This window comes from Delphinus delphis, chromosome 19 (assembly GCF_949987515.2).
Source record: "Delphinus delphis chromosome 19, mDelDel1.2, whole genome shotgun sequence".
Classification (NCBI taxonomy): Eukaryota; Metazoa; Chordata; class Mammalia; order Artiodactyla; family Delphinidae; genus Delphinus; species Delphinus delphis.
The window spans coordinates 501,872-562,819 of record NC_082701.1 but is presented as its reverse complement, the minus strand read 5'-3'; the positions used below and the strand labels follow the sequence as shown (position 1 = coordinate 562,819).

Genomic DNA, 60,948 nt, shown 5'->3' with positions numbered 1-60,948 from the left:
GTTTTCCGAAAACTTTGGGGATATTTGTCTCCATTTCAGTTTGAATTTCCACGGTTTAACAGATTCAGAAGTTCCGCCAGCAGGGGGCGCTGTCTCCAGTAACCGACCACTTCCCGCACCGACCACAGGGTGGCGCTGAGCCCGCCTCTCTGACCCCACAGCGCATGCGCGTTCCCCGCGGACTCGGCTCTGAGCGCGGCTGAGGGGAGTTGTGTGTCCTCAGGCACTGCCGGGGCTGCGGCTGGGACGCTGGGCTCAGCGTCTGTGCTGACAGGAGCTCGGTCTCCTCAGGACTCGCTGGGGTTTCGGCTTCAGGACAACGTGGGGCTGCGTCCACGCTGACGGGAGCTGGGTTTCCTGAGGACGCAGGCGACGCCGGCGGAAAAGGTGAGGAGACAGTGAGGAAAAGTGGGGAGAAGCTTCCTGGGGGCGACGGACGGCTGCGGGGGTCCGTCTTCATGCGGGCCGGAAGGGCTTGGCGTGCAAAGCTGGGTTTTTGGTCAGGCTGGTGCGCGGTGGAGCCGCGTGGGTTACGGGGTGTGCAGTCTTCCCCGCACCGTTTACCGCGGGGCTGCCCTTCCGCTCGGTGTGTCCTTGGCCCCCTTGTCGTAACTTAGCGGCCCCCCCCCCCCCCACCGTGCGGGGTGGGTTCTGGGCTCTCCGTCCCGTCCCTCTGGGCTGTGCGCCTGTTATGAGCCAGTTCCGCACTGTTTTGGGGACTGTAGCTCGTGATGAAGTGTGAAGTCAGGGCGGGAGATGCCTGCGGCCCGTTCTCCTTCCTCCGGGTCGCCTCGGCTCTTCGGGGTCCGTTGTGGCTCCACGCGCGTCTTGGGAGGATTTGCTCTGTTTCTGTGGAAAATGCCATGGCCTTTCGGGAGGGCCTGCGCTCACTGTGTGCACCGCTCTGGGTAGAAGGCATACTCTAACAATGTTCATTCTTCGTTCCATGAGAACAGGGTAATCTTTCCATTTCTTGGTGTGTCTTTTTCAATTTCTCCATCGATGTCTTAAAGTTTGCAGTGTGCAGGTCTTTCACTTCCTTGGTTAACTTTATTCCCAGGTATTTTGTTCTTTATGGTGCAATTGTAAATAGGGTTGCTTTCTTTCTTTTTCTGATGGTTCATTATTAGTGTTTAGAAATGCAACTGATTTCTGTGTATTGATTTTGCAACTTTACTGAATTCATTTATTAGTTCTAATAGTTTTTTTGTGGAATGAAGTGGAAAATTGGACTTCCAAAATCCCACTGCTTCTACCGTATCCAGGTCGTCCACAACACGGAGGACAGTGGCCCCTAATATAACCTTCCCCCAGTGCCTCTAAATGACACGTGGACTTCGGGTGAACTGGATCTGGGTAGGGCTCGGCTGCTCTATGGAAGCTTGATGTTTTCTCTGCTTTTCTGGCGTGCTATTGACATACATGATGTTTTGAAAAGTAATTTACTTTCCAGTAGTTTCAAACATACAAATTTACCCACATAAAACAAGTCTTGTATCTTCACTAAATATATTCCTAAATATTGACGTTGACATTATTTACAGTGAAATTGTTATCATAAATGCTTTTTCAGGTTATTTATTGCTAGTGTATACATATAAGATAGATTTTTGTGAATTGATATTTTGCTCTATAACTTTGCTGCATTAGTTAGTTGACTAGGTCAAATAATTTTTTGTTCATTATAGGTAGTTTTATATATAAAATGATGTGATCTGTGTTCTGTGAAGAGACACAGTTTGAATTTTTCCATTCACACATGGATGCCTCCTATTTCTTTCCTCAAGATTCTGGGTAGGACTTCCGGCATCCTATTGAGTAACAATGATGAAGACCAGCTTCCTGGCCTCGTTCCTGATTTCAGGAGTAAATCTTTGTCTTTAACATTGAGCATGATGTTTGCTGTGGCTTTTTGTACTACTCTTTTCCATATTCAACAAATTTCCTTTTATTCCTGCTTTCTTGAGTGTTTGTATCATGAAATAACACTGGTTTTTTATTGTAGTTTTTTCTGCATTAATTGATATGATCGTGTGTTTTACTTCACACTTTTATTGTGGTTTATTACATTGCTTAATTTTAATATGTTGAACAACCTGAAATTTCTGGTGTAGAGATACTTGCTTATGGCATTATCCATTTAATGTTCTTTTCGTTTCCTGTTGCTATTATTTTGTGATGGATTTTTATATTCATCTTTATAAGGTATACTGGGGTATTCTTTTTTATGATGTATTTGTATAATTTGGTTAGATTTGGCTTGGTGTAAGTGGTGTGGAGGGTTAGCGTTAGGGCTGGGGCTCTGTATGGTTTATGGTTGCCGTTATGGTTTACGTCTTATGGTTATGTTCACAGTTATGACTTATTTATGCGTATGGTTAATGAATACATTTTATGGTTTATGGTTTTGGTTATGGTTGTGGTTTTGTTTATTCCTTAAGGTTTATGGTTTTGGTCTCAGGGTGTTAGGGTCCTGCATTAGAGTGGGTGTTAGGACATGGGCTAGAATTAGGGTACAGGTAGGATACGGGTAGAGTATGGGTTAGGGTAAGGTACAGGTTTAGGGTACGGGTTAGGGCTAAGGTTAGCTCAGGGCTTAGGGTCAGGATCAGAGTTTAGGGTGAGGATCCGTGTCGGGGTTAGCGTCAAGGCTGAGCTCGGCCGTTGTTTTCTGCTCCTCCAGCCCTGAGCCCTGATAGAAGATGAATGAAGTGTCTGCTCTGGTCCCTCACTGTTTCAAATTGAACTCAACATCAGTCCAGTGTTCTTAGGGCCTCAGAGGTCATACAGGGTTTCCCTACACCCTCCCTCCTGGGTAGGGAGCCGGAAGGGCTTGGCGTGCAAAGCTGGGTTTGCACTTCTTGAAGTTGTCTCCCACTCACGGGCCAGATAAAAATGATTAGAAAACAAGCCAGAGCTGCAGCCCCTTGTCTATCCTGACCCTCAGGACCCCACACCTGTTCCTTGGACCTGGCCGGTGCAGCAAGGCCCATTTTCTGTAGCTATGAGCCCCTGAGGGGCGAGGATTGGCTGACCTGGGCAGCCTGACCCGGCCGGCCAGCCCTCCCCAGGTGTGCCTGGGTTGAGGTCAATATAAACACCGCTCCAGGCAGCAAGAGCCCCTGCAGCTGTTCCTGACGCCATATTCTCTGCCCCGTCAGCAGTCTCGGGGCTGGGCTGGTGGGAGGGAGTGAGAGGCCATGGCTTTGTGGGTGGCCCAGTGTGAGTGGGGCTCTGCTGGACTTTCTGCAGGAGTTGCCAGGCTGCCACCTGCTAAAGAAGAGGATGTGTCACCCATACCGGCCACTGGAATTTCTCCCCGGGCAGATGTGAAGAAGGAAAAAAGCAGTGGGGGCCGGGACAGGAGGGGTGCCTCAGGCAGGGAAATGGAAAGCTTCCAGAAGAGCGCCCGGGGCCAGGACCATCCTGGCTGGCCTGCAGGCACCAACTTGGCCTGCGTGCTGTGGCTGGTGTGACTCCAAGCGCTTTCCTCTAGGCTTTCCAGTCCTTGCACAAGTTTTACCTGGGAAGGGTGGGAACAGTTCAGCAGCAGCTGGCCTGGGGCTCAGCTCACGTTTACTCACAGACGCCTCAGCACCGTCCCCCAGCCTTGCAATGAGGACGCTCCTTGCGGGGGGGCTGCTGGCTGCATGGGAGACGATTCCCCACCTCTGACCAACTTCAGAATTCTTTACCACTGGAGCAGGTGTCCTGATAGGGTTTTCATCTGTGTAACTAGTGGGTTCTTAATTAGCAATGTGAACGGTGACATCAGAAGTCCTGAATTAGGGTGGAAATACTTATCCCCAACAGGTACAGGTGTAAAAACCTGGGGAGGCCATGTGCAGTCAGTACCCTTGGGAATGGGCTTCCGAATTGACCCCTCAACATTCTGGTGTCCAGCCACTGCTTTAGGACTTCTGGGGCTCAGTGCTGACTCTTAAGGGTTCTGTAATCCAGCCCCTAATCTGCTTTTAGTGAGACCCGCACTTCCGGGATCCTACAGAGCAGGGTCTGTGTGACCGTTCTGTGGCTTCTGTAACAAATGACCACAAGGTGGGTGGTTTAAAACAACAGGAATTCATCCTTCCCCAGTCCTGGAGACCAGACATCTAAGATTAAGGTGTTGCAGGACGGAAGTCTCTCCAAAGGCTCCAGGATAGGGTTCTTCCTGCCTTTTCCAGCTTCTGGGGTCTCCAGGCGTCCCCAGGCTTGCGGCTCCATCCCTCCCGTCTCTGCCTCTGTCTTCACGTGGCTTCTCCTCTGTGTCTGAGTCTCTCCTGTTTTGTCTCTCATAAGGACTCTCTCAATTGGATTGAGGGCCACCCTAACCCAAGATGACCTCACCTCGAGATCCTTAACTATATATACGAAGACCCTTTTCCCAGATATGGTCCTGTTCACGTGTTCTGGAGGGACACATCTTTTGGGGCCAGCATTCAACCCATTGCCTGTGTATAAAATAACCCTCATTTTAGGAGATTACCAGAGTCCCATATAGACTGGCACAGACAGCAGCCATGTGGGTGGGGTCTGGGCAGAGTGAGGACCCTGGAATCACCTGGAAAGGATGAAGTCCTGGCTGCATTAGGTGAACTCTTGCACCACGGGGCACGTGGAAACAGCCACTCCACTCTGTCCGTGGAAAGTGCCGAGTCCAGAAATGGTTATATTGCAAAGCTGGCTCTCCTGGGATTTCATCATCAATAGCATCATGTAACCAATAACTACGGGCTTGGAGGAGTCACTCTCTGGCACATGATGACAGCACTGTCTCTTTAGGCTCATCCAGCCTAGAATAGGAATGTTTGAAGGAGAAGAGTTTGGGAGATTGCGAAGCTTGGTTGTCAAGGAAACTGAGAAGGCTTGTCAAGGAAACTTCTCCCTTAAACTGAAGGCAGGGCTGGGAGAGCTGAACTCCAGGGATCTTTTAAAGGGGCTGCTCTGAAGCACCATCACCCGAGAGGTGGTGTCAGCATGAGCTGGGGTTTGAGAAAAGTGTGATGAGATGAAGCCTGACTTTCTGTGACAGCTGGGGAGGGGTTTGTAAAGCACCTTGGCTTTTAAGGCAAAGTTTGTTGCTGAAACAAAGTGTCTCCCAAAACTGGGCTGAAGCTCAAGATGCCTCTGTCCCCTTCTTGTGAGAGTCCAGGGCAGGTGGGTGTGGGGGCCCAGGCTCTGTCCCCCTGGTTTCTCCTTCCTGCTTCCAGGTGAGGGCTCCAACAAGCAGGGTGGGGTGACCAGGTGGGCATCATGCCCTCCGTCCTAGGATGCAGGCTGGCCAAGGCCCTCACCACCTCCACCCCTTCCCCTTGGTAACACGAGGCACTACGCCCCAGCTGGGAAGGCTGGGAGGTGCAGGGTAGCTGTGGACAGGAAAAAGGGAAATGGTTTCTCACGGGCAGCTGCACGGCTCTCCTGTGAGGGTCACCTGGACGGTAGCGCACAGACTCTGGGTCCTGTGAAGCTTCAGTGCTTTGTGGTTCTGGAAATCCTATAGGAGACGGTCCACAGCAGGGAAGCTAATGCTCTCAGTGGAGCTGGTGAAGCCAAAGATCTGCAGTTGAGACTGAAGGTGCCGATGTACGTACAGGACAAAACCGTCTCGTGGGATTGGACTTCAGGCACGTTTAACGTGAATGCAGTCGTGTTATGCCGAAAAGCTTCTATCTTGTGCCTCCCCTCAGGGACCCCCTCCTCAGTTCCTGGGGTTCCTGTAACCCACGTACAGGGGGATGGAGAGTGGGCTCTGTCCAGTCTGAACCCTGAGTTACCCTGCGTGTGAGTCTGCTCAGGACCACCGTAACAAGTAGCACAGACAGGGCAGCTTGGGTAACAGACCTATCTCCCAGTCCTGGATGCTGAGATCAAGGTGTGTGCACGCTGGCTTCTCCTGAGGCCTCTCTCCTTGGTGCTCAGACAGCCATCTTCTCCCCAGGTCCGCACATGGTCTCCCCCTGTGCCTATCTGTGTCCTAATCTCTTCTTGTAGGACATCAATCCTATTGGATTAAGATCCACCCCAGTGACCTCATTTTTACCTTGATCACCTCTTTAAAAATCCCATCTCCAAATACAGCCACATCCTGGGGTCCTGGGGGTTAGGGATTCAGCATGTGAATTTGGAGGGACGTGACTGAGCCTATACCATCCTCCTTAGGAACCAGGTGTGCTTCAGTCCTTCCTTCCCTCAAGTCACACGAGGTGATGTAATGGCTCAAGGAGAGGCCACTCGTGCAGAGTTTGTGTCCCAGCCGGGGAAGCCTTCTCTGCTCTCTTTGATGAGGCCGTGGCAGTGCCGGCCCCGTCCTGAGATGAGCAGTTCTGGGGTTTCCTGCCGTGTCTCCCGGCCTGCTGAGGTGCCCATTGTCAGGGAGCTGAGGAGCCAGCAGCCTAGTGGGGATGCCGGGGACTCTCAGGGCCTTGGCAGGTGTCTCTCCTGGCAGATACCCTAGCGAAAGTGGGGAAACATTTGGGGGATTACAGGCGGGAGAGAGTCAGTCTCGTTTATGCTTCAGAAAGACCACGTTGGGGTGGGATGTGAGACGCACCGTGCGGGCAGGGAGCTTTGTCAGCCCTGATGGAGGAACCAGGCACCAGATCGGGCTTGGGCCAGGGCTGTGGGCGTAGAGGGGAATTAGTGTGGGAACTGGCCACAGACTGTTGTCGAAATCTCGGCTTCCCTGTGCACCGAGGCCAAACAGAAATACAGAGACAGGGATTTTGGAGGAAGAGAGAGATGGCTTTATTTTTCTGCCAGGCAGCAGGGAAGACACAGCCGGCTAGCGACTCAAGAACTGGGCACCCCCCCGCTCCTTGAGAATCAGGGAAGATTTTATATGTGGGGCTCTCGCAGTCGGGGTATAGGATAAGGATAAAAGTAGTGAAAGTCTTGCATTCCTCCTTTCCTTTGCATTATTTCAAAACAGTCACAGTTGGCATCAGGCTGCCTGGTAATTGGGGTCCAGCAGTCTGGTAATTGCGTCCGTTTGCCTCTGGTTTATCGGCGGTGACCTCGTTTCTGAAATGCAAAAGCTATAGGGGGTGATTTGTTAGGAGGGGCGTGTAGAATGTAAGTGCTGGACATAATAAGGTTAGGGAGTGAGAGGCAGGGGATGTAACTCACACAGAATCAGGGGTGATGGGTGCCGAAGGTAAATTACATAGTGTCATGGAGTGAGGTTAGTCTTGTAAAGTACAAATCTAGTTACTACAAATGAGTGACAAAGTAAAACAGGAGTGATGAACTCTTTTAGGCCAGGTTATGTTTCTTCTCTAGCCTGTTCACTGTTCCCTTTATTTTCCTTGTTCTCAGGGGAGGGAAAACTTCATTTCTATTTTTGCTACAACAAGACTCTGGAGGAGCAGATGACAGTCACTGGGGCACAAGTAGGGTGGGAGCCTGGGAGACCCCAGTGTTACCTAACCAAACTTGGGTCCACTTGCCCGAGTGCAGTAAAGCCAGTCTACTGACACCGGGTGTGGTGAAGGAAAGTGCAGCTTTAATTGTAAAAGTGCCAATACAAGGAGGACAGGTGGCTTGTGCTCTAAAACCCCAAAGTCCCTGAGTGATTTCAGCAAGGAAATTTTAAAGGCCAGGTGAGGGAGGGGGGTCGCAGGGTATGTGATCAGCTGGTGCACAGTTCTCTAGTTGAAGATGAGGTAACAGGCGGTTAACATTATAAATTATTAGGCAACAGAATCTCTGGGGCTCCCTGTTCATGATCATCAAGTAGTTAATTTCTTCCACTTGGTGGTGGTTTTAGCATCTGTAAAACAACTCAGGAAGTGTGCATCAGACACTGTTATCCAGGTACTTCAGAGAGGAGCTACAGCAGAGGATGTGGGGGAGGGGTCTGTCCTAGGAAGGCCCCGTAGGGTCCTGCTCGGTCACACCTGGTGCCTGGGCTAAGCAACCTGGGAAGGTGGGGCTGCTCCTGGGTGTGGGGAGCTGCAGGATCCCAGTCCTCTGAGGGGCCTGTTAGCCCCCAAGGGAGACGGGGATGCAGCGGCTGGACAGAGGTGTCTGGCCTGGGAGAGGAGTCCGGGCTGGAAATGTCACTGGAATCATCACAGGGAGGGAGAGAAAAGGCCAGTGGGGACAGGTAGGTCACAGCAGACTGTGCAGGTGACTGCGGTCCTGGTGGAAGCAACTCAGAGCCAGAAAGGAGTGGCCATCAGGGGCTGACCTTCATTCTCTTGTTCGTTTGTAAAGCCGTTGTGTCAGAGTTTGAGACACCGCCAGGAGTCGTCTGGGCCCAGTGCTGCCATGGCTTCATCAAAGGGCCCAGGGGGAACAGAGAACCACTGCAGGCCCTGCCCATGTCCGCACTGGGAATGAACCCCATCGGGGCTCCTGGGCTCACAGACTTGAGGGAACCTCTGTCCTCAGGACCGGTCTTCCTCCCTCCTCTCACCTGCTGGTCAGAGGCCCAGGAACCCCCAACCTGGCTCCACCCCCAGGGCCTGGATTCAGAGGCCCAGGAACCCCCAACCTGGCTCCACCCCCAGGGCCTGGATTCTGGGACAGCTTAGGGGTAAGCAAGACCCTCATGCTCCTTTATCTGCTTAGGGATGAGAATGTCTTAAAAGCTGCAAGTGACTGATTACAAAAGACTGGGTGTTTCCAGCAGATATGGGTGGAAAGATGGGGTGTGAAGTTCCTGTGTCTGCAGGGTCTTCCCAGCATGAAGATCTGTGTGTTTCCCCCGGCCAGTGAGCATCCTCCCAGGAAGCCCAGATCCAGGATTACGAGGGCAGAGGCTCTCCCCTTGCTTATCTGTAACTTCCCACACCCACAGCAAGGAGCCTGGCTCCCACCATCTGCCATTTATCTGTGCATTGCTCCTTTCCAGGTTACATGTGCAGAGGTTTCAGAATTGTTAGCTACTACACCCTGGAAATAACTTCATAAAATAAAGCCCACTGTTTATATACGGTCCATTTTGCCTTTAGTCTACAGATTCCATTCATTTCCAAAGGTGACTTAGGTCAGCACCTTTTACCCCATCCCCTACAGTGAGTTGTTTCCATATATTTCTAATACATTTAGACTCTGTCACATTATGTATTCCATCCTGCAACATGCCTACATTCTAAATAACTAAATTTGAATAGATTATGATTGACCCCTTGGGCTACACACATCTATGGGCTTAGACAAATGCATAGTGACAGGTATCCATCCTAGAGTATCACATGGTATACTTCAACCCCCCCACCCCATGATCTGCTTATCATCTATGTAGCTTCGCCTTCCCAGAATGTCGTAAATGGGGTCATACTGTGTGCAGCCTCCTCAGACTGGATTCTTTCACTTAGCAACACATACTGAGGATTTATCCATGTCTTTCCATAGGTTGATGGTGCATTCCTTTCTGCTGAGTAGTATTCCACTGCACGTGTATGGGAGGAAAAACAATTTTCCCTCTATTTTTCTAGGTTCTTGGTTGAGACCCCCCCCTGCCCCTGTAATAAAAGATTACCAGGAGAAAAATAAATTTAATGACATGTATACCTTCTGAAAACAGGGGGGATACCACGGAAAACTGAGTCACTCCCTGAAATGATCCCCTTAAATACCATCTTCAGCTAAAAACAGAAGAAAGATGTTGGGGAACGGGGGGAAGGCCAATTATGGCAGGTTATCGTGCAAAGCACAGTAAAGAAGGGTATGATTGTTTGCACATTTAAGTCAGGACATCTCCATTGATAAGTGTTACTTGAGCTTTCATTATCCTTCTATTTCTGGTGCAAAGCGGGACATACTCTTATAAATGGGGATTTCTGTATTGTAAATGTCCTTCACAAAAGGGCAATCTCTACTCAGTTTTCTGAGATTCCTTTTTTTCTTTTTTTTAAAAAATCAGACTGAAATAATCCTCGTGCCAGAGGGAGATATTTTGGGGTGGCATATTCTGCTTGCCTTGACATGGATGTATGCATTCATCTTTTGAAGGATATCCTGATTTCTTCAAGTTTTTAGCCATTATGAATAGTGCTGCTGTGCCTAATTGCATCCTTGTTCGCATTTGGACATAGATTTTCAAAGCAGTTGCCTAAATACTGGAAGCACAATTGTCGGATCCCAAGGTAAGACTTCTTTAGCTTTGGAAAAAACTGCCAAATTGTCTTACAAAGTGGCTGTACATGCATCCCACCAGCAATGAGGGAGAGTTCCTCACCCTCTAGCAATTGGTATTGTCATATTTTTGGAGTTTAGCAGTGCTAATAGGTGTGCTGTGATATCTCATGATTTTAATTTGTAATTCCCTAATGGTATATGATGTTGAGCTTGTTTTTGTATGATTTTTACTATCTGTATATCTTTTTTGGCTGGGTGTCCAGATCAGATCCTCACCCATTTTTTTTTATGGGGTTGTTTTAGAGGTCTTTGTCTATTCTGAGCCCAGATCCTTTATCAGATACAAGTTTTGCAAATCTTTTTCTCCCAATTTGTGTCTTGTCTTTTGATTTTCTGAATAACGTCTTTGAGAGTAGAAATCTTTAATTTGATAAAGTCCATAATATTACTTTTTTCTTTTGTGGATTGGCTTTTTGTGTTGTGTGTTAAAACTCAAAGCTCATGATCGAGAGACTAAACCCAAGGTCATGTATTTCTGTGTTTATCTCTGTAATTTTGATAGTTTCACATTTTACATGTCTGTTAATAAATTTGAGTGAGTTTGGCGTAAGTTTTAAAGTTTGTGTCTAGTCATTTCATTTCATACAGTTTCCAGTTGTTTCTTAACTATTTTGGAGAAGTCATGGGATACTTGACTGTATTTCAGTTTGCATTTCCACAGTTTAGTGGATGCAGCGGAAGTGCCTTCAGGGAGCGGGGCCTCCACTGAACTGGGAGGTGGCTTGGTCTGCACGTTCCCATTGGCTGGCAGGGAACGTGAGCCCGCCTCCCTGGCCCTCCGCGGGAAGGCCCGTTCTGCCTGCGGACTCGGCGCCATGCGCAAATGATGGGAGCCCTGCCACCGCAGGACCCTCTGGGGCTTTGGCTTCTGGGACACGCGGGGCCGATTCCACGCTGATGGCCGGGCTTCGGGACAAGCCAGGGTCGAGTCCACACTAACAGAAGCCGGGTCTCCTCAGGACCCGCTGGGGCTTCAGCTTTGGGACACTGTGGGGTCCAGTTCATGCAGACAGGAGCCTGGTCGCCTCAGGACCTGCCGGGAGGTGATGCCGCTGAGGGAGAAGGTGAGGAAAAGTGGGCAGAAGGTTCCTGTGTGTGGCTGACCGCTGAGGGTGTCTGTCTTCAGAGGACCCAGGAGAGGAAGGGCTTGATGTGGGAAACTGGGTTTTTGGCCCCTTTGGTGTGTGGTGTAGACAGAGCGCAGTGTTGTTCTTTGGCGTGTGGCGTCTGGTTTTCCCAGCACCGTTTATTGAGGGGACTGTCCTTTCCCTGGTGTATGTTCTTGGCTCCTTACTTGTGAATTAACTGACCACATACCTGTAGGTTGATTCCTGGGCTCTCTGCTCTGTTCCTCTGGTCCGCGTGCCTGTCTTTGTGCCAGTTCCACACTTCTTTGGGACTGTAGCTTCGTGATGAAGTGTGAAGTCAGGGAGCGAGATGCCTCCAGCCCGTTCTCCTTCCTCAGGGTCGCTTTGGCTCTTCTGGGTCCTTTGTGGCTCCACACACGTCTTAAGATTGTTGGTTCTGTTTCTATGGAAAATGTCATTGGACTTTTGGTAGGGATTGCGTTGAATGTGTACATTAATTTGGCTAGAATGCATATATTTTTTTAATTAAAAAAAATTTTGGGCCACACCATGTGGCATGCAGGATGTGGGATCTTAGTTCCCCAACCAGGGATGGAACCTGCGCCCCCTGCAGTGGGAGCGCAGAGTCCCAACCCCTGGATGGCTAGGGAAGTCCCACCTTAGAATGCATATTTTCACAATATTCTTTTTACCCATGAACATGGGGTATATTTCCATTTATTTTTGTCTGTTCAGTTTTCTTTATCAGTGTCTTCCAGTTTTCAGTGTGCAGGTCCTTCACGTCCTTGATTAAATTTACTCCTAGTTATCTTTTTGGATGCAATTGTAAGTGGGATTAAAAAAATATTTCCCTTTCTGATGGTTCATTATCAGTGTATAGAATCACAAATGATTTTTGTGCATTGTTTTTTATTTTTTGTATCCTGCAGCTTTACTGAATTCATTTTTTAGCCGTAACAGTGTTTTGGTGGTTGAATGTGGAAAACTAGAATTCAGAAATCCCACTGTTTCATCTACATCCAGGTCATCCACAGCACCCAAGACATCGTGGCTCCGAATATAATCTTCCCATGGTGCCTCTTGTAGTGTGTGGACTCCTACAAGGGTGATTAGCATCCCCACTGTGGGCGAACTGGGTCTGGGTAGGGCTTGGCCTCTATAACAGAGATTGATGTCTGTATTTCTGGCATGGTATGACATGGTTGGTTTGATAAGTACTTTATTTTCTAGTAAATTTTAAGTGTATAAAAAACTTTAAATAGCAGTATAAAGTTTTCCACATTCACAGAATACTCCAGTTTGTTTTACCCTGTGAGAGTGTGAGGGCCACTCTCCCAGAGAACCAGCACATAATCCCAAAATGAGGAATAATTATGATTTCCACATTATAATCCTATCCACACACCTGCTTCAACTTTCACCAGCTGCCCCAGCGTTGTGGAAATGTATTTTTCTATTCGAATCCAGTTTTCTCTTCTTGGAACCATCACTGGGGCTTGTCCTCACTTTAAAAACCTTGCTGGATTGAAAGTGTACAAGATGACCATGATCTGGGTGGTTTTCTGTATGGCTTCTTTCACTTGGGATGTTTTCATTGTTTATCCGCATTGTAACATTGATCATTATTTCATTCATTTTTTCCATTGGGATTAAAAACACATAACATTTACCATTTAAACCATTTTTTAAATAAAATTTATTTTATTTTTAATTTTTTGGCTGTGTTGGGTCTTCATTGCTGTGCGCGGGCTCTCTACTTGCGGCGAGCGGGGGCTACTACTCTTTTTTTTTTTGGCGGTACGCGGGCCTCTCACTTTTGTGGCCTCTCCCGTTGCGGAGCACAGGCTCTGGACGTGCAGGCTCAGCGGCCATGGCTCACGGGCCCAGCCGCTCCATTGCATTTGGGATCTTCCCGGACCGGGGCACGAACCCGTGTCCCCTGCATCGGCAGGCGGACTCTCAACCACTGCGCCACTGATGTTTGATATCTTTTCGTGTCCTTGTTGACCATTTGTATGTCTTGCCTGGAGGACAGTCCATGCAAGTCATTTGTCCGTTTCAAAAATTGTATTGTTTGTCTTTTTGTTGATGAGTTGTAAGAGTCCTGGGTATATTCTAGATAAAGAGTCTTATCAGATATATCATGTGCCAATATTTTTTTCAGTTCTGTGGCCTTTTTACTTTCTGGATAGCCTCTTTTAATGCACAAAGGTTTGTAATTTTGAGGACATCCAATTTATCTATTTTTTTCTTTCATTTCTTATGCTTTACTGTCAAATCTAAGAAACCATTGCTAAATTCGTGGTCGGGAAGATTTAATTCCTTGGTTTATTTGAGAGTTCATAGATCCTTTCTCGGTACCCACTAGGCCAGGCTTTAGGCCTGGGGTTGAATCAGTGTGAGGGTTCAGGGGTCACGGTTTAGGGTTATGGGTCATTGTTGGAGAGTCATTGTAGAGGGTTGTGGTTAAAGGTCATGGTCAGGGATTAGAGTTTGGGGGTCAGGGGCGAGGGTCTAGGAGTCTGAGGCTAGGGTTGTTAGGGGGTTACGGTTAGAGGTTAGGGTTCTTAGGGTAAAGGTTAGAGTTAGGTTTAAGCACAATTGGCCCTCATTGCCCTCCCCTCTTCTTCTCTCTGAAGCCTCCAGAATGGATAGGACTTGCCCTGGGTCAAACAGGAGTCAGGGAGCTGAGGTCAATAACTGGTTTTCTGGCCTTCCTACCCACAGTCCTGGGCTCTGAGAGAAGAATGAAATGTCTGTTCTTGTCTCGGACTGTTTCTTATCCAGCTCAACCTCTGTCAAGGATTGGGGAGGGTGTCAGAAGTCATGCATGGTTTCCTTCTGACCTCCCACCTGGGAAGGGTGATGCTGGCCCTACTCTGCCTGGGCAGCCCCAGGTTCCAGCACAGCCCAGACAGGAGGGCACTCAGTGGACATGTGTGGATTTATACAGAACTGGGTGCAGTGACCTGCCAGCCCCCGGATGCTGCCTTCTTGAGGGCTGGTGGGGCCCTCCTGGCACTGGAGGCATCCTTTGTCCCATCTGAGTGGGCATGAATAGATGATCAAGTCTCAGGCAGGACAGCCCTCAACCTCTGACTATCCAGGCAGGCATCTGTGGTCCTCTAGCTCAGTCCAGCCTGGGCATTGTCAGGCCCTCATGCACAGATACGGAGCTGACCATGATGCTGGGCAATTCAAGAGCTACCTGGGTAGTGTACACATTCCTTTGAGAAGTTTCAACTACCAACATCCATGTGGTTGAGAAAAAGGCCTCCCCCTCACAGCCTTGTAGCTTGCCAAGAGAGGTAGTAATCCTCTAGACATTGGAGTGTGGCCCTGACACAACACCCATGCAGCAGACCATGGCCCTGCAATCCTCTGTCCTTTCAGTCGTTACTAACTTTTGACATGCATATTCATTAAGAATCAAAGATATGGGAGCAACTGGACCTCCCAGTGTGAGGTTTACGCTGCCACTGCCATTGTCTTGGAGAGCCATATGCATCCATGTGGCCTCTGGAGCCTGCCAACTATGGGTTCCATGGCATGGAAGAATTCTCGAGCCTCCCGTTACTTCATTGCACAAGACTTTCCTTACCACCCTAGCATTTGGTTTCTTCCCTTAGTAAAGGAGACAGAAGAAACGGGCAAAGGAGCAGTATTGTTTTTCAGGGATGGGCAATTAATATGGCCAGGGAGACGGCATAACTCAGGGCTCCCACCTCTCAGGGGCAGGAATGAGGTGTGTGTGTCTTCTGAGGGCACATGGGCTCTTCTGGGCCATCCTCTGAGATGTGAGGACCTGGTGCCCAAGGCAGGAGACTTGAGTTTACCATCAAGAATAATCCTACCTTTTCAGCAAGTGAAAGAACTTCCTGCAGTCTTGGGAGGACAGTAAAAGCACTGGATAAGTAGCTGTAGCCCCTGACCCTAAGTGAACCCCTTTCTTCCTTTTGTGTCAGATTCTGTGCTGTGCAGTGAGCTGTCATTGACATAGAATCTGTTGCTTTCTCCCAGCCAGCATCTGTTGTCATGCCCAAGTGCCTCAGTTTTCCTTTGAGAATTACATCTCACCTGCTTCCAGTCCAAACAGTTCCAGAAGGATGACCCCATGTTCCACCCAGCTCGAAGATGGGTTTACAGCCTACATCTAGCCAGTCCCATTTTCCATCTTCTGGTGATGGGTGAAGTATGAGACTGTAACCCAAGCCAGACCAAAAGCATTTAAAACCATGACTTTCTTGGAATCCAGGAAAAGGAGAAACTCTTTCTCGGAAAATGGATGGTGAGTGGTTGTCAGCCTAGAACTGCTGTTGGCCCAAGGGCACTGAGAGAGCCTGTGCCTGTGAATGGGGTCCCCCAAAGGCACTGAGCGGGACAAAGGTTTGGAGAGAAGCAAGGTCACTCTGAGAGAGTGTGAGCCCCTGGACCTGCCAGGTCCAAACCCATTCTTCAACTTGCCACTTGCAAGTATTAATGTATTTATACCCTTACAATAAACACTAATTTATTTTACTTCAGTAAGTGTGTCCAGTTGCTGGGAATAAAAAAAAGTCCTAGTTGACACATCCAAATCAATACTCCTTGATCCATCCTCAGGTGTCCTCACTGGGTAGGCGTGGCTGGGGGAGGTGAAGACACTGGGTGGGGTCATATACTAGGGGAGCTGCCAAACAGCTCTGTCCCTGCTCCTTCCCTGTCCCAGGAGAGGGAAAGCCTGGAACAGTGATAGGATAACCAGTAGGGGAAGAGGTTCCTCAGTGATTAATTGGTCTTTTTATGTTTTCCTTAATTTAGGGTTCATTTTGGTAATGTGTTTTTACAAAGAAATCACCCATTTCCTCTAGATTTCCTGTTACAGTAGTTTTCTCATATTTGACTTTTACTTTTTCCTGTCTAATTTTCTACAGAATCATCACAAATAATGAAGAAATACTGATACTTTATTATTAACTGAAGTCCCTATTCACGTCCCCTTTGTTATACCTTTCCTTGTTCCAGGGTCGCATAGGACATGGGGTCATCATCTGTTTAGTCTCCTCTTGGCTCTGACAGTTGCTCAGACTCTCCTTGCTTCCATGACCTTGACAGCATGGAGGGCTGCTCAGGTATTGTATAGACTGCCGGGTGCTGGGATTTGCTTGGTGGTTTTGTCGTGGTTAGACTTGGCTTTGAAAAAGCAGACCACAGAGGTGAAGTGCTTCCTCTTCACTATATATCAAGAGGACAGGCTCTTAAGGGAACTTCTCACTTATATTCTTAATTTTGGTCACCTAGCTGAGGTAATGTTTGTCAAGTTTTCCCACAGTGAGGTTAATTTTTTCCCATGTCCATCCTGTATGTCTTATGTAGGAGGAAGTCATAATGCAGAAGCCACACTTGAGGAGAGAGGGGTTAGCTTCACATCCTTGATGGACAGCTGAGTGGCTATATACATTGTTTAGAAGCTTTCTGCATAGGAGATTTCTATTTAACACCATTCACCAAAAACTGTGTAATTTATTTTTACCAGTTTGGACACGTGAATATTTATTGTAAACTTTTGGTTATGATCCAGCACTACATTATTAGACTGCTTAGTTCATTCTTGCTTTGGCTGTTGAGAGCTTTTTCCATTTGCTCTTGTTTTCATTTTACATAATTTTTCTTTTGTGGGTTTTTTAAAATTTTTGGTACTTCTTTACTTTCTGATATTTTAAGATTATCCTGCTTCATATATTTACTGTCTCAGTCCTAGCATCAGCCCTTTCTTTAAAGAGCCCTTGTTCCTTTTATTAGAGAATGGTGTTAAAAACTTACATGTGGGAGCTAAATATGCTCGGCTGACAGTGCATGGAAATATGTGCATGTATCCCAGCCTATGCATATACACATAATCATAAAGATTTCCATGTGGAACTATGTGCAGGCTAAAGAGAGTCTATACTGATATCTCCAACCGGATCTGTTATGACATGGATATTGTAACCTTCTCTCTTTGTCTGTGACTTCCCACTCCAGTGGTCAGAAACCTGGCTTCCTCCATTTGTCGTTTATTAAATTCACTGCTTGTTCCATTCGATTACTGATATAGTAGTTTCAGTACTGTCAGCTGCTACCCCTCCTGGGAAAGAACATAGAGTCCACTGTGTGTGTATGGCATATTTTGCCTTTGGCCTACAGAGTCTGCTCATTTCCAAAGTTAACTTAGGTCAGCCCATTTTGTCCCACCACCAACAGCGAGTTTTTTCATACATTTCTGAATCAGTTAGATTCTTTGTTACATTCTGTATGCCAGTCTTTGACACTCCCATATCCTAAGTAGCTAAATTTGAATAGATTGTAATTTACTTGTTGGGTTGTAAAGATCTGTGGGTGTAGCCAAATGCAGTGACAGCTATTCACCACTGAAGTATCATATGGACTGTTTCAGCCACATATTCCGTAAACTGTTTACCGTGTCAGTTTTGCCTTTTCTAGAATGTCATATGAAGGAGGTCATACAGTGTGTAGCTCTTCAGGCTGGACTCTTTCACTCAGCAATGTGAGTGTTAGGTGCATCTATTTTTTTTTTTTTTGGCCCGGGTTGATGGTCCATTCCTTTATATTGCTGAATGCTATTGCATTGCATGTATATGAGAGAAAAAATAATTTTCCCTCTACTCTTCTGTGTTCTTCATTGAGATCTCCCTTGTAATGAAAAGGAGATGAACTGGAGAAAACAATCAGAAGTTTAATATATACCATGCATACCTCCTGTATACTTGAAAGATACCCAGGAAAACTGAGTCACTCCCTGAAATGGCCCAAGCCATTACCTTAAATGCTTCTGCTGAGAACAAAAAAAAGATGTTAGGGAATGGAGGCAGCCACTTAAGGGAGGTTATTAGGCAAAGCACAGTAAACAAGGGTATGGTTGTTACACAGATTTATATCCAGGCCTGTTTCATTGACATGCTTTTTTTTTTCCAAACATTTATTTACTTAGCTGCGCTGGGTCTTAGTTGAGGCCTGTGGAATCTTTAGTTGCGGCATGCGGGCTCTTATTTGCAGCATGCGGGATCTAGTTCCCTGACCAGGGATTGAACCCTGGTCCCCTGCATTGGGAGCATGGAGTCTGAACCACTGGACCAGCAGGGAAGTCCCAACAAGCTTTTCCTGATATTTAGTCATCATTCAATTCCTGGTCCAGAGAGGGACATACCCTTACAAATGGAGATATCCTTAATAATTGTAAATTTACCTCATAAAAGGGCATTTTCTACTTGGTTTTGAAAGATTCTCCTGGGTCTGTTTCTTTTCTTTTCTTTTTTTTTTTATGCGGTACGCGGGCCTCTCACTGCTGTGGCCCCTCCAGTCGCAGAGCACAGGCTCTGGACGCGCAGGCTCAGTGGCCATGGCCCACGGGCCCAGCCGCTCCGCGGCATGTGGGATCTTCCCAGACGGGGGCACGAACCCATGTCCCCTGCATTGGTAGGCGGACTCTCAACCACTGCGCCACCAGGGAAGCCCCCGTTTCTTAAATTAATCCGTCCAAAATAATCCTTTTGTCAAATGGGCATATTTTGGGGTGATGTATTCTGCTCCCCTTGACATGTATGTGCCCTAATTTGCTTATGAATTCATCTACAGAAGGACATCCTGATATCTTTAAGTTTTTAGCCATTATAATAGAGCTGCTGTGCATTACTTGATGCTAGTTTTGGTTTGAACACAGTTTTTCAAAGCAGTTGTCTAAATACAAGAGGCACACTTCTTGGATCCTAAGGTGAGAATGTTTAGATTTGGAGAAAACTGCCAAACTGTCTTCTGAAGCTGGTTGCACGTGCATCCACCAGCATCTTGAGCTTATTCTTGTATGCTTATTTACTGCCTGTTTATCTTCTTGGGTCAGGTGTGTGTTTCAATCTTTACCAAATTTTAATGGTGTTGTTGGCATAATTTGAGTACAGATCCTTTATCGGATACGTGTTTTGGAAATAGTTTCTTGCAGTTTGTGGTTTGTCTTTTGGTTTTCTGAGTAAGGTCACCAGACCCAAAGTCATGTAGATTTTCTTTTTTTTCTAGGATTTTTATAGTTTGGTAATTTAAATTTGTCTGTGGGCAATTTTGAGTGAATTGGTTTAAGTTGTGAAGTTTGTGTCTACATTCATTTCATTACATATGGTTTCTGATTAATTGTTCCTTAACCCTCTTTTGAGAAGATACAGAGAGATACTTGGCTCCATTTCAGTTTGGATTTCCAAACTTAGTATACACAGCAGAACTGCCTCCCGGATGAGGCCTCTGGGTTTGTGAGTGCGGCACTCCCGGCGCTTCTCTGACGTCCCACAGGGGGCGCCGAACCCACCTGTCTGACCTTGGGGGCACAGGTGCACCCTGCCCACAGGCTTTGCTCTGTGACAAGCAGACAGGAGCTTTGTCTCCTGTCAGGGCTGGTCCCCTGACCATGAGGCATTTTTCTGGACCATGAGGCATTGTCCACACTAACAGGAGCTGGGTTTTCTCAGGAACCACCGGTGAGGAGACTCCACAAGAGGAAAAAATGAGCAAGTGTGGAAAATCTTCCTGTGCAGCTGACTGCAGGGTGGGTGGGGTGCCTCTTCAGGGCACTCAGGAGAGAAAGGGTTTAGTGTGGAATATTGTGCACTTTAGTTAGTTTTATGTGCAGTGGGTGACCAGTGTCATTCTTTGGAGACTGGTGTCTAGTTTTCGTGGCACCGTTTGTTGATGGCTTTGGGTAGAACAAACATTTTTTTTGTGTGTGGTACGCGGGCCTCTCACTGTTGTGGCCTCTCCCGTTGCAGAGCACAGGCTCCGGATGCGCAGGCTCAGCGGCCATGGCTCACGGGCCCAGCTGCTCCGCGGCATGTGGGATCCTCCCGGACTGGGGCACGAACCCGTGTCCCCTGCATCGGCAGGCGGACTCTCAACCGCTGCGCCACCAGGGAAGCCCTGGGTGGCCTTTTCTGTATGGCTTTTTTCACTAAAGATGTTTTTAACGTTCGTTTTTGTAACAAATATCAGCACTACACTTTTTTTTCATTGTCATTACAAATACAAAACATGACTTTAGCGTTTAATTCATTTTACGTATCCAGTTTTGTGGTATTAACTACCTTCATGTAGTTGCACAAACAAGTTAACTAACACGTGTACATCCTGTGTGCATGGGAGATACCCAGGGAATTGAGTAACACCTTGGAATGGCCCAAGACATCACCTTAAATACCGTCTTCATCTAAAACGAAAACAAAGGAAGGGTGGAGTTGTTTCTGTCCACATTCATTTGATTGCATATGGTTTCCAATCGATTGTTGTATAACTAGTTTTAGAGAAGTCATGGGATAGTTGGCTTCATTTCAGTTTGAATTTCCAAATTTAGTGGATTCTGCAGGCTTGATACAAGGTTTACAAACTTGATATTGAATCAGGACATCCCATGGTGTAACTGGTATTAATGGTTTGTTCAGCAATTAAAGTTCTGTGTGATATGAGTTCAGCCCGGAGTAATCCAGCTTAGTTTCTATCTGTTATACATTTGTCCCAGGATGAAAGGACAAGGGAAATAAGGCCTGCTTTATAAAAGTGACTTCAAATTAATTGATGGTATAATCTCAACCTAATTTTTAAAAAATTTATTTTATTGAAGAATAGTTGACCTACAAAGTCATGTTAATTTCTGCTGTACAACAAAGTGATTCAGATATATATACACACACACACACACACACATACATATATACATACTGTTTTTCATATTCTTTTCCATTATGGTTTATTACAGGGTACTGAATATAGTTCCCTGTGCTGTACAGTAAGACCTTGTTGTTTATCCACCCTATATATAATAGTTTGCTTCTACTAATCCCAAATTCCCAATCCATCCCTCCCCCCTGTCTTCCCCTTGGCAACCACAAGTCTGTTTTCTTAAATCTGTGAGTCTGTTTTTGTTTTGTATATAGGTTCATTTGGGTCTCATTTTAGATTCCACATATAAGTGATATCATATGGTATTTGTCGTTCTCTCTATGACTTACTTCACTTAGTGTGATAATCTCTAGGTCCATCCATGTAGCTGCAAATGGCATTATTTCATTCTGTTTTATGGCTGAGTAATATTCCATTGTACATATGTACCACATCTTCTATAGCCATTCATCTTTTGAGGGACATTGAGCTTGCTTCCATGTCTTGGCTATTGTGAATAGTGCTGCTGTGAACGCTAGGGTGCACGTATCTCTTTGAATTATACTTTTGTCTGGATATATGCCCAGGAGTGGGATTGCTGGTTCATATTGTAATTCTATTTTTAGTTTTTTGAGGAACCTCCATACTGTTTTCCATAGTGGCTGCATCAGTTTACATCCCCACCAACAGTGTAGGAGGGTTTCCTTTTCTCCACACCCCCTCCAGCATTTATTTGTAGACATTTTAATGATGGCCATTCTGACCACTATGAGGTGATAACTCACTGTAGTTTTGATTTGCATTCTCTAATAATTAGCGATGTGGAGCATCTTTTCACGTGCCTATTGGCCATCTGTATGTCTTCTTTGGAAAAGTGTCTATTTAGACCTTCTGCCCACTTTTTGATTTTTTTTTTGAGTTGTATCAGCTATTTGTATACTTTAGAAATTACACCCTTTTTGGTCACATCATTTGCAGGTATTTTCTCCCAAACAGCACAGGTGCTAGAACAACTGGATACCCACATGCAGAAGAATAAAGTTGGACCCTTACCTCCCCCACCCCGATTACAAAATCAACACAAAATGGACCAAAGGCCTAGATGTAAGAACCAAATTTATAAAACTCATAGAAGAAAACATGATAGTAGATCTTCATGACCTTCAATTTGGTCATGATTTCTTAGATTTGCTACCAAAAGCACAAGCAACAAAAGACAAAATAGATGAATTGGACTTCCTCAAGATGAAAAACAGTTGTGTATAAAAGGAGCAAGGAATAAGATAATCCACCATCCAAAATGGCCCAAGATGTTTGCAAACCATGTATCTGATAAAGGACTGGAGCCCAGCAGCCAGACCCCCGGTGGTCCAGTGGAGTGTCTGTGCGGCCCCTCCCGTCCTCGGTGATCAGGGGATTTCAGGCCTCACAGCACCCGAGGGGTGGACACGGGTCATCCTCAGCACCCTCAGGGAGTGAGTGCTGGATGCTTTTGAGCCCAGATGCACTCCCATTACTGCCCTCAAAGGCTGAAGGCTTCAGCATGCCTCCAGAAGGACACAGAGTATTTGCAAGTCTTTGAGAACCAAGAGAACAGTCTTCACTTTTCTGAAAGGGCATCTTATTATTTCACAGCGTGACCATTTTCAATCTGGCTCTCAGGGGTGCCCTCCCACCTTCCTGGTATCTCTGAGAGTGGCCATGGGGGTTTGGCTGTCCCCAGTCCCCACACCAGGTGACAAGCCCAGTGGGGCCAGACCCTGGTGGTCCTTAGATTCGCTGGAGACTAACCCAGACTCTCAGCCTGCGATTGAACGTGGACGCCACTGCTTCTCCCCGTCACCGATTCTCATCTCCTCCTCTGTCTCTTTTCCTCTTGCTTTTCAGTCTCAGATTTACCTGATGACCACCACTCACAGTTCCCGCAGAGCCCAGAGATTTCTCCTGGAAGGAAAGGTTCTGGAAAATCAGAGGGATAAATAAAGGATGCAGCTGATTCCCGCCTTGTGCTGACGCCCAAGAGGGTGAGGAGAGTGAGTGTTTTCTCATTAGAATTTTAAATCCTCCAAGTAATAGATCATTGGGGGGGCATCCAGTGTTCTCCTGCTCATTCTAATAATGTCATTCCTGAATTTTAATGTGGTAAATAATTTATATTATAAATATGCTGAGGGGGCGATATCCATTTAAAAAATGTTAGAGGTAACTCCAAGGGATTTACAACAAACAAGGACATAGAACCCTGTGTCCAGACACTGGCTGAGAGATTCCTACCCTGAGCCGCAGTCCCCTGGAGGGCGGAGTGGCCATGACTCTCCTCCCGCAGGTGAGCCTACACAGGCACATCCCACGTGGGACCACTGCATCGTAGAATCTTAGAGTGGCCAATGGCAGGCAGCTGTCTAGAGATGCAGACAAGAGAAAACTGCTCAGCAGCCTGGGACAGTCCCAGGGTGAGGCCTTAGTAAGAGCCAGTGTCAGAGCCTCAGTGATAACTTGAAGAGACAGTTCGGGCTGTTAGGAACATCGTCAGAGATGTACTTAGGGACATATTCAGGGCCTTAGTTATGGACAGGATCAGGGCATTATTTAGTGACAGCTTAAACTATAAGGGACAGCGTCAGGGCCTAAGTTAGAGATAACGTGAGAGCCTTAGTTAGTCAAAAGTCAGGCTGTTACTTAGGGATATATTCAGGGCCTTAGAGCCAGCATCATGGCCATAATTAGAATCAGTGTCAGGGCATTAGTTAGGGCCAAAACTAGGGTGTTAGTTAGGGAAGGAGTCAGGTCTTTAGTTACAGACAGTGTCAGGGTTTTAGGTAGGGACAGCGGCAAGTCCTTAGTTAAGAAGAGTGTCAGGGCCTTGGTTAGGGGCAGCGTCAGGGCGTAGTTAGGGGAAGAGTGAGGCCATTAGGTAAAGACAGACTCAGGGCCTTAGTTAGAGACAGCATCAAGTCCTTTGTTAGGGACATTGTCATGGCCTCAGTTAAAGATAACTTGAGGGTCTTAGAGATAGTGTCAGGGACTTAGTTATGGACATCTTTAGGGCCTCAGAGGTAACTTGAGGGCCTTAGTAAGAGACATTTGGGGTCATTAGTGACATGGTCAGGACCTTAGTGCCATCTTCAGTACATCAGTTATGGGCCGCATCAGGGCATTAATGAGGGACAGCTCATGTTATTAGGGGCCGTGTCAGGGACTGTGTCAGGGCCTTAGTTAGGGAAAGAGTGAGGCCATTAGTTAAAGACAGACTCAGGGCCTTAGTTAGAGACAGCCTCAGTCCTTAGTGTCAGGGCCTCAGTTAAAGATAAGTTGAGGGCCTTTGTTAAGGACAGCCTCAGGGCCTTAAAGGGATGTACATAAGAGTATCTTTGGGCTCCTTACCAAACTAAAACCCCCACAAAATAGAAGATTTTAGCATTCTTCATTCCAGAGAAGCTCATCAAGAGACCATCTGAGGCCAGATTAAAGGGAGTTAAGGCCCTGTACACACACTAATCCTTAGGAGCAACTGTGTCCTTAAACCATTGCTGTAAAACTCCTCACCAGATCCTCCTGCATTGGGACACACAGTTTTTGAGGACACGAGTTTTCTGTGTCCCCCTGTGGCTGGCAAAGCAGTAAAGCTATTCTTTTCTACTTCTTCCAAACCTCTGTCTCTGAGATTCGATTTGGTGCACTGGTGCACAGAGGTCGAGTTTTCGGCATCAAGTTTAGTACCCAATATGGGGCTGACTTGGGGAAGGCCCCTGTGGGTCCCCTGACTTGATTGGACACTTCTGATTTTCTCCATGCCAGCCTCTTTTGAGAGAGTGTAGGGTTGGAGAATTCCTTTAGAGGCCAGACTGCCTGGGACCCTTGCCTGGAGAGGCCAAGCCCCAGTCATACCCCATCTGCCATCCCAGCAGTTGGAACTCTGGGGCAGGAGAAGATGGTGGAAGAGGGACCACCCTAGCAACTGCCAAGGCCATCTTTGCCTTGAGGACGTTCCTCTCTTCCTCCTGCCTGGGCTGCCCTGAATGTCCTACTCCAAGGGACTATTTTGGGGAACCAGAAAAGTAGCATTTAGGATGTTGCGCTGCCTCAGCCAGCGTGTGGTAACTCCCCTGGCATGCACTCTGAGGTCCTTTTAGCCCTGTACATTTGGGGGAACTTTGGTTCCCATTTGGGTGACTTTTCATTCCAGGAAATCTCATTTGGAAGGTGCACCCCTTGGACCGAGGTCACAGGCTAAGTTGAGACTTGGAAGCTGATTTGAGTCTTGTGCTGTTTGGTTTTTGGTTTCTGTTTGGTTTCTGGTTCCTTTGGTTTGAGGCTTCCATTAGTGGTGAGGATTTTGTTTTGTTCTTAGTCCGTGTATGAGTGTTCTATGGTTCAGACATAGGAAGTGCTTCTTCTTCAATTCCATCGGAGAGCCAATGGGCAAAATCCTGGCAGACTGCTCAACCTGTAGTTGTAAACCTAAGACTAAGAAAATAATGGAATTCTATTGTAATTTTGTCTGGCCAATGTATGGATACATTCTTGAAAATGAGGAAGGGTGGTCTTTGAGTGGGAGCCTAAATGACTATACCATCCTTCAGCTAGAGTTCTTTTGTCACAGGAAGAGAAAGACAAAAGAAGTTCCATATGTTCAAGCGTTTACGAAGCTACGTAATAAAGAAAGTGAGCAGCTAGGTAACAGGCTGATGGTACAAAGAGAAAGGAAAGTCACTTTTTACTAGAGCTGTTAGTTTCTGAATGCAGAAGAAAATAAGGGGCAAAATAAGATGGATACAGAAGGTGATGAAAATTTGTGAAAAGGGAAAACTGAGGAAAGAGTTGTGCATGACCAGGATTTTCTATTGGATTAAATTTAGTTGGGTAAATGGATTTTGTTGGAAGTGGGTTAGGGCAAGACTGGCTTTGGTTTCTCCCTCCAAAGTTTTCTTGGAACGCTGCTTTTAATAACAGCTTGTGAGTTCCTCTGCCTGTGTCTGTGATCTGTATTTGTGTTTGAAATCTCCTTACTTTGGTTCAGTGAATAAGTGTTGTTTGGCCGATTCTAACAGTTCTTTTTATCTCCAGCTAACTTTGAGGTGCTTTAGAAGGCCCCTGAGCCACCTCAGAGAGAAATGTTTGATTAGTATGTTACATTACATGGAATTCCTAAAACTCTAGTATGTCCTGGTAAAATGTTATCAGTCATAATTCTAGTTATTTTTAAATGTTTCATGTAACAGCAGTAATTGTTTCTTTTGTCATTTACATTGTGATCAAATGCTTAACAGTGACCTTTTAAGTCTTTATGTGATTTATAGATAGTTATTGTTGTGCTCTAACACTTTGGAAAAGTGCTCCATCTTCAAGAAGATCTATGTGGAGGACCTTTTGGCAAACACAGGTCTCTGATAAATTTCGTATCATAACGCCAAACTGGGTAAGAAATGAAAAATCTTAATGGAGAATCTGATGGCTTCATAAAAAGTTAACAAAAGGATTGGTTACTGGGTGAACTGGTGAATATGGTTATAACGTTTTTGTTTTTTTGTTACTGGCTTTGATCTGTGTTTTCCAGACACAGGGAAGTCCTTCCCCTGGAGCTACTTAGGACTTTGAGCAGTTGGGTAAATGACACCTCTGTATTGAAGTCTGTATTTATGAAAGTTACTGTGTTGGCTTCACTTTTGCCCTGATGTTTAGGAGGAAAGGAAAACTACCTAGTGAAATTATCAGAATGTAATTACTCATGATGTATCACTGTTTGCTTTAGGTCTACTGCTAAAAGCACATGTACAATGCTTGTGTGACAATTGGGTATGAATAATAAAATGTATGGCCTATATAAAGCATTTTCTCATTAACATACCTCTGAGCATGTTCATGATACCTGATCAGTATTCCCCCAATGTGGATTAACTAGGCAAATATAAAGGAGGCCTAGCGCTGAGGGACATGATCTACACCTGGACCAAACAGCTGAATCACTCTGGCATTGAGGGATTGATATTTTGATCATGAATGCTCTCTATTGAAAAACTTGTAATCAAAAGGGAAAAAACTCTTCACGTATTGAGGTGTGAGGAAGTCACTTTGGCTTATACATGGTTTAACTTAAATTTTACTGACCAAAGAGGCCCATTTTGTAGCCTTTCGGACATGCATTGTACATCTGCTTTGGCATTGAGGAGGGGAATGCATTTGACAGTCAAAAAGGAGTAACTATGCTTCAGACATCCAAGGTAAAGCTAAGTGACCATTGTAGATGTGATTTTAGATGCATTCCTGTATGGTTTTTTTGTTTTCTTTTTCAAGATTTTTTTTTTGATGTGGACCATTTTTTAAGTCTTTATTGAATTTGTTACAATATTGTTTCTGTTTCATGTTTCGGTTTTTAGGCCACGAGGCATGTGGGATCTTAGCTCCCCACCCAGGGATCAAACTAGCACCCCCTGCATTGGAAGATGATGTCTTAACCACCGGACTGCCAGGGAAGTCCCCACATTCCTGTATTGTTGAACTTGAATTTCTGAGCTATGTCAGACTTGGGATGCCACTGGCCATTTTCAAAACAATGTCTGCTGGTAGCTGCAACTGTACATTTTCAAGGACTCCTCTCTTAACTATTAAATTTTAAACAATGATGTTAGATCAGATACTAATAGAAAGATGAGACATATGTGTAGTGGTCAATAGCTCCTGTTATGGATATGTTAATACTACATCAGAAGTTAAGACCTACTTAGGTAGAATTAGACAACTGGCTACAAAGTCTCTCCGAAGTGCCAGTTCCAGACTGGGTTTCAGACTTATTCTCCTGAATTCCTAAGGGAATGGGATGTACTTTTACTATTAAAGTTTCAGTTGTTACCCCTCCTATTGTAACTGGGTTGGTTGCACCAAAATGGCAGACCAAGGGATTGAGATCTTAATCATACGAGTCTCAGGTCCAGGACTTGGAACTCAAATATTTGTAATTTGGTATCCATTCCCCCAGATTTAGGCAGGATGATGCCCGCCCCCGCCCCCAGTTTCAGCAGGAAGCAGCCAGAGCAGTCGTTGCCCCGTTGCCTGAAAGATGTGGGGAAAGATAAAACTGAAGTGGGGATTAAAACTGAGTCCCCTTAAAACCGAGTTCCTGTGCCAAGTTTATGATTAATGTCTCAATCTGAAATGATTATTCCTTTTTTTGTCAAAAACCTGTTGTCCTAAAGATTGGGGAGTGCCTAGAAGAGGAGGAGTTAAACTGAGTGGGACTCTGTGGGTCTCCTGGGCACAGAAGCCTTTCTGTGTGCCTCCTAACTTGTTTGTGGGGAATAGACTAGACACTCCAGGACCTTCCCTGAGTTCCAAAGGGTGGATTCGAACAGTTGCTAATCAGGGAAGGGAGGGGATGCAGAGACAGGGAGGAACAGTCAAGAAACAACAGTGCAGCCTTGAGGCAGGGTCCTGGTTCTGCCTCAAGGGATACACATAACAATATTTTTGAGCTCCTTAAGTAACTAAAACCCCCAACAAATGGAAGATGTTAGCATTCTTCATTCCAGAGAAGCTCATCAAGAGACTGTCTGAGGCCAGATTAAAGGAGTGCAGGCCCTGTATACACCCTGATCCTTATCAGCAACCACACCCTTGAACCATTGCTATAAAACACCTCACCAATCCTCCCCGCACTGGGACACACAGTTGTTGAGGGCACGAGCCTGCTATGTCCTCTATTGGCTGGCAGAGTGATAAAACTAATCTTTCCTATTTCTTCCAAAACACTGTTCTTGAGATTCGATTCAAAACTGGTGCAGAGAGGCTGCTTATTCAGTATCAGGTACAGAGTCAGGCTGTTAGAAACAGTGTCAGGTCTTTAGTTATGGAAAGCCTCAGGGAATTAGGGACAGACCAAGATATTATGCACAGCGTCAGAGCCTTAGTTAGGGAGAGTGTCAGGGCATGACGTAGGACCAGCATCAGGACCGTAGTTAGGATCAGCATCAGGGTCTTAGTTAAAGACATTGCCAGGACCTGAGTTAGGCACAGTATCAGGGCCTCCATTAGGGACAGGGTCAGTGCTTGAGTTAGGGACAGCCTCAGGGCCTGAGTTAGCGATGGCCTCAGGGCTTACTTAGGGACAGTGTTGGGACTTTGGTGAGTTGCCTCATGACATTACCTAAGGGTAGTGTCAGGACTTCAGTTATTGACGGCATTAAGGCCTATGTTAGGGACAGCTTCAGGGCCTTAGTTAGGACCAGCATCAGCGCCTGAGTTAGGCCTAGCATCAGGGTTTGCATTAGGACTAGCATTAGGGCCTTAGGTATGGACAGTGGCAGGGTCTGAGTTAGGAGTAGCTTCAGGGCCTTTGTTAGGGACAGCATCAGGGCTTTTGTTAGGATCAGAGTCATGACATTAGCTAGGGACAGAGTCTGGGAAAGAGCTAGGGATAGTGTCAAGATTAGTTATTGAGAGCATCAGGGCCTGAGTTAGGACCAGCCTCAGGGCTTGAGGTAGGGACAGAGTCAGAGCCTGAGTTAGGGATAGCCTCAGGGCCTGTGTTAGGGACAGCTTCAGGGTCTTAGTTAGGGACAAAGTCAGGACCTGAGTTAGGGACAATGTCAGGGCCTTAGGGACAGAATCAGGACCTGAGTTAGGGACAATGTCAGGGCCTTAGCTCGGATCAGCATCAGGGTCTTAGTTAAAGACATTATCAGGGCCTGAGTTAGGCACAGCATCAGGGCCTCAGGGATAGCTTCAGGGCCTGTTAGGGACAGCAACAGGGCTTTCTTAGGGACAGTGTCAGGACCTTGTTTAGAGATGGGTCAGGATATTAGCTCAGGATAGTGTCAGGACTTTAGTTATTGCCGGCATCAGGGCCTATATTAGGGACAGCTTCCAGGCCTTAGTTAGAGACAGTGTCAGGGCCTTAGTTAGGACTAGTCAGGGCCTGAGTTCACCCCCACCCCACCCCACACACCAGACAACCTCCCCAAGCAAGGGCAACACTAAGCCCAAGATTTGCCCTGTGCCTTAAGTACTGTCTTCATCCCCTTAAAATAAAAACACCCTGGAGTGCAGCCACCTGAATCGCAGCACAGCCTAAGTGAGAACCACCCCTCTCTGCTGTGCCCCAAGGGACTCAGGGAAAAAAGCAGATGCGAAGAACAGAAGTGTAGAAGGACTAATAGAATAGGAATAAAATAGGGATAATGAAGAAAGGAAAACAGACTGAAGGGCTGGAGGTCATTTATCATTTATAAAACTTTATACGAAGCATGAAAAATAGCCCAGCAGGTTTCCTGCCTCTCAAGTCATGTCACTGCATCACGTAGTCGTCATCCCCAATATGGGATTCCTGGGCTCTGCTCTGCATCTGGGCTGGCAACAAAACAGTGTCTACAGTTTAAGCCCACTTTTAAAATATATGCATACACACATATACATATATGTGTGTGGGCATATACACATGTGAATACAGAACTGTGTGCAGCATTAAAAAGAACGAAGGTGGGTTGTACACACCATCACAGAAATAGGTCTACATCATAGTATGACTTGAGAAAGCCAAGCTGCAGAATAGTATGTATGGTCCTGCTTCTGGGAGAAAAAAAGGAAAGACTGAGAGAGAGGGAGTGAGGGGAAGAGACAAAGAGTCACAAGCCAGTTCACACCCTCACTTCACTCAAATTTCTGCACAAAGTGACAGCCTGCGAAAGCCCTTCCCTGATGACCCCCAGAGCTCTCTAGCCCCTCATCCTGCTTCACTTTTCTTCCTAGTACTCGTCACATTGTATATTTGTCTTATTTATTGTCTGTCTGTGAGTACAAGGGTCTTAGACTGTTCTGTTCATCCCTGAGTCCCCAGCAACTAGAACAGAGTGCAGCACACAGTAGGCCCTCTGGAAGTATTTTTTGAATGAATGAATAGAAACTTCAAAGAAATAGTCTATAGGGAGTGGAATAAGTGGGGAAGTATAGAGGATATATATTTTATTTCTGTACTCCTGTAGTCTTCTGCTTTGTATTGCAATATTTCCCTATTAAAAATCAACTGCAAATTGGGGAAGGAAGGTCTTCCTTTAGGCTGAGCTTGGCATCTAACCCCCTGAAGCTCCCTAGTTCTAACCCAGAGCCAAGCAGAGCAAGGACCTGTCTTCCTTCCCTGTGACGGTCTTTCTTGCCTTCTCTTTCCTCCCTTCTCCAAGCTGAACTGCTCCCTGTGTCCCTGTACTGAACTCAGAAGGACTGAGAAAGGTGGGTACCGACCACGACCATACACAAGGCAGGCATTAAGCAAGAAGGACAGAATGAAGGGAGAACAGATTCACTTGTGTTTAAGGCAGGAGAGGTCCTGGGCTGAAACAATACAGTACATGGAACAACAGACGCAAAAGCACTTCAAGGGAAAAGTTACCAGGTTACCAGAAGAAATCACATGCTAATGACGTCCTCCTCACTGTGTGACTGACGGATCTTCATCCCTTCAAATGCTGTTCTTTAGACTCCTACTGTGTTTGTCAGGCACTGCACCAGGCGCAGACCTGGCGTTTGCTCCCTAAAGCAGGAATCTGTCAGGAGGCTTGCAGCTTCCTCATTCGCTTTGTCACAGAGCAGGATTCCCACTACTTCACACCCCTTCTCAACCTGCAACCCAAGTGGCAGGAGAGCAGTGTGGCCCATCACAGGGGTGGGGACCCAGCACCTGGTGTCCTACATACACTGTGGACTCTCCCCAGCAAGACTGTGCATCCCTCGGACAAGCTAGTCCAGGGAAAACCAAGCTTGTGAGTTTCTTCCTTAGCAGCATGACACAGGTGGCGTATCTCTAGTGCACTGACACATGGCTTCATAAATCAGGGCAAGAAACGTATACATGTTTCCTGGTCATGAGGCCTGCAGATCCTCATCTTAGGGACATGGAACTTCTTCCCATAAGTTGAGGCTCTCTCAAGAGGAGGAAAGCATCAGCTCCATCTCTAAGCTTTACAACAAAAAGCAAGATTATCTACCCCATTTAGCCAAAGTGGCTAGAGAATGAGATATATGAGTAATCTGAATAGTCCGATTAATAGTAATAAGTTCATTCTTTCCCTGTTTAACCAACATAAGTTTTTCCATTCTTAAAAAAATGAAAAAACGACTCGCTCCTTCTTTTCTCTTGAGTTGGTTTCTTCACTGTCTAGCTGTCCCCTTGCCAGAGCTGCCGTCACTCCTTGCCACCTGAACCCCATAACAGCTGGCTTCTGGACCTCAGCGCCAGCTTGAATGTCCTCTCTTGAAGTTCACCAGTGACTTTCTGGTGCTTTTCTCAGTCTTCAAGTTTATCTGGATCTCCCTACACTTATTACGTGGATGGCTCCCTGCCTCTGAAACACCCTCCTTTTATTTCCATGCTCTGTATCCTCAAGGTTCTTTTTCCTAATTCTCGAACACACTAAATGAGATTGTTGCCCAAGAATGTATCCACGGCCTCTTCTCTTTCTATTTGCCCATCCTTGTCAGTCCCGTGTAAGCCCATAGCTTTACCTTGCACCTTTGAGAAAAGACCTCAGAAGTTGGTTATCCTTTGCCCTGACTCTCTGCCCAGCTCCAGGCCAAAGGCCCACCATCTGCAGACCTCTCCCCATAGAAATCGTGCCTGGACTGCCAACAAATGGACCAAAACGCTCCTTCATGCACCCTCTAAAATCCGGGTCCTGTGTCACCTTCCTCCCAATCCCTGTAGCTAAAACCCACCTGCAAGTATGTCCTCCTTTCTCTGAGCAGCTGTGGTCCTTGGCCTCACCTCTTATCCCAGGTCACCATTTCTGCAGTGCTGTCTAGTTATGTTTTCTGGGTTTCATTCTCCCAGGCTAACCTGTCAGCTCTCCTACGTACGTGCTAAAAGAATGAATGAAAATATCCTTAACAGCACACCTAGAATGAACAAAGCATGTTAACATTTTAGTAGACACTTCCCTTCAATATTCTCTTACCATCTTTCCCTTTGAGCAACTCTGTGCCAGGTACTTAACTAGACACTGCAGATGTTGCTACTACTGCCCCCACTACTTCCACTGCTTCTATTAATACTGATTCTCCTGCTGCTACTATTAATAATAACAATAGACATTCGGCACTTACTATGTGTCAGGTACCGTGATAAGCATTTATGGGGATTACGGCATTTAATCTTAACAGCCGCCCTGTGAGAGAAGTAATAGTTTCTCCCCATTTCACACATGGGCAACTAAAGCAGAGAGGAAAACTGGGTAACTTCTTTGTCTTCGAGGAGCATTTAGTCCAGCAAAGAAAGACAGGCCTTGGACACACAATTACAATGTGCTGCATGCTATGAAGGAAAAGCGCAGGATCTCACAGGAATGCATAATAAGGGGGCCTCGCTCAGGCCAGCGACCAGGGATGCTTAAGTGGGAATCGGAAGGGAAAAATGAGAATACACCAGCCAAAGAGGAAGGAAGGACAAGCCATATCGAGGGGCCAGGCTAGCCCTGGGAGCTCATGGTTCACAAGGTGCTAGGCACTGACAGTGGGAAAAGCGTGCCGTCCTAAATACAGCACCCATCCCCTGCAACTGTCCTGTTCACTGGAAAGGGAGAAAAGCTGCCTCGCCCTGCCTGGGGGCTGGGAACTGGACTCACCGACCAAGCAGAGCTCCTGTCTTCCATTCACAGTTTAAACGCAGGACGTGGAGATGCATTTATAATCAGATGCTTTGTGGACTGCATCCTGCTTTCAAAAATCCTTCATGGGGCCATACTTTTTAAGAGTTTCATCACCAAGTGTGAGCAAAATGGAATAATGATGATGGGTATAATAGATTCCAGTTTACCAAAAATGCAGAACCTCTCCCAGAATTCCATGGAAAGAGTTCTGTGCCGTCAAGTCAAAGGGGTTTTGTCTCAAAAAGAGACAATAGTAACAGTCCCATGGCAGTAAGCCCTTTAGACAGCTCATGCAGTAGGGTTACCCAAAGTACTCTGGACCAATGAATTTCAAGAACAAGAAAAATATGAACTGCATTAATAGACTGTAGGCTTGTGTGTGAAAGGCATAATATATCTTTTAGTATTTTAAGAAGAATTTCTAGCACAGTCCAAACAAGTGCAGATATGAGATGCAAATCTATGATTTATAGATATTAGTTGGCCTATTGGTTGAGATCCATCTTCCTGTCTCCTGTTTGCTGGAATCACATGGAATAGGATATGGAAAATTCATTCTAACAACATGCTAATTGTGGGAAGATAAAATAGAGATATGGTTGGAAAAATAGTAATATGAAGGAGATTGTTTTTTAATGCTTTGCAGAATGATTTTACTCATTCTGAAGAGTGCAGCTCAGCTTTAGCTGTGCAATTGTTGTATACAAGTATAACACTAATTTTGCCTAATAATGTCTTCTAAGAAATCCATGACCATATTTTTGGATTTTGTTGCTGCTTTAAAGTTAGAGAAAAGCAACCTGTTTTCAGAACAATTAACAAGGTTTACAAATCACTGAAGTGGAAACTTGCGAAACTCCTGTATATTTTAGAATAGTATATTAGCAGTATGTTTTTTTAAAAAGGAGAAAAAAGAAGTTTTGACATACATACATATTATAGATACAGAAGAAGTTACTATTTGGGACTTCACTAAGGAAACACATTAATCTCTTTTCTATTTTATTTCCACCTGTAGAGTTTTCAGATTGCTTTCCCCACAGGTCCATGGGCAGCAAATAAACCCACCCATGCTGAAGCGGCAGCTTAAGGTCCTAAATGGTTTGGTCAGTAGCAGTCAGGAGCCAAGAACGCTCTGTGCCAGGAGAGCCTGCGTGGCTAACAAAGCAATTAGTAGCCCTTCCCTGGTGCAGAGTGTCATCGTCATGCTTTATCCAATTACTCAGAATATATCAGAAGCAAAGTGCCAGTGTTATTTTACGAAGAATTAGAATCCTAAACTGCAAGTTACAAGGCTGTTCTCTGGTTTACTCTCTCCCATGTGGAGGGTTGGCTGAGGCCACGGAAGTGAATGTGATCTGCTTGCCTGGTTTCAAAGGTAACTTCAGACAAAAATAAAGATACTCATTTGTGGACAACATGAAAGTTTATACCTTTCAGTGACTCATCTTTGCCATCCTTCCAAAAGCTCGATACATTTAAGAAATGTTAGCTACACTGTCATAGTTATATAAAAGGTAACTAAGATTAAGAGATCAGATGCAGGGTTGGTGTGGGGAGGAGTGATGCCTATGTATGTATGGCCACATTTTTAAGTGGAAGAATTAAAAAGGGGAACTATAACTTTCACGTCTTACCCAAACAGAGGTTTCTGCAGACATCAACAGAACTCTTATTTTACTAGCAATGCAGTTGAGCACATATATTAACACTGAAAGGGTTGAAAGGAAAAAGGGGACAGCACTGCTTTGCACCCATTAACAATGTGATATCAAAATGGAAACATACGTCTTTTAGGATGAAATCTAATAAATAATTGAGAACCACTGTGATGCCTGACACTTTACTACCAAATACTCACATCTAACAGTTTTTAGATTGTCTAACAGAAGATAAACATATACCCAAAAATAGACCTGATTCACCTAGATTTGAGATACAAATTCATCTTCTCTTTGCTAATTAAAGGGAAAGAACAAGGTATTTCTTACCTGCACGTGATTTCGTGTGTGGGCAAGACTCGGCGCATCTCTGGGTTCTCGTCTTGGCCTTCATACGCTACGGCCTGTAAACAAAGGCACGATTTGAGCTAAGAATGGAACCAAGTAGCAGAGGACAAACTACCATAATCGAGTTCTTGACCATTCACCAGTGCTGCAAGGCCAACTAGCTTTCAGAGCCAAAGGCCTCACTGGGCTGATTGTTTTAAGACAGTTGTTAAGGATCAACCCAAATTGAGTGGAAGGGGATATGTTCCTCTCTGTCCCATCAACCACCTTATTATAATGCACATCTTTGGATCCTTGTAGGAAATGGGCTTCTGTCATCAAGACAACCACAGTTCTCTCTTCAATTCAGAATAAAAATAAATCTAATAATGGGGAAGGAAAAACCCCGAAGGCTTAGCAGACTGAGATACTAGTGATTTAAAATATAGAAAAGCACATGGATTTTATTTTTAAATGATTTGTATTTGTCGCCTCATTTTACTACTTCCAACTCCAACATGTAATATTCTAGAGGTAAGTAGCAGAAAACAAGTGAGGCTATGGTTATGAGTCCACTCACTGTCTTGTGATGATTCATCAATCCGGAAATCCTTCCTGCCTACAGGTTGAAAACGTGCTCTCTGGGGAGTATAACCACCCAAACAGTAATACTCGCCCGCGTATGCTGGGGGAAGGGCAGGGTTGGGCGGGGAGTTAAGCCATAGTTATCTCCCTCAACTAAGAAGAATTACATCTGACTCTCAAAATTTGGAGTCCCAAACCACCTCACCAGCCAAGATGTTTTTAGTAATATGTGTACAAACGTGTTACTTAAGGTCGCTGGAAGTTTCCTTGAGACCTCTGCTTCCTGGAAGATCTACATGTTAATACCTGGGCCAGAGAAAAGCTCACAGCTATGGGTAGAGCAGTGCTCTGCATGGGGATACATTTTAACTAACTTGACAATGTAGCACTGCGTAATACTAATATAACACAGCTTCAAATTCTTAATAAAATTACTTTCACACATTCAGATAACTCAGTTTCTCGGTGATGAAACTACTTAAATTAACCAGAGACTATCCTTTTTTTAGGACACACAAGAACTGCAGTAACTAACTTATAGTTGTCAGGAATGTGCTTGTTTATGAACCTGAGACTTTTAGAACTGTAAATGATGGAGGACAGCTTATGACACTCTGTGTGCAGACCCTCAGAGCAGGCTCTGGCTTTGTTACCTAACTCCAGTACAAAACAGAAATTGCAACACATTAAAAAATGAGAAAAAGTACCTGTATAAGGAGAAAACATTTCTCTACCATTGGCCCATCAAAAGCATTTTTTATGGTTAGCCTGTTATAACCCTATAGTTTTAATGTTTTATTTTGCCATAATTTTAGATGTATAGAATTTTAGATGTATAGAAAAGTTGTGAGGATATATAAAGAATTCCACGATACTCTACCCAGATGCCTCAAGTGTTTACATTTTAGTAAATTTGCTTTATTCTTCTTTCTTTCTCTATTTTCTTTTCCTGAACCATTTATTAGTTAACTGCAGACATGCCCTAAATACTTCAGAATGTATTTCCTTAAAACAAGGAATTCTCTTACATAACCATAGCACAATTATCTGAATCAGAAAATTAACATTGGTACAATACAATAGTCTAATCAACACCTGAGATTCACCAAATACCCAGTAATGTCCTTTATAGCAAACAACAACAAAACCAATACCAATCACAACATTCAGTTGTCATATCTCCTTTAAAAAGGAATATTCCTGAGTCTTTGTATTTCATGACACTGACAGTTCTGAAGAATACAGGCCATTTTGTAGAACATCCTCAATTTGGGTTTGTCTAATGTTCCCTCAGGCTTAGCCTGAAGTTATGTAATTCAGGCCCGGAATGCCACAGACAGGATGCTGAGTTCTCCTTGTATCACATCACACTGTCAACTCGTTCCACTAATGCAGTAAACTCTGACCATTTGGTTAAGGGGATGCCTGCCACCCATCAGAGAGCACAGCCGGATTTGTGTACTGTAAAGTTACTACTTTAAGTAATTCATAACTGTCTTCTGGGGAAATCATCTAGATTATGTTAACATCATATTATGACTTAAATTTTCACCCATTAGTTTTAGCATGCACTGATGATGCATTCCTGCAATCTTAAAAGACCTTTTAAATACCCAAGAAGTTGCTTTACTCAAGAAAATGCATTAATTGAAAATATTTTAAAAACCAAAACTTACATCTGCCTGATCTACTGCAATCACTGCTTTAAAAAATCAAAGAAACACTGTAAATAACTGATGAGATCTCATACATGGTGCTAAAACATTCTATCATGCATGTCTGCGAAATCCTATTATCACTACATGTTTTGTACGTTCTCTTAATACCCCTGAAAACCTCTGGTTCAACTTTAGTTTTCTGTCATGCTAAACTAATACAAGTAACTTGGTAAATGAAATTCACAGGTATTAATGGGGTTTTCCTTCCTGTTAAAAAAAAAAAATTGGTTTTGGGAGGAGAAAGGAGTATCAATTACATCAGACCTTCTCATTTTGAGTCTTTCTAGATAATACCAATATTATTTTTTACCGAGGCTGCTGGTTCCACTGAAATCAGTGGGCCCGTGATGATACTCAATTAAAGAGATGCTGCAGGGCGCTTCCCTGGTGGCGCAGTGGTTGCGAGTCCGCCTGCCGATGCAGGGATCGGGCACGGGTGCGTGCCCCGGTCCAGGAAGATCCCACATGCCGCGGAGCGGCTGGGCCCGTGGGCCGTGGCCGCTGAGCCTGCGCGTCCGGAGCCTGCGCTCCGCAACAGGAGAGGCCACGACAGTGAGAGGCCCGCGTACCACCAAAAAAAAACATATGCTGCAGTGAAAATATGTTGACGACCCCCCAAAACAGTAGATGATCCATGGTCTCCCAGGTATTCCATGTTTTTGTCTTTGGTGACAGAACATCATTCGTTGAAGGCCCAGGGCCTCCGTAATACATCTCTACCAATCTCAACCTGCCACTTCGCTTCTGGCAGCAGAGTCAAAATGGAGAATCTTTCTCTACGTCAAGCATAGAAAAATGAAAGCTTGAGTTTGGATTTTTGCTCAGAAATAGTTAAACTCTGGGGACGGAAGGAAGCATGAAGTTTCTTCTGTCCCTTTCCTTGGGGCCTCAGCAGAACAATACTTCTCAGCACATAATCACAGACAAAGAAGTGCTTGCTGCTTCTGTGACTTCTGAAATAAAAACAAGTGAACCGGAGAGTCTTTTCTCTCTCCTAAGGAGTAGAACTAAAATCCTGGAAATAGAGTAATAATCTAGAACCTCAGTGTAATAGAGTTAGCTATACAGTGAAACTCCATCAAAGGCAGCTCCACCTCCAACCTCTCCTAAGGAGTTTTTGTTACTGAAAAAGCTTGTTAAAACACACACACACACACACACCACACACATAGCACACTATCATATAAAAGTATGGTCCAAGAAATCGACATTCTGATGAGATCCAACATAGGAAAACAGGATAAGTCTATTGTGATGAATGTCTCCGATGTAGTGTCAACAATAAAACAGACTTTTTAAAAATGTCAACAAGTTCTCCCTCCAGCTTTCACACACATCAAATTCTACCGTGTACATTCAGTACACACGTCAAGACTGGTTCACAGTTCAGCAAACGCAGACTTCGAGCCTAAAAGGAAAGGGGTCCTCTAACACCAGCTTAGGGAGAAGTTTCTGCTTGTTTTCCCAATTTAATATGTGCTTCTGTGGGGTGTGAGTGAAGCTCGTTGAGGCCGGATCAGTTGGGAGATCACAGAAGCATATAAACAGCATTGACTACTTTAAGTGAAACCATTTTAACAGACAGCTGGTTTAGGAGGTAGACAATGAAACACCAAGAAGAAGGCTTATCTTCAACCTCCATAGTAAGTCATGTGTCTGCTCACTGGGAGGAAGGGAGGTCTGCCGTGAAAGCGACAAAAACAACAGCGGTTCAAAGAAATCAGTGTGTTCATCAGGAAGGAGTAAGGATGGGAGGCCTGTTCCAGAGATGGGCAGGAGGGGAGAGGAAGCATATCAAATATATTATTTAATTAAATGAATTGATGGTGAAGCAAGTTGAGGTTTAACCTAAGAAACAACAACAACAAAATACAATATCAAATAGAAAATGATGTTTACATTAATCCTGCCAATGCAAATAAATCCCTTAAGGTGGCAGGACTGCTTGTACAGGAAAAAAAGGAAAAGAATAAACAGCACGAACTTCATCTCAACTTTAAACACCTAGTGAAACTGATAAACGAGTTGTCAAAACTTGACATGTTTGGAGCAGATTTATTCTTCGGATATACTAGCCTCCCTTAATGTTCTCCTCTAATGAGAATAATGAAAATATCACAATTGTTTTAAATACTCTGTTGACTTTCTGATTGAGGGTTTTTTCAAGAATACTTTTTTTCTTTCTTTTTTTTGCGGTACACAGGCCTACTCACTGTTGTGGCCTCTCCCGTTGCGGAGCACAGGCTCCGGACGCGCAGGCTCAGCGGCCGTGGCTCACGGGCCCAGCCGCTCCGCGGCATGTGGGATCCTCCCGGACCGGGGCACGAAGCCGTGTCGCCTGCATCGGCAGGCGGACTCTCAACCACTGCGCCACCAGGGCAGCCCAAACTTTCACATTCTTACACAACAATAGTGCCAGAAGGTTTGCTGTGAGAGGATGAAATGCCATCAGTTTCAAATGCCCAATTACACATTAACCTATACCATCTTTGAAAAGAAATCAATCAATAGAAAAAATCTGCCTCTGTTGCCACTGTTTTAGAAGGCATCTTGTGAACTGTGGTTCATCTCCACCTTTCTAAAACATCACTGGGTCTTAAAAGTTAATTGAGATAAAGACCGCATAGTAAAACAGAAAATACACGGTGAACTTACACAGGGATCACACCTCAATGGCACGCGGAAAGAAATACAGGGAATTGAGCACAGTTTTCTTTGTTTACTTTTCAAATAATTTTAACTCTTTGTGTTCCATGCAAAAATAAAGTGGGCAAAGAGAATACTTTTGACTTTGGTTCATTAAAATCTGAAAGGTTTTTAGGAACAAAATGTTTTCATTAGGAGTCTTTCTTGGTTTACAAACCAACAATTGGAGACTTGTCATCATTAATTTAGAAAGACAGAAAGAGAGAATGAAAGGAAAGAAAGACAGGAAGGAAGGAAGAAAGGGAGGGAAGAAGGAAGGAAGGAAGGGAGGAAGGAAGACAGGTAGATAGGTAACCTATAACTAACAAAAACTCCTAATTTTCCATTTAAATCAAAACAGTAACCTTGAAAATACATCACTCTTTTTTCCAAATACAGAATAAAACGCCAAACCTAATTTGTCACCTTAAAGAATACATTCATGAATGTACAAAGTATCTCCTTCAACCAGAAGTAAAGTGTCCTCTAAATACAGATTGTCAACACGACTTTGGCAGCAAATTACCAAGAATCAAAACTAATAAAAAAAATATGAACACCTGTTATCAACATGCTGTAATATTAATCATTACTTTCAACCACCAAGTTCCACTGCTTGTCATTAAAAAAAAAAAAAAAGTGTTAGCTAACGCGGTTTGAGAAATTTCCAGTAGGTGAGGGAGCCTTAGTTAAAAATTAACCTGTGCCAAAGAAAACACTACAAATTTGACGTTTCATAAACAACTGTTATCAAACAGCAATCCAAAATTAATAGTGAAATAAAAAATTATTTTGCTTCACTTAGCAGCTTGGCTACTGGTGAACAAATTGCAAAGATGTAATTTAAGCTCAGCAGCTAAGCAGGCCTGTTTGCAGAACTGAATTAGGGAAGTTGCATAGGAATATCATATTCAGTATGCTGTTCAGTTACACCACAGCCCTGAACAAAAAGAGGACGTGCACCAAAAGCAGGTAGCTTCAGAATGCATCTTTTGTGTCTCAAATAAAATCTCTCATATTATTCAAACACCAAGATAAAAACTGAATCATTCTAACAATATCATGCAATATTTCTCTTTCTAGCAGTAATAAGAGATATTTCACTCATATGATAACTACATTTACAACTATATTAGTAGATACAACTGGCTTTGTCAACTCAATGGGGTAATAATAGTAATAATAATAAAATAATAAAAGCATCTAATTTATTAAGCACTTAATGTATGCTAGTCACTGTTCTAAGCATTTTCCATGTATGAATTCACTTAATTTTCACAACTGAGCTTCCAGGTAGGAGCTGCCATTACTTCAATTAGTTTCCAAATGCTTACATAGTTTAATCACTAAGACCAAATCATTCTTGCTCAACAACTGTATGAACAATTCACCAACATCCAGACACTTCTGCATTCCTCTCAGCAACATAAGACACAAGAACAGACTGTGTAGTCATACAAATTCGATAAATGCATCACTACTAATATGTTCGTTTTTAATGCTGTTCAAACATTCACATGGAAACAGCTCTAGCGTAAATATCCCCAAACAAATGGCTGTATATTATCCAGGAGGGAGCAGTTGGACCGCCAGACTGGGAAAGTACTAGGCCATCTGGCTCCGGCAATCTCTCCAAAACCATCAGCTTTGTTTTCACCCCCAGACTCCAAACAACACATTTTCCACTGTGATGAGTCTACATCTTCCCAAACACAGGTCCTGATCATGCATAAAAATTCCACACTTCTTCATTCCTCTATATGCAAGAAAATTCAAATCACCTGCATTTTTGACATGTTACCAAAGAAGAGAGACAGCTGCTAAAATACAGCTCCTACCTATAAACTTGCCGTGTCATTTTTTTGTTTGTTTGTTTCCCCAAATATATGAAAGAACCTCTCTGCTGGCCTAGTTGAATTCCTTAGGAACATATTGATACACTAAAAATGTGCTTATCTACCAATGAAGAACCATGAACAGAAAGGGCTGTTAATCAAATCTATGTAGCTGTGGCAGGATATGATGAAACAATCAATAGGAAAAAATGCACTTGCATCAATAACTTAAAGTACCAGGAACATCAAAACAAATATATAAAGATTAGCTGGAAAGAGAACTATAACAGTAGTTCTGATTATTGTACCTTAGACTTCCCACTGCCCTGGGGTTTTTTAGGGGTCCCCTCACCATATCACCTACCTTCAAATCCATACACACAAGGATTATGTGACTTATTATTTTTCCCTTTCCAAAAAAGAGCTTTGGTTTGGGGGCAGGGAATGTTTTGTTTTTGATAACTTTATGGAATTTGGTACTCTCTCATTGAATTATAAAAATGTCCCTTTTTTCAAAGCAAGATGGTAAGAGGGCAGATAAGTTAAAGGTGTTTTTTTTTTTTTAAAAAAAACTATTTAAAGATAACTCACCGAAGCAATCACAGAATGTAATTATATCTCAGATACTACAGGAAAATCTGAACTGAGGCGCATTAAAACTCAGACGTCTCCCACTGAGTTCATTTGAGTTTCTGCAGTAGATACTGTTTCCGGATGCAACAGCCATAAACTTCTGGATCCTACAGGCCTTTCTGCATGCTCACTAATGGAATACCAAAAACAGCAATGACAAAAAACAGAAGAACCCTATTTTTAGTCCAGCTAAACTTGGTTTTGAAAAACCCTTCCCAAAAGCAAGCTTCTTATTTTCTAGTTGGTGGACAAATATTTTATTTTATTTTTTTTCAGAAATAGAACGCTTTTATTTTATTTATTTTTTACATCTTTATTGGAGTATAATTGCTTCACAATGGTGTGTTAGTTTCTGCTTTACAACAAAGTGAATCAGCTATACATATACCTATGTTCCCATATCTCCTCCCTCTTGCGTCTCCCTCCCTCCCACCCTCCCCATCCCACCCCTCTACGTGGTCACATAGCACCGAGCTGATTTCCCTGTGCTATGCGGCTGTGGACAAATATTTTAAATATAATTATATCCTTAGTGTTTTATAAGAAAAGCATAGGGATAAGAGGGCTCAGATCCTTACACATTCACTTCTAATAAAGCTTTCCCTTTCCTGGTAGAGTCCAAAATTAAGAGTCATTACCCCAAATAGCGTAATGAGACACTTTGAAAAGGTGTGAAATACTGTGTCCTACCAATACATCTTGGTTGATTGAGTACATTTCTGTTTGATCTCAATGCTGCTAACTCCACTCAAGATCACAAACATTCTATGAAAATATAAAGTGCACAGCTAGTTTTGAATTTTGCTTGCCAAAGATTCCAAGTTTTAACCCCAACTTGTGAGTCAAAGATATGACATCACATACATAAAGCTGCATCTCTGACGTGAAAAATGTTATGATAAATAAGCAGCTAAGAGGAGACACTTGAACTATGCTTAGCTATTCCCACTGAAATTTATGATGTTACTAGAACTCATCAGTCACTGAAATTATTCCATTCTGCACTCTATCAAAATCCTGAGTCAATCTACCTGGAAGAATTTCACAGGGGGAAAAAAATAGTAACCGTTTAATCGGTCACCTTCTGTCAAGACTTACTTCTGATTGAAGGGGTCACTGCACACTTAGCTAAAATCAAAAATTTAAGAACTTAAAAATCCGACTTGGCATTTAATTATCACAGAATAATTTCAAGCTAGATGAGAATCCACTGTTTTACTCTTCAAAGCTAAAACATAGTAATTATGTCACAGCTGAGGAAAGTCATGCTGTCCACGCTGATCTGCTTTTTGAAGACTACTGTATTAGCTGTGTACACAAGAAGCTCACCTACTTCCCAAACTCTTACAGCACATAATCAAGGAAGAAGCAACCGGATAACGGGCAGGGACTGCCTTTCAAAGTAAAAGCTACAGAGAAGGCATTAGACAACTATTATGAAAGCAAACAGGTATGCCTGGAAAAATCTTTTTTCTTGATATTTTTAGACTAAATTCAGATAATTACTAAGCGTTTTTTTCAGGTCACTCCCCACCAAAATATATAATTGCCTACATTTATAATTTTATAATTTTAACTTTCAGTGAGATGTCACAGTATGGCAAGTAACCCTCTTATACCTGCTATTACTACACTGTATCTTATTCTGGTCCCATCCCCACCACGATAGAATTTATGAAGCCGTGCAAAGAATGCCTTAAGCTATAGTTTTCCCTAAGTTCTATGACCTTGTTAGTAAAATGATATTAGATGTATTGCTTTATAAGAATCAAGATTATTCTTCCTCCTTAGAAGAGTGTGTAAAGTCATTTCATCTCATAATGGGAAGATCAATTCTTGTGGCACTTTTGGTTTACGGGGCCTAAAATAAAGTTTTGAGAGAAGGTATCACGTCAAACATGTCCTAATTTTGTGTTCCTTACAACTGTCCGCTTCGTAGAGTTGCCGATAATTTAATATTTAAGTGGCCAATGTTTCACAAGCAGACAGGTCTTACATACTGGTTTGTGGGGAGTTTTTATTCTTTAAAAAATAAACTGTAATAAGTACATAAGGAATATGTATTAGAAATCATACTTTCCCTCTCCCCCTCCCATCTTTTCTTTCCTCTGATGGGAATGGCAGGAAAAGATATCCAGGGTATCAAAGACAATTTTTTAAAAACAAAACTCCACTTAAGACACTTTTGTTTTGATATCATTTGTTTAAAAAGTTACTGAAATCAGGCTTTTGCATTTTTTTGCTTGGCAAAAAAAAAAATTTAACAAAATACAGACCGTCCAAATCAAAGGGAATTATCCTATGTAATGATCAAAACCAGTAATAGTAATAATAATAAAAACAATAATAATACCAAAAGTATAAATGTGCGTTTACTCTGAACAATCAACTAAGAAATAAAGCAGATCTTCAAGAAAGTCAAATATTTTAGGCTAATAACTTGAAATAGATTTCAAGAGATATGTATTTATCATTTTAAAAAATACATGTCGGGCTTCCCTGGTGGCGCAGTGGTTGAGAGTCCGCCTGCCGATGCAGGGGACGCGGGTTCGCGCCCCGGTCCGGGAGGATCCCACATGCCGCGGAGCGGCTGGACCCGTGAGCCATGGCCGCTGAGCCTGCGCGTCCGGAGGAGCCTGTGCTCCGCAACGGGAGAGGCCCGCGTACCGCAAAAAAAAAAAAAAAAAAAAAAAAAAAATACATGTCATACCCTCATGTTTTTCACTTGGTTCACAATGAAATATGAAGGTAATAATTACAATTAGCTGTTATTAAATTGGTTCTTGCTGAGTATATTTTAAAACTCCCAACAGGTTATTAACGTGCATTTTGTACAACATATTTAAGCCATGGGTATCTAAAAATAATTTTTAAATATGCATGTATACTCTAATTTGAAACCTTCCAAGTCAGCATTTATGAAAACGTCCCTTATTTTAAAGGGAATCTTTTAAAACCGCCATCAAGCAAACCAGTCTTACCCTCTCACTGAACTGGTGGTTAGTACACAATGGGTAACTTTTCTGTCTTCGTTTTTGTCACGAAATCCTCCAACCACCTAACCAGATATTTAATTCCTAAACTTTTACTTAAGAAGAAAAAATGTCCCTGCGCCTCGTAAAAACGTCAGACCTCTTTTCTGACTCGTCTCATAATTGTATCTTTTAAACCATAACTCAACTTTAATGTATACCGCTCGGCACCCGCGTGCTGGGAATGTAAGAAAATGCCGTCTATGTACCTTTAAGACCACAAGCTCGCTCACGCTGCCTGGCTTCTTGCCAAACTTGGAGGCAAAAGCAGGGGGATTTTTGCAAGATATCTTCTGACAATTGTCGCTCCGTCTTCCAGCTCTACCACCACCACCATCTCTTCTTTAAAAACTGTGTAGAGTGGGTCAAGCGCGCTCTCAGACTACCGCACCGTTCCTGGGGAAGCTGCCTTTGCCCCTCACCCGCTTCCTCTACCTCTGCCCCCCGGCGGAGGCCCTGACGGTTTGGGTTTCACAAGTTCAGCCCGGTCTGCACCAGGGTCTCTGGGCACCTTTGCGCCCCGTGGGGCCCCCCGTCCGGGTCAAAGGAAGTTCAGCCCGTACTCTCCCCGCGCAGCACCCCGTAGTCTCAAATCGCAGGGTCTGAAGTTCCCTTGAGAAGAAGGGGCCGCCCAGCCATCTCCCGCGCGGCGAGTCAACGTGCTTTGGGGCGCTTGCAAGGCTGCGCTGAGAGCGCGGTCCGCCCTGGCATTGAGAGTTCGAGTCCCAGCCCTCCCGCTAAGGAGTAGCCGGCTTCTTGACTCTCCCAAATTTCGCGGCCGTAGAGTCACCCCCGCGGCGCGAATTTAAGAAACTCACTTGTTTTGTCATGGAGTCAATGAGGCGAACGTAGAAATCCCGCTGCGTCCTCATTCCTGGGGGAGGGGCGGGGGATAGGGGAACGGAGGAGAATTAAGTGAGAGAGGATCTGCAGGAAACAAACAAACAAACAAAGAATGGGGCTCCGAGGCTGATGGAAGGCCGACTGTCCCGGAGAAGCACAGCCAGGACCCCTTTCCCCAGTTCCCGGCTGAGGGCCTCTGGTCCAGCCCGAGAGAGTTTGGAAGGCAGCCCCGCCCCCAAGCACAGCAGCTGGGAATCGGGCGGGCGGATCCCCCCCCCGTCCCCCCCACCCCGGGTTCTCTCCCTTCCCACGGCTGGAGGAGTCCCTCTGCGTGCTCTCCGGGAGCCACCAAGGCCCTGACCGCTCTAGCCCGCTGAACGCAAGGGACCTGGGCATGAAGTCTATGCTAAGCGGAGGAACCCAGCCTTAGGACGGCGAAGAAGAAAGAAAGCGGCCCAGCGGGGCCGAGGCGCCACACCTGGGCCCAGGTACGCGCTCGCTAATGCGGCCGCCCTCGAGCCACTCAGGGCCTTCTCGGGTGAAGCCTCTTCGGGCGAAACTTAGCAGAGGCCGGTTTACCCCGAGGATGGCGGACGACTGAGCTTTGCTCCCTGCTGGCGTCCTAGGCCGCAAAGACACAAGAGACGCGGGAGGGAGGTCGGCGTGAACTAGTGGACCGACTTCGAGGCAACTTTCCCCAAGCGGGGACCCCTGGCCTGGGAGCCGGACAGGCCCGGGAGCAGCAGAAATTGCGGCCAGCTGGGATCCCTCTGCCGCCCTCCCGACCCTTACTGCTCCAACTTTCCAAAAAGTTCCGTGGGGCGCGCACGGGCGATCCCGTTCCTAGGGCCTGGGGGCTCGAGCCCGCGCCAGCAGAGGCAGGAGCCGCGCGTGGTCGCGCGGTCGAGGGCGGGTTCGTCCCGGCGCCCTTGACTCCGGAGTGCGAAGCCGGGCTCGCCTCTCTCCATCTTTCGGGACTCAGCACGAACTTCTCTGGAGCAGAACCTCAGGAACGAGGAGCCCGCGTTCTCCCGGAACGGGAAGCGGCTTGGGGGACCCCGAGCGGGGCGTGTTACGGATGCTTTGTCCTCGCGGGGGAGCGCGCCTCCCGAGGGGCCTGGGCCTGCTCCCCGGCCGGAGGCGAGGGGCAGCGGCGCTGCGCCCACTTACTTTTTCCTTCTCCACGAACCCCGCAAAGGCTGTCCCCTCGATCTCCGCGGGCTGGCCCTGTCTGTCGCAGAGGGCCAGGACGAAGCGGAAGAAGTTGGATTTCCGCATATTGGAAGACGGCTGCTTCGGAAAGTGAGCCCGGGCCAGACCCACCCCGCTGCGGCCAAAGACGCAGAGTTAGACGGCTCAGCGGGACAACACCCGCGACCCCTTGTCACCCCTTACACACGCGCGAACCCTCAAACACCCGCCTCCTCTGCCCCCAAAACGCCCCGTGGACCCCCTACACGCTCCCTCAGGCGCCCCGGGCCCAGCCTGCGACGGGACATGCGTGCTGTCGCCCAGCCAGTCCTCCCCGCCGAGGACCTCCGCGCCCCCCGAGCCCGACGAAGAGGTGTGAAAGTTTTGTTTGGGTTTTGCGCAAGAGACAAAACGCTGTACGCGTTTACTCCGACCTGACGCGCGCTGCGTGGGGAGGAAGAAAAGTAGCGGTGGATGAGGGGACGCGCGATCGTGGAACAAAGCCGGTCGTTTACAACTTAGGGGGAGGGTGGGCATGGGAGTTGGCTCTCGACACCCCCTCGAATCTCCCTTGCGCAGGTGCGAATGGATGGGGAACATGCCCAGCTCCTCGCTGCAGCAGCCATCCTCCGGGAAACCTCATGCGCCCCCTGCCTCCCCTGCCCAGACGCGGGTGCCCGGCCTCGGGGAGCCGTCTGTCCCCCCCCCCCAAATAAAGCATGTGGAGAAAAAGGATCTGCGGGTGGAACTCAGAGCAGTCAGGAGTGGTCGCTGTGGGAAAGGGAATTGGGGATTTTTTAAAAAGACCTGTCCTGACAAAGGTTCGCTGTTCCGCAGACATCCTCACACCCTTTCCAGAAATCCTATGAATAAGGGCTGACGGTTGAGGGCGCCCTCCCGGGGGCTGGAGCCTGGGGCGCCGGGGGCGCAGGGCGGCCACTGACAGCCCAACCTGGCCAACACAAGGGTGCGCGCACACACACGCACGCACACACACACACACACCCTTTTGTTTCTAGCCCAGTTACCCAACTCACTCTCACTACCAACCACCCCCACCTTTATGATCATCGGGGATGGGAACAGTGTTGTGGACACTTGTCCCCAGCCCGGAGAAGATGAGGGTGATGTAGTTAGTCATCTTCATTCTTCCCCTTCCGCCCTCTCTGGGCCGGAGAGAGCGTGGAGCCACCAGATCTCCCATTCCCCCAAGCCCAGCTGGTGGCCTAAAAAAAGGGGGGGGGACCATTTCTCACTTGGGACCAGGAGTCCCCAGAAAGGGTACTGAGGGTGCCCAGGAAAGTTCCCCCAGGTCCATCTCCAAAAGCAGTACCTCTAGGCCATATAGCCTAGCATCCAGGAGCTGAGAGTGGCAAAGGGGCTAGAAGGGGCCATGGTCCTAGACGGTGGGGAAGACTTTTAGGAGACATCAGAATTAAAGTTAGGAGTTGCTGTTCTTCAGGTGGACCAAGAAAAACTGAAAGCTAAAGGGAGAGAGAGGGAGAACCAGAGAGGAGAAATAAGAGATGATTCTAGGAGGACATGGAAAGAGAAAAGGGGAGAAAAAGGAGTTAAGAGAAGGAAAAAGAGGAAAGAGAAAGAAAGAGTGAAGAGGAAGGAAAGAAGGAAGAGGGAAGGAGAAGAAAGGGGGAAAGAAAGGGAGGAAGTAAGGGAGGAAAGGAAGGAGAAGGAAAGTTTTTTAAAGAGGGGGAAAAGGAAAGAAAGAAGAAAGAAAGGAGGAAGGAAAAGAAGAACGAAGAGAGAGGAAGGAGGAAGGAAAGAAATAGAGAAGAAAAGGCAAGGAAAAGAAAGAAAGAAAGAACAGAAAAAAATAGGAAAGGAAGGAAAGAAAGAAAAGACAGGCGGCCTGAAAAGAAACAGCAATCACATAGAAACACAGATATCCAACATCATACTGGTGAGACGCCTCTTCAGACTTAAAACAAAATGAAAACAGTCACAGACCAGGCAGGGAAAAGTGCCGGTAAAGCGCGGGCTCCTCGCAGGCAGCTCCCGGCTCTGCGGCCGCAGGCAACCAAGACAGAGCGGCCGGGGGGCGCGGAGCCCCGGAGACGAGCAGAGCCGAGCGGCAGACGCACGAGCGCGGCCCGGCCCCGGGGCGGCGGCTTCCGCTACCACCTCCGGGCTCTGCTGCTCGCCGCTTGCCTCCCCGGCCGCGGTCCCCAAGCGGTACTCACCTCTGCGCCGCCGTGTTGGCGTCCAGCACCCCGGCGCCCTGCATCCACGTCCGCACCGCGTTCCTGCCGCTGCCCGGCGGCTCTTCCTTCATGCTGCTTCCACTCCATTCGATGCTTTGCTGAATCCCAAACATGAAAACAACCTTTTCTTGTGGAAAATCTCCTCCCCCTTGAAAATTTGAAAAAAAAAAAAAAGGAAAGAAAAACGCCAGCCAGAGATTTTTTTTTTTGAGTCGTTGAACTCGCGCTAGAAGATCAAGGGGGGCTGGATAGCAAATTTTTAAAAAATGTAAACCTTCGCTCAAAACTGAGCGATAACCCGAAGGAAAAAAAAAAAGAAAAAAGGAAGGGACAATCCAACAAAAAGACCAAAATTTAAAAAACAGAGATGTATGCTTGGCTGTTGGGGATTGTTTGGTTGGTTAATTTTTGGTTTGGGTGCTTTTTTTTTCTTTTTCTTTTTGTAATGATCACAGGCCGGTGGAAGACAGGAGGGACTGGAGTTTCCTTTTGTAGAGGTACCGTTCACTTGAAGCAGGAAGAAAAAAAAAACCCTGAGGGCAACTTAAGAAACAATAGACTCAACTCGCGCTGCCGGCTTTGCTACTTCAAGTGTCATTTTCCACTACCAGGCAAGTTTTTCCTCTCTCTCCCTTTTTTTGTTTTTTTCCTCCTTCTCTCCCAACCAAAGATGTTTCTTTGGTGCGTATAGATGAGGAGGACGCTGGTTGCCCTAGACAGATAAACCAGAGTGGGAGAGTGGGGTGGGGAAAGGGGGAGGGGGGGTAGGGAAAGACAGAGAGGAAAGGAGAGGAGAGGGGGAGAGAGAGAGAGAGAGAGGTGGACCCTGTTGAACGGAGATTCTGTTTTCTCCTTGCTAAAATAGAAGTGATTTGCAGGCTTTCCCTATGGAATCCAGTTTGACTCTCCCCGGAGCTAAACACAAGCACACTAACCCCAAGGGGAGGAGGCGGGGCCCGCGCGGCAAGGGCCCGCCCCTTCATTTGCATAACGCCATCCTTCCGCCTCGCCGCAGCCAATCGCGGCGCAGGAGCCTGCCGGCTCTCAGCGCAGGGTCACGCTCCCTCGTTAACATCCCTCTCCGGCTGGCGCAGGGGAGGCGGCCAAAGTTCCTCGCAAAGTGGCGCGCGAAGGATCGCTTAGTACCCGTGTCCGAGCTGGAGAGGAGCGGGGCTGAGCTGGGCAGAGCCGGGCAGGAGAAGGGAGACAGAAGGAAGGGGAGGAGGATATTCTCCTCAGGGATTTGAGCTGGGGTCTGCATCCCGGCCATTGCAGTCAGCTAAGCATCCTCGCCGAGCCCTGAGCGCGCTCGAGGCGCGCAGGCTGCGCCCTCTCAGGGTCGTGTCCTGCTCCGCTGTCCTGGGACGTCGGGCGCAAAAGTGGAGGAGATGGGAGAGCCCGGGCAGAAGAAGCAGGACGCGCATGCCAGGCGCCCACCTCTTCGCTTTGAGGAGGGGTGGTGGCTGGAAAAATGGGTGCGTGAGATCGGCGCTGGGAGCTCGCAGATGGCACTGCCTCCACGCTGGGAGGGTGGGGTGGACCCTGGGTCCCGGCAAGCAAGGCGCCGTGGATCCTCAGGGAGTGGGGGACCCGCGCCCTGCCCCTAGTCAAGCCACTGAAACACCTCTCGCTCCGCCGCTAGCCTGGAGACCGCCGGCGTTAGGCACTGTCCTCACGTGCTCACTTCTCTGGAGTATTCAGCGGGATAGGTAAACCACCATTTACCTAACGATGCTCGCACTGGAGCTGTGCCAGGCTGCGTTTTAAAATTTGGTCGGGTTCAATCCCCAGCCCCTCATCCCCGCCCCCCCCAAACAGTTTTTTCCTTAGAGTAGCTACCAAAGCAAAAACAACGTCTCTGATTAGTTATCTGGTGTAGAGTTTCTCTCTTCCTCATTCTGTTAAAATGGGGGGCTTGAACAAACCTTCCCCCCAACTTCGGCCTCTGACACCTGTCAAGAAAGAGAGAGATGGGGAAGGAGGGAATGAAGGGAGGGAGAGAGGGAAGAAGGGAGGAAGGAAGGGAAGACGAAATGATCTCCTCCCTCAGACCTTTCAACTTATATGCTTGTGGCTGGCAAAGGAAATAGCTAGATGTTTCTGGGTAACGTGCTCCATCATTTTTTAGCAGGCTGTAACCTCTAATAAGCACATGGTGAACTTCTGTTTCATTGCCCTCAAAGGAACTCCCTGAATGCAGCCAAGTCTGCTAAGGGCTCCTTCGGGGAAAGTGCCAGAAATCCAGGTCCCCTTCCTGCCCGCCTTTCTTGGCCCTTTGAGTTAGGGACCTCATGAGATCGATGATGGAAAAGTACACATGCCCATGTTGAATGGAATGGAGACAGGCAGGAGTTAAACTTAGTACTGTTGGCAGAGCAGGAAAGCGGGAGCCACTTCCAGATTCGTAAACTAGTTGAAAGACTGTGTTTCAGGCCTGAGGATGCACGGCCACTGTCTTCAACACTGCTTTATCTCTTGTGCACAAAGCCTGCCGAGTTTCATACCATTTAATTTGGACCATTTCATGTGCTGAGCTCTTCCCCCCGGTACCGTAATTAATGCCATTTCCTCCAAGATGCTCTCAAAGAGATCTGTTTGTTCCATCAGGATCCCCACACCACCCACCAGAGTTCCTGGCACACAGTATATGTTCAGGAGAGGTATGTTGGTGGAAACCCTGGAAGGATTATAGGTTTGTGAAGAGGGGAAAGGGGAAGCTGGACATTCTCCATCTCTACAAAATTTAAGTGCACAGTTGAATCTTGGCCTGCTGAAAATTTCCCAAAGCTCCAAGTTTAACCTCCAAGGCCCAAAGGGTCCCCAGAGCCCATCTCTTCCCCTTCCTGGACCATCCCCTGCCTTCTCTGAGGGGATCCTTCGGAGAAGGGGGACCAGAAAGCAGAGGCCACTCTCCTATCAAAGAGCCCCAGGTAGCACCGGCATGAGACCGAGACCTCCCTCTCTTTAATTGCCGGAGTCTCCATTTCACTCTCCAGTAAACAGTGTTAAGACTCCCAGGTTGAGTCTGGCGAGGTACACACCCCAGTGATGGGGAACACACAATGGGGCATCAGATCACTGCCAAAGGTGACAGAGAAAGGAGAGACACAGCCACTCTGATGACCAGGATCAGTGAGAGTAACACAACAGATGGATTTCTAGGGGGTCAGGCAAATCTAGAAGCACTCTGCAAATGATGCGTTTGTGGAGGGACCTGAAGCTGCATGATCCAAAAGAGAAACTGGCCCAGAGAAAGAAGCCTTCAGCCGCCCAGTTCCTGCCCCAGAGCCAGTAATCTCCAGGAACCAAATAGGAGGAAGGCAACCTGCACATCCACCAGGCCATGGGAGGAGAAGCAAAAGGGGGCAGGTATCTTCTGCTACGACCAAGTCCATTTGGCCATGCGGAGGCAGCAGGTACCTCACCTGGGATGCTGAGTGTACTTTATTTTAACCAAGCAGAGTGTATTCGTAGTTTTTCTTCTGGGCATCCTTGTGCTTTCAACCTTGCTCTCTTACCCAGTAAGAAATGTTTAAGTAGGAAGGAAGCTAAAGAGAAGGTGGAAAAGAGACGAAGAGGGTGATAGAAAACTGGGGACAACACCCAGGCCAGCAGAATGGTACCTTTTTGTGGATTTCCTCTGGTGAATCATGAAGTAGCACTGGCAGTTTTAAACTTTGAAAAATCCCTTAGAAGCTTTTCAGTCTTCCCTCATGTAAGGTTTGCACCACCTGCAGCGAGCAAAACGTGTGTGTACAGGGGTGACTGTAAAGTACGTACCGAGACTGTCTTCATCCTCTTTACGTTATAGTCACATCCTCTGTGGACAGACAAACTTGTATGCATAGCATTGCCCAGGCTTTATAGCAGGGGTGATATGACTTTAGGGTAACTTATAACGGTAATCAGTTATAAGGTAAACCCTGCTTATCAGCGTAATCAAATGGGGAAAGGAGGAATTTTGTTAGAAATGCAGATTTCCAGGCCTTGTCCAGACCTGCAGAATTAGGGAGGAAGAAAGTGAGGGGTAAAGGGCATGTACATGAGGAACACATACAGCAGAGTGAGTCTATATGTGGCAGGAGCAATTGGAAGGGCTTGATATTCCCCTGGAGTGAAGACTCCCTCGGGGCTTCTCAGAGTTTCCTCCGCCCGGCGGTGGGCGCGGTACAGCGTCCACCCTCTTCCTCTCCGTTGCTCCAGACAGCAGACAAGGCTGCCCAGACCTCAGGGTCTCCCCGCGCTGGGGGCAACTCAGGCCCTGTGCGCAAGCCCTTCTCCCCACCCCGACCTTGCAAACCCTCTCACTCGCGGCCATCCCAAGCCTCTTACGTCACAAAGAGATCAATTCCGTTTCCTGGAGAGCATCAGTCGCCGCGGTAACTTCCGGGGAGTGCAAACGGAAACACCCCCGCTCCCCAAAAGAGCGGAGACAAGATGAACACCGCCCAGCTAAGACTAGGGGGACGTCCCAGGGAAAGAGGGAATCTTCTCCGCGAGTCCGCCCCCAGGAGGCCAGACTTGGGACCTGTCATTTAGAAAATTCCCTCGTTTCGGTCCCCCTTAGGGAGACACGCTCCCAGAAGGGCCGCCTGTCGGGGAAAGGCCCCCTGCCTTTTGCCGCTAGCCAGAGACCAGAGTGAAACCGGAGGAAAGATGCCTCCTCCAAAGCTGGGAAGAAGGGAAAAGGGAAAGACGGGGCGATGAAGGCCAAAGTCTCCGAAGGCGGCCCTGCTGGAGTCACGGGCAGGGTTGGACAGAGGCCAAGGCACTGCCCCAGAGAGGAGAGGGATAGGTGGGTGCAGGGTGGTGGCCCGGGGCCCTGGGAAAGAGAGGACCTGAGCGGGACGCAGCTCCGCAGCGGCCCCTGATCAGCACCCAGACGCCGGCGGGGGTGGTCAAACAACGGGTCCCGGTCGCCCGCGGCAAAACCCTGCCCCTGCCCTCCTAACGCCTCTACGCGCAGCCCTGGCCACGGTTCCACCGGAAATCGTCTGTCCTCCCTCCTTGCTGTCAGTCCTCTCCGGCAAGCGGCAAAGGGAAGGGGGCATTTCCCTGGACCATGAACCCTGATTCCGACCCCCAGCGCTGCAGAGAAGCCCCGGTTTGCGCCCAGTCCGGCTGATACTTCCAGACCCTGGGAGCGTGCCTCTTCCCACAGCACGGACAGGGAAACTGAGGCCTAGAGAGGGACAGAGTCACCCACAGAGAGCTAGGAGGTAGAGGTCAGGCAAATAACACCGCTGGGGCTCTGGCTTTGGAGCGCTTAGTCTGCTGGGACGAGGGCTTGAGGCCAGGGGTTCTAACGAACCTTTCCCGGATAGAACCTGCAGACTCTCGGGTTTCCTCTGGGGTGGTCCCCAGATAAGAATAGATCCCATTTGTTGAAGGTTTTATGGGCATAAACTCACTGAAGCCCCACAACAGACAAACGAGGCAGGTAAGATCACCCCTATTTTACAGGTGAGAAAACTGACGCTCTGTGATTAAAATGAAGCTTGCCCACAGCTGCATTGCTAGTAAACTCGCCGAGCCGAAATTTCTCCAGAGCCTATATATGCTCTGAACCTTGGGTCCAAACCACTCACCCAGCTTCGGTGCTCATCTCCCGCATTCGCCTTGGTGCTTGACCCCATGGCTCGAAGATCCCTTTAGCTCTCGGGCCTGTAGCTATCCTGGATGACAAAGGAGCGTGGGCGCAAGCTGTCCCCCCGAAGGCAGGCAGCAGAGGGTAGACAGGAGGGTAAACGGTTCTGAAAAGCCGTAATACGCGGACTGCGTGCGCATTCCAGCGGTCGGATACAGATGCCCGCGTCTCTCCGGGCCGCCGGCGGCAGGGCGCGCTAGGGTCGTGCCAGGTCCAGCCCTGGCTCTGCCACATTTGTTATGTGACCTCCGGTTAGCCGCTTCTCCCCAGCGCTAGTTGAAGTTTTAGAGCTCCAGGCGGACGCAAAGTCGCCTAATTGAAATAGACTAAATAAAAGACTGCGGGGATGCCTGGGACGCCCATCAGAGGGCAAAAATCTGGACACCTGCGGATGTCCACCGCATGGACATCCATGTGATGGACACCACACACATGGTCTTGGAATGACCATAGCTAAAAGCTGAAGTTACTCTGTGCAGAGACAACACAGTTTCTGGCACTGCCAGAAAGGTCCCAGTCCAAGGCTGCCCCAGGGCGCGACCTTACCCCTCCCCTGACCCTTCCACACAGTCCTCCAGCCGGTGGGATTGGAGTCTGATCAGGCTGCTTGATTCTGGAGTCTGAATGGCCCTCGCTCCCCGCACGGAAGGAGACTCCAGGGTGGGAGAACAGGGCTGCCGGGCTGTTTGGAAATTAGCATCCCTTCAGTAGTGCAGATCTGAAAGAAGGAAACTGAGGCCTCCGAGGATTTGGAGCGGAAGGGAAGGAGGAGAAGGCGTGTTTGCTTAGAGGAAAGTAGTAGGAGGAGTTTAGCAGACAAGTTCGAGATGTCCCAGTCACAAAAAGTTCTCGAGTGTGTTTTCTTTAAGGTACAATTCACTGGGTGTTTACGCACCACTCCGCGCTTGGAGGTCTTTGCTGGATGTGTGTGATGTGAGTGTGCAAATATGTTTGTACAAACGAAGAGTGGTTGCATACCGTGGGTCTGTGGAATACGAGTCTGTGGCAGGGAGTGACATCGCGCACTTGGGTGCATGTGTGCGCGTGTGCTTGAGGAGGATTGTTGCACACAAAAGTGAGTACACGAGTGCATGTGTATAGTGTGTGCATGTGTCACGTGTAGACATTCCTCCTTTATGTGAGCGGGTGTGCATGTAATATGTGTGCAGAAACATGGTACTCGTGTCTGAGCCTGAGCTCATATGTGATTCGTGTGTCCATATGTACATGTGAAATCCAGCGAAGTAGTCCTCCAAAGATCTCAGGTCCAGTCAGAGGAACGGTGCAGGCAGGCTGCAGACTGAGCGCCCCACGGCAGGCGTGGAAACTGTGGCTCCTTTGGCCTGCAGGTAGCAGGAGGTCGCCCACGGGGCGCAGGAGCCGCCCAGAGGCTACAGGTTAGCGCCCAGCTCGGCTCCAGGCGGGCGAGGCAGGTTCCGCCGGGGTCCGCAAATTATGCGGAATGCGCGCGCACTGATCCCTGGTGGACAGTTCCGCGCTTGCAATTGTTCCTCGCGCACAGTTTCTGATTATTGATGCAGTGTGTCCTAGAAGAGACTGCTTCGGGTTATCTGCATATTTATTATCTTTATCACCGTCATTATTTGGTGGCTGTATGAAGATGGTGCCAAGCCCACCAAGACCGCCGTGCCCCGCCTCCTCGAGGCTGCCCTGGGCGCGCAGTGACCCGCGGGTGCCCGAATCTTCCCTTTACGTGGAGCCACAGCGCCACCTCGCGACCACCCAGCCTCCCTCCCTCCCGTCACTGCCGCCCAAGGCAGAGCCTTGCCTGGTCCAGACCACCCAAGTTCCCACTACTGGCTTTCCATTCGCTTTTCATTCCTCTTGCCCTCACTAGAATGTTCCACTTCGCCGGAGCCTAGAGATTCCTCCAAACACACCTTTGCCGCCGCACCTTTGTACAGGGGCGGAACGCCTACACCCTTCTCCACCTGGAGAAGCTCCTCTCCTCTTGCAATCACCGGCTCAAGCTCACCTCTTCCGCGAAAACTTTCCAACCCCCTACTATAGGCAGTCACTCTGTGCCTTGCAAATGTATTCAGCTCTATATCCACAGGCTTTAAGACAGGACCAGGCACAGAGTGGGCATTCACATATTTATGAATAAAGGAACCACTGCCAATTTAAATTCTTTCCTCTTCAGGACAGCTGGATTAGAAAAACACTGCAATTATCAGATACCTTGCTTGAAATGTTACCACGATGATTTATCCCAAAATAGGATTCCGCTGTTAACTAGATAGGTGACTTTGTTGAAGTCATTTCATCCTCAATTTCCTTGTTTGTAAAAGTTTCAAGTTTGCTGTGAGGAATAAGTGAGGGGAAAATGTAAAGTATTTGGTACAGGCCCTGGTACTGTAGTCCATATTCAATAAAAGTTTGCTATTTATATAATTAGTGATGGTAGTTTAGAAAACTAAGGCAAAAAACACAAAATCGACTTACCCCAGTTCACAGAGAATTCATGGTGCCAGAAAGGTCCCAGTCCAAGGCTGCCCCAGGGCGCGACCCTACCCCTCCCCTGACCCTTCCACACAGTCCTCCAGCCGGTGGGATTGGAGTCTGATCAGGCTGCTTGATTCCGGAGTCTGAATGGCCCTCGCTCCCCACATGGAAGGAGACTCCAGGCTGGGAGAACCAATGTTAAAAATGCAGTGAATGGACACAGGCACATTGCTGCTCTCATGCATTTGCACCGGAGGTCCTCCCTGCCTGGAAAGAACATCCCCCAGACATCCTCTTGAAAAATTCAGGTCCTTCAGTCTTTTCTCAAAGGTCACCTTCTCAATGAGGCCCACACTGACCGCAACAGACATCTTCCCTCTCCCCACACACTTGTACTCTGAATCACCTTCTTTAAAGCATTTAGCAACTTCTAATATAAACACTTCCCTCATTTACTACGCTTATAGTATACAGTCTGCCCCTTACCCGTAGAACATATGCTCCACGAAGACAGCAATGGTTGCTTGTTTGTAGTTCACTGAGGTTTCCTAGATGCATAAATACCGTGTAATATATCTGACACACAACCACTATCAGTTGAATGAAGGATCAGTGTAGAGCAGCCCCCATTCTAGAGACAATATCTTCATGAATGTAACCTCAGGCCAAGTGCTGTCGTGTGGCAGCCACAGCACGACAGCCACTCACGTTGACATCAGGGCCACCTGTACGTGATGCGCCGCCTTTCCCTCCCTCCACTCACCTCCCCACTCCCACACCAGCTCTCCCTCACGTTACAGCACACACTATATATTTCTCTCTTCAGAAAAGATGAGCCTAGGCTTATTGGTCCTATTTTCTAACCAACTGTGAGTCTAAATTAGACTGTATAAATCCATGAGTTTGCACTAGAGCCAGCACTCAGGTTACTAGAGCTAAGGGCAGAAAGAGGTGGCAGGTTGCAGAGAAGATAAAAAAAATACAGTGAATGAGGGGCTTCCCTGGTGGTGCAGTGGCCAATGCAGGGGACACAGGTTTGAGACCTGGTCCGGGAAGATCCCAGAGGCTGCTGAGCAACTTAACCCGTGCACCACAACTACTGAGCCTGCGCTCTAGAGCCTGTAAGCCACAACTACTGAGGCCGCATGCCACAACTACTGAAGCCCGCGTGCCTGGAGCCCATGCTCTGCAACAAGAGAAGCCACCGCAATGAGAAGCCCACGCACCACAGTGAAAAGTAGCCCCGGCTCACTGCAACTAGAGAAAGCCCACGCCCAGCAACAAAGACCCAATGCAGCCTAAATAAATAAATAAGTTTTTAAAAAAAATACAGTGAATGAGATAAACACCAGATTGGATAAAATATAGGAAGAATTAATGAACTCATTAATTAGACATTTTTAGATATGAAACGACCTAATTTTATATGTTAATTATGTATACTATATAAATATATGTTAAACATAAATTAGAATTTATAAATTAGAATAAACTATCCAGCATGAAACATGGAGTAGAAACAAATTTAAAAGAGAGTAAGACACAAGGAGGGTACAGATCTAACGTGCATGTGATCAAGTCCTAGAAGGAGAGAATGAGGCAGAAGAAATGTTTGAAGAGAAAATGGCTGAAAATTTTCCAGAACTGAAGAAACACATTCATCTATGGATCAAAGAGATCCAAGGAATCCCATGCAAATAAATTTAAATAAATCTGCTAGGAAAGTAGACCCTGAAAGCTATCACAAGGTGAAAAAAAAATTGTAACTGTATGAGGTGATGGACTAAACATTATGGTAATCATTTTGCATCATATATGAATGTCAAGTCATTATGCTGTACGTCAATTAGATCTCAATAAAACTGGAAGGAATAGAACAAAAATCTGCAATTAGATGCATGATAGTAAAATGGCAAAAAACAAAGGTAAAGAGAAAAATCCTGAGAGTAAAAAAGACAATTACCTTTAAAGCCACGGCAGTTAGACTGACCTCTAAACAATAGTCAACTATCTTTCAATAGTAATGACGGAGGGCATTTTTCTGTTTTTCTCTGCCTGACTTATTTCACTAAGCATAATATTCCCTAGGTCCATCCACATTGTTGCAAATGGCAGAATTTCACTGTTTTTATGACTGAGTAATATTCCATTGTACTGATGGATATACACACCACATCTTCTCTATCCATTCATCTGTTGATGGACACTTAGGCTGCTTCCATATCTTGACTATTGCAAATAATGCTGGTATGAACATTGGAGTGCATGTATCTTTTCGAATTAGTGTTTTCGTTTGCTTTGGATATACACCCAGCAGTGGAATTGCTGGGTCACATGGTAGTTCTATTTTGAGTTTTTTGAGGAACCTCCATACTGTTTTCCATAGTGGCTGCACCAATTTAGAATCCCACCAACAGTGCAAGAGGATTCCCTTTTCTCCACATCCTCGCCAACATGTGGAATCTAAAAAATAAAACGAGTCAATGTATATAACAAAAGAGAAGCAGAATCACAGATACAGAGAACTAGTTGTTACCAGTGGGGAGAGGGAAGAAGGGAGGGGAAAGGTAGGGG

General features: G+C 46.4%; 1 protein-coding gene and 1 long non-coding RNA gene across 2 annotated transcripts; one reads left to right on the top strand and one right to left on the bottom strand.

Annotated features, from left to right (window-relative positions):
- Window positions 1–209: 209 nt before the first annotated feature.
- Window positions 210–27,486, top strand: LOC132414940 (uncharacterized). The gene is made up of 3 exons (XR_009517063.1): window positions 210–387; window positions 22,791–22,936; window positions 27,281–27,486. It is a non-coding gene; the product is annotated as an uncharacterized lncRNA (long non-coding RNA).
- Window positions 27,487–47,829: 20,343 nt separating this feature from the next.
- On the bottom strand, window positions 47,830–50,374 carry LOC132414897 (transcription factor COE1-like). The gene is made up of 2 exons (XM_059997871.1): window positions 50,241–50,374; window positions 47,830–48,178 (listed from the first exon to the last, which is right to left on the bottom strand). Exons 1-2 carry the CDS (start codon window positions 50,372–50,374, stop codon window positions 47,830–47,832), a joined length of 483 nt encoding a protein of 160 aa, XP_059853854.1.
- Between the last annotated feature and the right edge of the window lie 10,574 nt (window positions 50,375–60,948).

Bases quoted from the DNA above. Each gene is read 5' to 3' on its own strand.
- LOC132414897 (XM_059997871.1), bottom strand. From the start codon at position 50,374: ATGTTTGGGATTCAGCAAAGCATCGAATGGAGTGGAAGCAGCATGAAG. The intron at 48,179-50,240 runs GTGAGTACCGCT...CTTTGGCCGCAG, and splicing joins GCCAACACGGCGGCGCAGAG to CGGGGTGGGTCTGGCCCGGG.